At 37.7% G+C, this 71,959-nt stretch overlaps 4 protein-coding genes across 16 annotated transcripts; 3 read left to right on the top strand and 1 right to left on the bottom strand.

Moving 5' to 3' along the window:
* Positions 1-629: 629 nt before the first annotated feature.
* LOC592290 (serine/arginine repetitive matrix protein 2) lies at positions 630-18,217 on the top strand. Of its 6 annotated transcripts, none has more exons than XM_011681540.2 (7): positions 630-744; positions 5,482-5,659; positions 6,055-6,069; positions 13,119-14,535; positions 15,094-15,402; positions 16,054-16,101; positions 16,891-18,217. In XM_011681540.2, the coding sequence occupies exons 2-7, from the start codon at positions 5,589-5,591 to the stop codon at positions 16,909-16,911; spliced, it is 1,881 nt and encodes a 626-aa protein (XP_011679842.1). In that variant the 5' UTR covers positions 630-744; positions 5,482-5,588; the 3' UTR covers positions 16,912-18,217. The 6 variants fall into 6 exon arrangements, with proteins under 6 accessions (XP_011679842.1, XP_796914.1, XP_011679844.1 ...); XM_791821.5 differs by having other exon boundaries at positions 631-758; XM_011681541.2 differs by having other exon boundaries at positions 655-758; positions 5,497-5,659.
* Positions 18,218-22,989: 4,772 nt separating this feature from the next.
* Positions 22,990-32,026, bottom strand: LOC100891841 (transcription termination factor 3, mitochondrial). Of its 2 annotated transcripts, none has more exons than XM_030974633.1 (6): positions 31,951-32,026; positions 26,234-27,125; positions 25,425-25,515; positions 24,903-25,025; positions 23,840-23,964; positions 22,990-23,242 (listed from the first exon to the last, which is right to left on the bottom strand). In XM_030974633.1, exons 2-6 carry the CDS (start codon positions 26,999-27,001, stop codon positions 23,084-23,086), a joined length of 1,266 nt encoding a protein of 421 aa, XP_030830493.1. In that variant the 5' UTR covers positions 27,002-27,125; positions 31,951-32,026; the 3' UTR covers positions 22,990-23,083. The 2 variants fall into 2 exon arrangements, with proteins under 2 accessions (XP_030830493.1, XP_030830492.1); XM_030974632.1 differs by lacking the exon at positions 31,951-32,026 and adding an exon at positions 31,896-31,930.
* Positions 32,027-32,399: 373 nt separating this feature from the next.
* Positions 32,400-70,308, top strand: LOC100891905. Of its 7 annotated transcripts, XM_030974704.1 has the most exons (10): positions 32,400-32,621; positions 36,946-37,105; positions 38,820-39,116; positions 40,454-40,483; positions 52,881-52,916; positions 54,556-54,591; positions 63,451-63,572; positions 63,883-63,956; positions 66,543-66,708; positions 68,456-70,308. In XM_030974704.1, exons 2-9 carry the CDS (start codon positions 36,982-36,984, stop codon positions 66,706-66,708), a joined length of 885 nt encoding a protein of 294 aa, XP_030830564.1. In that variant the 5' UTR covers positions 32,400-32,621; positions 36,946-36,981; the 3' UTR covers positions 68,456-70,308. The 7 variants fall into 7 exon arrangements, with proteins under 7 accessions (XP_030830564.1, XP_030830565.1, XP_030830566.1 ...); XM_030974705.1 differs by lacking the exon at positions 52,881-52,916 and having other exon boundaries at positions 32,401-32,621; XM_030974706.1 differs by lacking the exons at positions 52,881-52,916; positions 54,556-54,591 and adding an exon at positions 42,126-42,161 and having other exon boundaries at positions 32,401-32,621.
* On the top strand, positions 57,530-62,911 carry LOC115919956. The gene is made up of 5 exons (XM_030974703.1): positions 57,530-58,418; positions 58,724-59,042; positions 59,370-59,638; positions 59,954-60,279; positions 60,686-62,911. Exons 1-5 carry the CDS (start codon positions 58,226-58,228, stop codon positions 61,679-61,681), a joined length of 2,103 nt encoding a protein of 700 aa, XP_030830563.1. The 5' UTR covers positions 57,530-58,225; the 3' UTR covers positions 61,682-62,911.
* Positions 70,309-71,959: the final 1,651 nt, after the last annotated feature.

Genomic DNA, 71,959 nt, shown 5'->3' with positions numbered 1-71,959 from the left:
AAGAAGAAGAAGAAGAAGAAGAAGAAGATGAATGAAGAAGAATTAAGAAGAATAAACTGATCGAGGAAGAAGGTCGAAGCCCGAATTTCTGAGACGGAAAGTCGAAGAAGAAGCTCAGTATAGAAATTTAATTAACTTAAAATGGAGAACGCGGAAGAAGAAGACGGATGATCGAAGAAGTAGCCGGAAATGAAGAAGAAGAAGAAAAGAAGAAGTTCGTGAAGATCGAGGCTATGAGAAAGACGAAACTAGTCGAAGAAGCTAGAAGAAGAAGAAGAAGAAGAAGAAGAAGAAGCCGAAGAAGAAGAACAAGAAGAAGAGAAGAAGAAGAAAATGAAGAAGTAGGAGGAGGAGGAGGAGGAGGAGGAGGATCGAGGAGGATGGGGAGGAGGAGGAGGAGGAGAAGAAGAAGAAGAAGAAGAAGAAGAAGAAGAAGAAGAAGAAGAAGAAGAAGAAGAAGAAGAAGAAGAAGAAGGAGCTAGGAGAAGAAGAGGAGGGAGGAGAAGAAGAAGAAGAAGAAGAAGAATTACGGAAGAAGAAGAAGAAGAAGAAGAAGAAGAAGAAGAAGAAGCCCCCACACTTTAATTTATCCCGAAGTTTATAAAACGGTTTTCAAATGACTTCAAGTCTCGACTGTCTCTCTTGTTCGTGATATAATGTGCGGGACGAAATTGCGTGATGATGTAGATGGCGTGTTCGACGTGCATAGACTGTTCATGTAGAGCCGAGAAGGGACACAGACAGGTAGTGAATGATTGGTAAATAAACATGTATTTCTTGCAAGAAGTAACTTTAAGAGCCATGAAATGTCAGTGAGAATTAATCTGGTGTGACAGAAGTAGTATGACTCTGAATGTTATGTATTTAGTTATATGTACGTCGTGAGTGATTGTTAATGTTATTTTGCCGTTTTGGCAAACTGAAATGAAGGCTTGCGTCGGATCTAGGCCTACTGCGGACGCGACGTGGTGTTTGACGTAGGCTCTGCATCTGTGGGACTGTCATTGTGTTTCGTATGCATCGACGTACGGCCCTACGGCTAGTGCCTTGCCTAGGCTAGGGACAGGGCCAGGGTAATCCAGGAATGGATAAGGAGTTAACAAGCTCTCCAAATTGTTGTACCTTGATTTACCTTGATGTTGGGCTTCAAGTATAATTACTTAGATCTAGTTCTATATGCCCCTCTGCAGCAGGATTAGTTAGTGTTAGGGTGTCTGATCGCGCACCCGATGTTGTGTGCTAAAATTCTTCCCATAGAGATTACACGCATCCCTATGCAGCCTACGTGCATTGCGCGACCATGCAAAAAAAGTCAATTTTTTTTTTTTCAAATCGAGATTCAAACCTTTATCAGTTGTGATCCTGAAGGTGATAATCAATGAATGAGGTGTCATATGAAAGAGCAGGTGAATTCCAATATTTCCAAAGGGGCGTAGCCCCCGAAATTCTAAAAATATCTTGGTCAAAACAGCAATTTAAACATTGTGTCCTGGCTAACTCTGAGGTTTGTCACTTTTGAGATATGACGCCCCGATCGATAAGTAGTCCCAGTCCTAAGGAACAATTCTATGTGATTATATTTTCGCTAGCCCCCAGGGATCACAACTGATAACAGTTTAAAAATACCCTTCTCGCTATTTGGTGGATCAGCTAATTAGGAGGCGTGCGCTCCGCTCAGTCCAAACCATGGTTACATCGCGTAACATCTCCGCGCACGAACGAAACCCCAAATTCAATTACACATTATAGTGACTGAAATTATGGTTGGCAATTCCCTCGATAAACCCGGAAGTGAATACACGTTATAGTCAATGGCAATATCGCGGAGACAACTCGCGATATTGCCATTGACTATAACGTGCATTCACTTCCGGGTTTATTGTGCGACGAACGCCAACCATAATAGTCAATCGCACATGTCGCGGAGACAGCGTAGCTCAAGCTGCAAGTCGCGGATTGGCTTAGCAGCATGCGTACGATATGCATACGCTTGCATATCGCGCGATACAGCTGTTTGGCTAAATTTAGCAAAACAACATCACTCTGCGTGGACGTCTTTTTCGTCGATTTTGACCAAAATGATATGAATATACCAGCGTGTTGGAGGGGCTGTAACTTTTGATAGAAACATCGGTGAGACTTGAAATTTGAAATGTATTATTCTGATAACATTTTTAATTCAAATATCAAACAAAAATGGTGAAAAACGATCCCAAATTGAAAATTGAAAAATCGTTCAGACACCCTATTAGTGTCTGTATGTACTCCCTGAGGGATTGCGCCTTACGTACACGTAGACCCTAATCGTATTACAAAATTCACATACGGGGTCTAAACAATAACTAGATCTAGTCTAGAGAATGTGATGGAATCGCTATCCTATCAGTATCGGGCAGTTGGGCAGCTGGTCCGAGAATCAAGATCGTCCGCAGAAACGAGGATATCCTCATGAACGCGGACAAAATGAGTCCTTAAAAAATACAAGGATCGTCCACATATTTTTCATCGGAGCTCTGTCTCTGCCGGTTGTCGGGTTCCCTATGCAAAAAACGGATTCCGCGTAAGAAAATAACCCCAGTTCACTGTCTGCTTTTATGGGTTGCCCGTCTTTTCGAGGATTTATCACTCATAACGTGAAGGTCTCTGTACCAAGTCAATTTAAAAATGCATCAGGAAATCATTGCGGAATAGGTTTTTCGCATCGCCAACACGCAGTAGACTATGGCTGTGCACAACCGTGTAATGAGGTATCGCGTACACTCCCAGACTTAAAAGCGAATACTCGAATATTTGGACGCCATGTTGTTGTTTTTTTTAGAAGTCTAATTAATTTTTTTTTTTTTATTTAAAAAATTTAATTTTTGTTGTTTTTGTTCTTGTTTTCACCACCACCATACCACGGGAGCAGTATGTCGGGTCCGTCTCCGAAAACTCACTGAATTTTACTTTGAGTTGCCGTTGAAGGCGCCGATTTAAAGATAAATTTGAATTCTGGTAAAAAAAGAAAATGAATTCTCACAGAATCTAACGAAACTTACACTGAATGTTCAAGATTACAAATAAATGTCATGTGCCAAACAATTTTGGAAGAAAATGTATACTGGCTGAGTAATGAGCATAGAAAGATAAGGAAATCAATCAGGGTAGTACTAGCCCCGACACCATGTGTGTTGTCCCATATACATCTTTCTGTGTACATGTAAGTGATTGTTACTTTACCAAGACTCTGCCAAATTTATGATGATTTTGATGACTCCAGAACCTTGCATTACACACCATTACTTACATGCTATATGATCAACTTTTCTGATCCATTCCACACCTTTTCTTTCACAATGCAATCGCATTACCAGAACTCAAGTTTATCTTTAATAATAATAATTAGATCTACAGTAAACAATGCTGTTTTAAAAACCAAAGATGGCAGAATAATCCATTTTCCTCCAAATCCAAACAGAAATCCGAACATTTGGTCCCAGTTTTTTAGTGGTGAGTTTGACAGTGATTGAGCTGGGAAACATTTTTACCGACGGTACCATGCCAGCGCCCGGCGCTCTCCCTGGCACGGGTAAGCATCGGCCTGGACAGTGCCAGGTGACCAGGATTTTTTTTTTTTTTTTTTTTTTTTTTTTTGCAGCCGTACTGGAGTAGTTGTCAACAGTGCAAGTATTCGACTACTCGTCGCAGCCCTACGGTAGATATATGAAATATCTGCGAAAATGCAGACGCATCTGTCCGCATTTCTGTATCTGTATCTGTCCGTGACGTACAATCACCAGCATCTGGTTGTCGCGTACGTAGACGCTTATTCTAGTCCTTATTCTCGGACCAGCGCCCCTACTGCCATCAGCTAACTCCAGTCCAGAGAGCTCCAGAGCCTGCCTAGGAAAACGATTCAAACAGTGGGTTGGGGCACATTTTTCTGAAATGTAAAGAAGTAGTAATTACAATTTTGACTTACCCAGTACAATTGTTTTTCAACTCCTCTGTACCAGGCCTCTCGCCAAGAAATTAAAAACGTGTGGTGCAACCCGAGGGAAAATTTCCCCCCCCCCCCAAAAAAAACCCAAAAAAGTAAAAATTTGAACAACTTTTACAAGTAATTTGATGAATTATTATCATTGTCAGGGGCGTACGCAGGGGGGGGGGTTAACCCCCCCCCCCCCTTTGGTTTTTTTTTTAATTTTTTTTTTTTAATTATAAAAAAAAAAAAAAAAAAAAAAAAAAAAATTACCCACGGCTAACCTAAATAAGGTGACCTTACCCCCCCCCCCCAACGACAAAAAATGTCAAATTTTGAAATTTCGAGACCCCCCCAAAAAAAAAATGGGTCCGCTTACCCCCCCCCCCACTGAGCGACTTTTCGGCCAGCGCGATTTTCAAATTTTCGGGAGCAAAATATTTTAAAACCCCCCTCCTGCGTACGCCCCTGATCATAGTATTATATTCCAGGTCATTGTTATATTTACCCTTGCACTAAACAATCAAAAGTATCAATGTTATTCTATCTGTCTATGTTGGACTTTGTGAAATTTGTTATCCAATGTTATGAAGAAAACAAAATGAGAATGATCCTAGATCTAGTTGTTTGGATTTTTTAAAGCTGTAATTATTTTCCTCATATTAAAAACAATACTGCATTTTCTTTTTTTCACAAAAATTGCAGTACTCAAATTTCTGCAAGTCTTTTACTTTATATTAGAGTAAAATAAATTCTGTCTCAAAATGAAATTTATACACCCGTGACCCGTCAATGAAAGTTTGATTTGAGGTCAACACACACACACAGACTAAGCCGCTGCGCTAAGCTATGTGCACACAATACCATACCTGCCAACCCTTACAAATAATTCAGAATATTCAGTTTTTTTATATTTCTAGGACCTGAAAATCCGGAAAATTCAGATTTTTCAAAATTTCGATTCGCGTGGCGCTAGGTCGGGCCAATCAGGAACGTTATCTGTGTACGCGTGGGCCTTTGCACTGTACATTCGTTCAACCACTTGAAATTATAATTTGAAGAAGTCTATGATATCGATGGATAGGGAAAAGGGTGATTCCTCGTTCTAACCCAATTCATCCCATACTGTATATCGTCTATTTAACACAGCGAAGAGAAAGTATGCATGCGCAGTATTAGTGCTGCCCAGTTGCTGCGAATATGAATATTCATTTACTCAATTCAAGATGGCTGGCAACAAATCATGTTGACGACAAGTCTTTCTCGGATTAAGCATTAATTGAAGATCTAAATTAGCAAGCTATCGTTAGTCAAAGTTCATATTTCCGTTTTTATTTTATTTTTAATAATTCAGTGTTTTCTGGGACGCTCTGTATAGATCTATCCCAAACGAAATAGACCCTACACTGAATTTTGGTCTAGGGAAATTGATATTTTATTTCCCCATTATTAACAAATTAAAATGATGATCAAAGCAATTGATACCAATTAAAATGTAAAAATATTTTTCTGATCCTCAGATTTTTTTATCATAGGAATCTACTAGAAGCCAACATTGACAAGTACGAAATAATAGCCTGATTTACAATAGGATTATTGAGACAAGGGAAAGAAAGAAAGTGCAACTATGCCTCAAGACGGGAGATACCGACGAAGATCTAGGTCCAGATCCAGGAGTAAAAGAAACAGAAGGCGAAGGTGAGACTCTTAGTCACTTATGGAGTAGAATGAAGTGTTTCTCATTTTAACAAGTATGAAAGCCTTACTGGCCTGTATTCTATATATGAAATTCAAACCAGTTGCTGGGGTAACATGTATGTGTTTGTTCAAAATCAGGTTTAATAGAGAGTTTCCATTTGTTAAATAGAAACTTAGACACAGGGTTAGGTATAACTGAATTAGAATTTTTCTTTTTAATTTTTTAGCAAAATGACTATTAAAAGAGAACATTGTCACCTGAGGTGCATACCGGTACATGCAAAATGCAAAATAATAAACATGCTCTTCAGCAATTTGTTGAGACTTTTTATGTGTAGGTTTGGGAAAGATGAGACCGATTGAACTATTAAAAGGTTTTTCTTGCTTTTCCACAGACACGGATCATCAAAGTAAGTACGCCCCCAGGTCTGAAGATGATTACGTAATATGAGGTGAACCTCCCCTCTATAGGGGATGCTATTTGCTGAAACAAGCCTGGGAATAAAAGAGGGGATGTAATGTGCTCATGCTTGAGTTCAGTCTGGAGGAGGAGGAGGAGGAGGAGGAGGAGAGAATTCGGCCTATAATTTCATCTCTTAATGTAGAAATTGAAATGGAGGATAACGAAAGGAGATAGAGGCAGTGATCATCTGGTTTAAATTGAGATGCTAACCCAAGGCGATCCACAAGAAATCCAGATGATTTGTTGATGTCATTGAGAGTGTTTTAAAGAAATGTTGCATGTCCTGGCCATCGCAATTATTTCTACTTCAACCTTCCTGTGCAATGGCTCGCATGAATCTCACTTTAGGTGTAGGCCTACTGTCCCAACAGATATGTTTTATTTGTATTGCAGCATCGTTTTCAGTAAACAATCAACCAATTTCCCTGACATTTTAAGCTTTTGTAGGGAATTATAATGTTAGGTGTTGGATGTGATATTCAAACTTCTTGATGTTTCTTCTATTTTTGTCTAGGGGTCTTATTCTTATGCAAAATCAACCCAAATTCTTCTCTTACCAATCACCCAAAGTTTTTGTTTTGCTCTAGATGTTAAGGGTTCAGTTTGGCTATAGTATACTCAAAATACGATCTTCAATTATTACTTATAAAAAAAAAATTTAGAATTCAATCTCAATGAAGAGTAAAACATTTTGTTGAGTAGAAAACATTTAGTTAATGCACATTTACACGCTCACATAGAATAGGGCAGACATGAAATTCAAGTCCTACTTGGGTTCTGCAGGGTTTTGTTTTATCCTTTATTTTCTTCATACTACTTTCCGTTTACCTATAAAATACCAGTTTAAGTTTTCTGAGGTTGGTTTTATCTATGCTAGCTATTTTTCAGGTGATTGGAAGACTTTAAGACATTCAATGGCAGCTATTTCACCAAGATCAAAATGAGAATGCAAACCATTTCACTAACATAGCAAATTACCAGGAAGCTTGAAATGTAAATTTGGGGAGTGCAAAAAAGGGAAATTTCTTTTGAACGAGATAATGCAATCATTTTAACATAACGTCAACCAACTGTCAGTAAAAATAAATTGTTGATAAATTATGAGGTAGAGGGTTTACTAAACAGCTCCATAAGTCCATATGTATCTGAGCTTTAGCTCCATATCTTGTGCAAATGTGCTTGGAAGAACCTTGAGACCAAATATACCTTCAAATAAAGTCTTTCCGTGCGGGGACGAAATGCAGGAAGGATTTCATAAAATCAATCTACAATACATGATGATCAAGATGAAAGGCCTACCAACCTTTGATGTCACTGCATCTAGAGGTTGCAATAACTTCTCAGATCCAGTGAGACCGTTATTGGCACTGAAAGATGATCACCTGATCTGAATAGATGACCACATGATCTCAAGTGAGGGAAGTGACCACATGATCTCTTAGATGATCAGATGTGGTGGTAATGAATGATGACGATGTAAAAACTTTTCTAAACAAGCCCAGTAAAAACATGAACAGAAGACCTTATTAGACAAATCTGTTGCGGCTTGAGACAAGTGGAGAGATGATTATGAAGCAATGCACTACACCACTTTCATTTTACACCTTGAGGACAACATTTGACAACATTGTCAACTTAACAACTGGAATGTGTTGAAAATGTGAAGTACCCAACTAAATTCTGGAGGCACAAAGATAATGTTGATGACGGCAGGTCCCTTTTTGACTGAAAAGAAGGTGCAGATCTGCAAGAAAACACAATCTTCACATGTCACAATCGGAAGGACAGGAAAAGCACCATAGATGGGGTATGGCGACTCTTTGAAGAGGGAAGAACAGACCGAAGAGGTGAACCCAGTCTGATGGCCATTTGATGGAAAGTCCAATCGAGATCTGGGCCCTGTCTTACAAAGAGTTAATATTAATCGCAACTTATTTACGATTGATATCAATGCAACTATGTACATAAGAGATAGGAGACTGCAAACTTTTGATTGATTGGAGGACTTGCGATTGATTCGGATCAATCATAACTCTTTGTAAGACAGGGCCCAGGATGATAGACACAAAGAAAGAAATTGTTGATTCAAGGTGCAGGTCCACACTGAACAATCTCTTTGTAATGAAGGAATCTGTATTGGCACTCTAGAAGAAATAATGCCAGAAGAATGATAGAAGATATGATGTTGTTTCACAAAACCGTCTTGACAACAAGTTCGCTGACATGATGACACCCCAATTGAAATGTGTGTTAAATATTAATCTACGCGTTTCAAAAGGTTGTTGGCAAACTTGTAATTATGACGGTTTCGTGAAATGCCGCCCAGGGGAGTGTTTCACAAAGACTAAGATTGACTTTAAGTTGGACTTAACTATGGCAGGACTTTCATGTCACTATTTTCTCTCATCATTTACCATGTTACATGTAACTGGCATTGGTTTCTAAAGGAGGGTACCAATCGTCACAAATCTGCAGAATTTACATTTTTTTGATCGTTCATTATTAAGATCATAATTGAGAGACCAATGGTGAGAGCAACTAGTGGCATGAACGGCCTGCCATAGTTAAGTCCAACTTAAAGTCGATCTTAGTCTTTGTGAAAGTGTGAAACTCCCCCCAGGTCCCAGGAGCAGATAAGAATTGTGACTAAGAGGTAAACCAAACCCTTCTGGTTGATGAACACTGATGATATGACCTATGTCACCATCTTACAGGATAAGGTGGTGTGATACCCAAATCCAAAGTGCAGCAATCCAAGTCCACTAGCATGATGATCTGGAGGGAAAACTGAATTGATGGATCATAAATTACAGCTGTAAAACGAGCTAAGGAAGGAACAAGATGATGAATGACACTAGGGACTTTTAGATTTGCACGTCGACATAGTGGACTGCTACGTGTGACGTCCTTTTAAGGCACTCCCACGTAGCAGTCCACGTTGTCAACGTGCAAATCTAAAAGTCTATATTGAAACTAACAGTGACCCATCAAGTCCAGTACCATGAGAGGGACGTTTGTTTGACAGACCAACTGAAGCTTTGAAGGGCAATACCAGAGAAGGATGAAAGAAGGGTTGTCCAGAATATATCAGACTTTGTCAGGAATCCCATCATACAGAGTGCCGTGGAGGAGAGGAGAGAAATCTACAAGCTGAAGCCAAGCAGATCGATGACGTGTAAAGAGAGAATACACATCTGGCCAATCAAACCATGTTACAAAAAAAGCGTTGAAAGAAAGTCTACTCTGAGAGCAACTCTCATTTGCCGAGTTGGATGGACTTCAAGGTATGTTCTGCTTAAAGGGAGACATAGACTGAAAGGCTACCAAGATTACAAAGGGATGAATGCCACACAGAACTGGGAATGAAAAGCATATCGGAAGGCTAATTATCTTGAATGACAACTACTCTTTTTCTACCTTATGCCAAGTATGAATTCTGTGATGGACTGATGAGAATGGCATGGTGCTCAAATGAACAACTGAAGAAACAAAATGAAGAACAATTACATTTTGTCTACCTTATGCCAAGTATTAAATTCTGTGATAGACTGATAAGAATGGCGTGGTGCTCAAATGGGCAATGGAAGGAACAACTGAACTACTGAAGAAACAAAATGAACAACAACAACTACACCTTATCTACCTTATACCAAGTATTTAATTCTGTGACAGACTGATGAGAATGGCATGATGCTCAAATGAATGCTGCATTGTCCAAAAGACAGACAGATGTGATAACTTTGAAGGAACAGAGGCTGAGATGTCAAAGGAACCCTTAGGCCAGAATCTTCAGTATTTGGTCATGAAAAAATGAGGATGCCATCGACATTGTCACTATCGTAATCATTGTCATTGGCTTTGTCTTTGGCAGTGTCATTGAAGATGTTGACAATGTCATGTACATTGACCTTGCTATTGACGTTGACATTATAGATGACAGATGATATGGAAGGACCTGAAGAAGACAATATTGGTACTACAATGAAATGTCCAAAGGTCTCAGTAACCTGATAGACGAGAATGGCATTGTGGGAGAGAGGGGAAAGAGACCATGTTAGCACAAACAGGACCTACCAAGTATTTTCCAAGCTGAGATGAAAGCAAACTTTGGTGTTCATATTCAGGGTCAGGGATTATAACAGAAGGATTGAAGACATGGTGAACAACTACACAGCAGGGATGCCTCGGATCGAGAAAACAAATGACATATGAATATCACTAGGGATGGAGAAGGAGGAAAGCAATGAAAGATGAATAATAAAGACAACAACAGAAACAGATGGAGAATGTAGATGAGATAAATACCAATTTGACTGGAGGAGGAAAAAATGTAAAAGGTGACACAGGATTAAATGATCTGAGAGGACTTCCCAAGAGACCAGTGGATGAAACGGAATACAAATTACAAATTCAGAAATGCAGTTGAGATGAAACCAGTTTCAACTGATTGTGAGAAGACTACCTAAGAGAGACAAATGAGATACAGAATAAGAATGCAAATAAGATAGTGCCAACCAACGTCTCTAGAGGAGGAACATGACCAGAGCAACACAAGATGAAATGATGTGAGAAGACTCCCTTAGGGACGGATGAATAAAACGAGATACAAAATGAGAAATGCAGATGAGATGAAACCAACTTGAACTGAGGTAGAAAACATGAAAAGACCAAAAGGATGAAACACTTTGAGAAGTCTACCAAGAAGACATATGAATCAAATAGATGTAAGATGGATGATGCAGGAAGAAGATGAGATAAAAACCAACTTCACTGGAGGACAACAAAAAACGGCACAGGATTGAACTTTCTGAGAGGACTACTTAACAGACTGATGCATGCATGAAATGAAATGCAACATGAGATACGCAGATGACACAACACCATATGTAACTTTAAAAGAAAAAAGGAAAGCAAGATGAAATTTTTTGAGAAGACTACCATAGAGATGGAGATCAATTATATGCAGATGACACGATACCAACTGTATCTGGAGAAGAAAACACATGAAAAGAGCAAAGCAAGATGAAACCTTTCTTTGAGAAGACTACATAGGTTTGAGACATGCAGATGACATACAGTAATACCAAATATCTTGGATGAGGAGAAATCTGCATAACATGCCAACTTTTGGAGAGCAGTACAGGATAAAATACCAGAAGAAGCTACAGTTTGAGAAATGCCAATCCAATGATATATAAATTTCCTGAAATACGAGAGAAGAAAAGGCAAACATGAGATGGGATTAAGAGATTGGTGGAGGTGTACACGGAGAAGTGCTCGGATGGAAAGAAGGTTGAAAACATAAGGGGCCTATAAAGTCAAATCTCTGAAGTTGGTTAATTTACTTGCATCTCTTAAATATCACCTGTATTTGCTATAAACTTAGTCACGAGGTGAGTACTCTGCATGTATGCTTGGAATGTACTGTCTGCTGTGATGTGATAGTCTCTAGAGTTAATACGAGCATGATAGATTTCACAAGTGTACCAATCATCAAAAGTATTTTGTTTTTAATGTTACAGGGTCCATTGTCACTATACTCTATTCAATATACATGTATGAGCTTCAAAATTTACTTCTCTAAAGAGATATTGCAAGTTGAAATACTCTGTCAGTTAACAAAAATTGACTTGTGGGTAGACTGCTTGAAACACCCATACACACTTGTATAGAACAATGCCTGCATGGATTCTTTTATTTTCTTCATACATCTTATCCGTTAGCCCATAGAGTTTTGAGTATACATGTACAGTTTGTTGGGGTTGATTTCATACATTATTCATACATGTATACACAAATTATTTTTCTGGGTGATTGGTACACTTGTTAGCTAAAGTTAGTGCATGACACTACCTAAAGATAAGCATGAGAGATAGGTATATCAATTCTGACATGCTAGTCATATCTTTTTCCATATAACATCCCTAATTGTTTTTGTTTGGTTGATTTTCTTTTTTTTTAATGACCATGGGTCAATTTGTGACCAAAATGAAGGAGGTTATATCACTTGTATGTGATTATAATAGGTATGCATGTGAATTGTAAAGATGCTTTAACAGCATATTCTTCAATGTAAGCAAACTACATTGTATGATGTTTACAAGTTGATTCTGAATGTCAGTACCACACAGCCCAATCACATTAGGCATTGTTGAATTGACTTTTTTTTTTCTTTTTTTTTTTAAGTGACCTGATGTTAAAGACTGATTTTTGAGTCATGATAAAAGGCAATTACCGTATATAGACTGTAAAGCAAGAATCATAACTGAAGCAGCATGTATAAAATATCTCTTTCAGCATTCCAGAAACCTCCAAGGTTTGACAGTCACTATAATAGTAGCCAAACAGGATTGTTTTATATTATAGATCACTTAATATTCATATGCATGTCACTTTCATTACATTTGACTTCATGGATTTCACTTTAAACTTATAATTTCCTGTTTTCTTGCACTTTGTTAGATGTATGATTTTAATTCTAGATGCCACAAAAGATGTTCACTTTGCTTTCATTAACACCAGGGTATTCAAATCGTACTGTGTTCAAGAGATATTAAAATGCTGACCATGTTACTGGATGATTTTAGGATATTTGAAAGTGATTTACTAGCAGACTGATAACCAAAGCTCATATCTCCATACATAAAAATAGTATGGGAGTATATCAAAGTGTTAACAAAGAAGTTGAAGAACGATACTGATAAATAGACGAAGAAATATATGAAAATAAAGCCAAGCTATGTTTAACTTTCATTCAAATATACATGATGTTTCCAGTTGGATACATTTTTTTTATATATTAGTATATGTTGGCATACAGTTTCCATAGACTCAAACATGAGTTATCTCAGGCTTTTAGTAGTACATGACTACATGTACTAAGTGGTTATTAAGTGCATGTGAAATTTTGATAGCGTCACAAACAAGTAGATTTTATTACTAGAGGCATCCCTGTACAAAGTTCCTCAAGCAATATTCTTTTTTTTATGTGTGCAGATCTTCAGGATCCAGTTACTCCAGATCTAGATCTCGATCACCAGAGAAGCGATACCGTAATAAAGACAGGTCTTCACGAAGAACTCCACCAAAGTATCGTCGTTCCTCTAAACAGTCACCCTCGCATGAAAGAAAGAGGCAGCAGAGATATGACCGTCAATCCCGCTCTGAGTCATCATCTCCGAGGCGCCGATCACTTGAGAAGAAAGAATATCTGGATACCTCCAAGGTGCTGACCGGTAACTTCTCCAACATCCCTGGACTTGATTACATAGGCCGAGGAGGAAAAGGAGCCGAGAATGAGTCTAGTCAGGATCTGGATTTGCGCCTCAGGGAGCTTGAGACGCATGGATCTGCAGGGTCGTCTAGATCCAGAGCTGCAGAACAACCAAAGAATTCACAGACGGACTATTATGATTCCAAAAGAGGTTCGCAGGAAAGTTATAAGCAGCGTAGTAGGTCACCCGGTGAGAAGAAGTATGAGTCATCAAGATACTCGAAGGAAAGAGCCATGTCTCCTGACAACAAGAGATATAGGGATCAGAAAGATCAGAAACGACCTGATTATGGCATCAGAGTTGAGGTCAAGAGAAAGCCATCGCCAAAAAGAAGAAAGTTTGATCCTAGTCTGGTGTTCATACCACGCAGGAAGGATGAAGGGCTGCAGCAAATATTTGATCGCCCAGAAATCATAGTCCGCAACTTAGAGGATGATCCTGAAATGTACCCAGAGAAATATGAACGCTTTGCTTGTTGGAGGAAGTCTCCAGAGCGTAGCCAACGGAAGAATGACCGCGAATACAGCAGAGAGAGGGAGGAGGGACCAAGGAAGCAGAACAGACATCACAAAGATGGCAGGAGATCTCCCAGTCCAGAGCCACAGCAGCCAAGGAAGGCGACGGTCATGATGAAGCCATTCACTGTCTTTGAGAAATACGAACAATCCTTGCGGAACAAACCAGCACAAGCACCACAGGAGGTGGATAACTACTTGCAGCGCCCTCAGGAGTTCAGTCTGTCCCACAGTTCTCTGCCTCTGTCAGGGTCTCTGTCAGGGACCACCAGCATGTTTACTTCTAGCTTGGGTATGAACAACGTCCTCGACGTAGACAGTGACCTCCGAATGGACTTGGATGTTCGTCGTCAGTTCCTCGTGCGGGAAGCTGAAAAACAGCTGGATTTGCAGCAGCTCCACTCCGCTACATCCCCAACCCTAGGCAGGCTGACTGGGTCGGTATACTCTCTTGATCGAAGAGAGATTGCTTCGTCAGATAGAAGACCTGTGAGGGAGAGGCTTGGTGACCTGGACAGAGGGGGGCTAAAGTTGGAAAGTGAAGTACCTGACTTCAGAAAGGAGGTTGAAGAACTACAGAGACTGGATCCCACTGCTCAGCCTATCAGAGGGAATTTTTACGAAGTAAGTGACTATATGCTTATAGAGTACATCTTAACGGTGGGGTGACATCCAAATATAAGTTGATTCCTGTCGATGTGCAGGGCTGCATACATTTCATATTTTGTTATTCAAATATCTATATATTTCATAGATTTTCAAATATTTTTAAAAACATTTTTCTCAGACCTGCTCAGCTTTACCCTTAAAAAATGCTCCAGATTTCATTCATCTTGTGACATCATCTGTCAATCATTTGTGAGCTAACAAGAGACGGTGTTATGTAGCTTTACCAGAGCTGACCACCCGTTTACAATAGATCATACGATACCAATATAGGATTTGCTATGTCAGACGTGCTATTAGCATCCCCAGAAAAGGAAAGGTAATGTGGAGGTATTGTATGAAAGAATGCAATTCTTTTGTTGGCATGTGCTGAGCTGGGGGAAGTCAAATTAAGGGATCATAGCATCTGACTGATAACCTGTATTACTGTTATATATTATTTTGTTTTTTGTGTGTGTGGTGTTTTATCAGCAATTTAAAATTTATTTCCAAACAATAATCCCTACTCTCAAACAGCATGATGATCGTGATCAGCGCTCCTTGTCAGAAGAGAAGCGTGGCATGAGACCACCGCAAAGGGGTCGAGGGGGCTTTGTGCCCCGTGGTTCATATCGTGGAGGGCGGGGCTTCATCCGGGGTTTCCGTGGCAGGGGTTTCAACCGTGGCTTCAGGGGTAATTACAACAATCGAGGTGGTTTCAGCGGACGGGGTCAGAACCGAGGAGGCTATGCCTCCGCCTGGAAGCATGATAAGTTTGAGGGCAAGGATAGAGATGATCACGACAAGAGAGAGAAGAAGGACAAGAAATCTAAATCATCAGACAAGGTGTGTACAGTATAGCCGAACTTGGTCAAATTAGAATGATCAGGGGGGTGTTTCACAAAGATCCTAAGACGAACTTAAATCTAAGTTGGACTTGAAAATTATGGAGAGCCATTTGTTGCCTTAAAATGAAATATATTCAAAAGTGAAAAATCAAGTATTTTTGACTTTTTATAAATTCCACATCAAGAACTTGAAATCTCCTTGATAATAGAAAATATAAATGATTTGAATCAACATTTTAAGCATTTTATAACTTTAACAAAATATTTTCATAGATGCTAATGGCTTTCCATAATTGTTAAGTCCAACTTAAAAATAAGTTCAACTTGGGATCTTTGTGAAACACCCCCCAGGCCTTTTACAAAATCTCATATTCTGAGATAAGACACAACCATTCCCAAACTGGGAGACCTTATACACTCATTATACAATATAACATCAATTGCAATCTTATGTGAATCTTGAAACAAAATTCTTATTAAAAGATTATTTTTAACATTGATATTTAATGAGTATGAATTGATATAAGACGGGACCTAGTTCTCTCAGTTGGACAGTACATGTACCGTACCACTGTACATTTCATAGCAATGTGATGATTTAATGATTGACGCAGAGATATATCCGTTTAAACTTTGATTATGCATGTAGAAAAAGACCAAGAAGTCATCAAAGAAGAGCCCAGAGAGATCTAAGTCCGTAAGTGGCATTTCTATCTCTGTTTTGTTGCATGCATCATGAAAGACTTTTGATGTGTATTGTTGGATAACATGAAAATTAAATGAGCAACTTCCTTTTTTTGGGGGGGGGGGGACCAAGAAACCCGTGGGTCGAACAGTTGATCAAAACTTGAAAAATAGAATAAAATACCCTTACAATAGGAAACATTTTTGTTCTGGTTTTGGAAGTGCGTTACCGGTATAACAAAACATACATCCAAGCTGATTCTTTGCAAAATACTTAGATTTGGAGTATATCGCAATTTAGTGTCAGGGATAGGGTAGATAATGTGATATACCACTATTGCTGCCTATCTGTTTATTAGTTTTGTTTTTGTCTTTGCTCATTTGATTAATTGTAAATATCACATGAAAAATTTAACCTGAGTGCACGCTAATGAATCTCAGCTTGCCTAAACAAGCATCACATTAAAAAAAAACAGGGAATTTCAATCTGCCATTTTTTGTGAAGCTATTGAATTTCCTGTTCAAGACAGTAAAATCTTTTAGACTTCTTGGTCAGATGCTCTAATCAAGTTTTGTACATGCAAAAAACTTTAATACTGCACAGTGAATTTGCTATACAGGTATTAAACTGTGTACATGTGTATCATGTAGTGTCAATGTATCCATCTTGTGCTGTGTGTAGTGCCTACCTATTCGTGAATTAGTGCATATATTTTGTTTCAATAATTTAACATATTTTTTTGATATAAATTTTACAATTTTACATCTCAAAATCTATATTTTTCTCTCCACACTTATGCAGAAACGAGACAGCAAGAAATAACTCCATTACCCAAGCGCCCATGAGGACATGCTGCTCTCTCTCTCTCTCTCTATTACTCCCAAGAGATACGAACTGTCCTTCATTGACTTGTGATTGCAGGGAAATAAGTTACAGCTTAGCACCTCTTAAGGCCATAATAACTTCTCGAATCAGCTAGATTAAAAACAACGCAGACATCATCTCTTGAAGCGACTGGACATGTCAGACACTTAGGGACCGGTCCTTTTTGTCCAAGAACGATAACAAGAACTGTAACTATAAATCATTTCAAAAGTGGCCTTGTGTCATGTAGAAAATTATTGGATATGGGTTTTGCAGCGCCTACCTGAGAAAAACGGTGCCAACGCCCATAAGCAGAGATCAGAAAGGACCTGAAGTACTAATATCCATTTTATTTTCCAGATAAATTGCAGGAGACCGATGTAGGAAGTATTAACAGTTGTAGTTACCGTTGTAATTATGGGTCAAGTGGGATCGGCCATTCATTCTAATATTTTTTTTTTTTTTTTTTGGGGGGGGGGGGTCTGGGTCTGAACATGCTGCTTCAAAGACAGGTTCTGTGCTAACATAAAATGATTAGTCATGTGCCAAACCATGACCTCTGTTCTAAAGTTCAAGGGGTCATTGCTGGTCAGAGTAAATGTAACTCTAGGTTAGAGGAAAAGTACTTCTACCACAGATTTGTTGGTATCCATTTTTGTAAATAGTTAGATTTGTTTTCATTTGCTGCATGTCATAATGTAAATATATGTATTCAACTTTCAAATTAGCAAGTATAAGTCCCCTTTCATAGCAACGATAAGAAGTACTGTTAACACTCTTCATTCATTTATGATTTGTTGGCTAATACCTGATTGCATCTTAGTCGCATGTGTTTAATTAAGGCCAAATAAGAATAATTCCTAGTTTTTTTTAAGAATGAAGAAGGTTCTGTGATACTTGATACCTTAGCACATCAAAATATTATTGGTTGGTCATTCCTGATACAAGCTCTTTAGGCTGGCTTTCTTGGGGCAAAACAACTATACAGCGTATGAAGTTGGGCGAGAGTATGAAACTAGGGATTGTGTTTACTGGGCCCTACGCTAATACTCTAGATCTTGCTGTTACAATAAATCATAAAAATATACATGTAGATAGTATAGTTTCAACATTAACATTTGCATTAAGTACTGCTTATTTTAGTAATAAACCAGTTTTTAGTTAGCACATGGTACAAATTACCCTGAAATATTAGTACATTTTTATTTTCGTGATGAAACATGTCTCTTTTGAATTTCAAATCGAGGGTTCAGTGACACAAAGACAAACTCTATATTTTGCCAAAATGAGTATTTGATATCAAAATGTTCAGAAAACACATAAGACTTAACTCCACCCAACACCCCATTGAAGTCAATGGCTAGTGAAACATAAACTTAAGTGCTCAGTGACACAAACCAATTTTTCTCAAAATGAAGTTACGTCTTTGTGTCACTGACCCCCTCGAAATGTAGCTTGCGCAACTCCAAAGCTGACTTTTGTCTCACCTTTTTTCTGAGGAAGAGGAGGAAGAAATAGCAGGGAAAGGGTGCACCTTTTTCCTGTCATTGTTCACTGCTCATAACATTAACATAAAGGGCTGGTTGTCTATCAGATCAGTCCGTTCAGAAATGTCTGTTGCTCAATGGTTGATGATCGAGCCTTCAGCAATGATGTTCTTGAATCCAATACATTTTATTCAAAGAACAATTCTTGTTGTTATTGGTAGTGTTATCTTTGATATGCGGCACGTTCTTAATCGTACATCATATTTACTTGTATTTCATACTTTATTTTTCATTTGTCTATTTTGAAGAGCAAAAAGTTTGGATTCGTAATACTCAAAGTTATGGCGTACTGCCATTGTTGAATACTTTAATGTCATATTCTCAAGAAACATAAATTGGGAGAATTTAATTTTTCACCTAATTTACATATTACAAAACTTGGTAAGGGTACAAATAATTTAGTTAACTGTATTTGTTTAATTAACATTGCATGTGTATGTTGTTCCCAATATTATTGTTCATGTGTAGATATATATTTAGATGCTTATTATCTTGCTTTTATTTGACTATTCAGTGGAACCTCATTATAGCAAAATCTTTGGAATAAGAGAATTATCTTCTTGTATTGAAACCCTGTTACATCAGGGCTATAAACAGAAAAAAGAAGAGCAATCTGCAAAATTGTTTAAAAGAGTACCTTTTTATAAAGAGTTTGACTATGACTCTGTGTTCTTTACAACAATGTTTAACTGTACATTTCTCCTTTTCAACATTTCTGGATTGTATTTTTAAAATTTTGGTGACCAAAAGAAAGATTGCTTTTTATTAAATTTTTGTTTAAAATGTGTAACCTTTTTTTTTAAAATTGAGCGTGTATATAATTTTATCATTTTGTTTCATGCCAGTGCTCTTACAAATACATTTGATATATTTCATCATCTCTGTTCTATAAAATTGATTTTATTGTTAAAGGTAAGAAGTTTTGGCAAAAAACACATGAAAGCATGGATCCATCCATAATACAATCACTCTCGCAACAGAATAGAGTGGGAAGAATAAAGAGCAACATGTTTTTCAAGATAAATAAAGCTTATTGATTATTTATTTCCATTAAGTGTAGAAGTCATTCACAATACAACATTTGCATACTTGAAAAGCTTTCTGTACAAGATGTATGTAGAGAACCCTGCTTACAATCAATCATGAATATCAATTTTTTATCTTCAATTTTGGGGCAATTTATTGTATCTACCGGTACCTGTAATATACAATTAATTGAAAGTTACTTTTTAATGAAATAGATTGAAGGAGATACAACTGAATACAATCGTAACTTTTATGTTACAGAGCCAAGTTCTCAGTCCATACATGTATAGAGACATTCTATGTCATATCATCCCTTTTCTAAATTCCAACACTTTATATTGACCAAATTTGGGTATATATGGGAAAATTGAGGCTGAAAAGTAGAGTTTTAGCTCCACAGAGTCCTAACAGTTTTTGTCCTATGGTATGCCCCTTCTTGTTGATGTTTGCCAAAATGTGTACAAGTATTTAGAAAGGAGCCTGCCCAAGCTATCAAAACTTGCCACTATATTCTATTATTAAAGTTCAATAAGCTCGTGACCTTGAGTTTCACCTTCTGCGTGTTCTAAAATCTACAAAAAAAATGGGAGGGATATTTTTTAATTTTTTTAAAGATGTTAAATATAATGTCATCAATTTTTATTTCTGTGACCTTTGACTTCATGACCTTAAAATCCAATCAGTTTATTGGTGACGATAATTCATGGGTAGCTAGAGGAGTCGTAGAACCTTCAGTTGATGAGATGAGAAAATAATGGCAAATGTAGATTGCTTGTGTTACAGACAGGCAAGTACGCAGAATTTTTTAAAGGGGGGGGGGGGGTTTTAACATTTATAAATCGGTCTGAAAATTTCGCAACGACTCAGCCAGCCGCTGAATAAGCAGGGGGGGGGGGGGGGGTAAGAGGTCACTTTTTTTTTGGTCCCAAAAAAATCGCAACGACTCAGCCGACCGCTGAATAAGTGGGGGGGGGGGGGGGTGGTGGTAAGAGGACACCTTTGACACTTTTTTTTTTTTTTATAAATAAAAAAGGGGGGGGGGTTTTAGGTTTTTTTAGGGGGTTTTACATACATACAATTACCAAAGGGGGGGGGTTAACCCCCTAAACCCCCCCCCCCCCCCCCCCCCCCTGCGTACGCGCCTGGTTACAGAGGAGCCTTGTAATAAGGACTATTACATTTATTTTTTACATGTACATGTATAAACATTGGTGTTCGTTATAACAGACAAAACATACCCTTTCAAATAAACATATCAAATCTGACCTAGCAGTGAGATACTACATGTATTTGAATGTTAAAAAGTTTTAAATATCTGTCCACCATCCTTGAAAGGGCATGCCATAGCACAACATTCATATTCAGCTGATGGTGCTAGCACTTCAGCTGTAAGTCTCGATCATCTCATATACTAAATTTTGACAGATTGAAGGGATGGCCGGTGGTTGTGATATAGCCAATTGGTGGTTTGATTAGGATTAAACCTATTGTATCTATTTTGCATAGCTTTGATATAGATCAGCATACTACAGTATAATGATATCAAATATATAATCTTGCTATCACAGGTTTAGTAGTGTTTCACTAACTAGATGGAAAGAAGTCGAAAATAATGCCTCTGCCATAAAGCGATTTTACAAACAAAGTTGCATTTAATTTATTCCTCACAATAGTGAGGGCTTAAAAATGACTTTGATAATACGGTAATAAATAATAATAATAATAGTGGGTTCTTGTATAGCGCTCATGTCTGTCAGACTTGACACTCCTGGCGCTCTCGATTATTACCCTGGCTTTAGCATGGCTGCCATTACGGAGCTCTAGCATTTCAAGGAATCAATTCCTGCAAGGTACCCATTTACATCACCTGGGTTCATAGGCGCCGGATGTGGGAGGGCAGGGGGGGGGGGGGCAGTTGCCCCCAGTCAACCCCCCCCCCCCAAAAAAAAGCAGTAAAGGAGTAAAGATGGTTGTATTTTTAACCCAAAAGAACATACCAATAATAAAGACTTGAATGAAATCACATATAAAATTACAGTCAAAGAAAAGGAAAGTTAACAGGAATTAAATTTCCTAAACATTGCACATGCCACCTATATTTATCAATGGAGGTTTTTATAATAGCGATACGCGCATATCGTGGGCATATTGTGAGAGAATGGGAAAGCGTGTCTATTTTTTGTTATAGGGGTGAGAAGACATGAGCCCATGAACAGTGGCGTACTGATTGGGGGGGGGGGGTTATTTCTTATTCGATACCAGTGATTTACAAATGTTGCTGAAATGTCTTGATTTTCCAGTATTTGTTCTCAATTTTGTTGTAAGTCGTACCTTTTAATGCGTTTATTGGAAAATTAGAAATTCCCAAATTTACAGTCGGGCGAAAAATATGCTTATTTAGAAGCCTTGGTCATGTCATGGTCTGAGCCCCCTCACTTTTTGAAAAGGTATGTTACAGATAAAAAGAAAGGAAGAGAGAAAAAATAAGTGACCTGCCAATGTCACAAATGAGGTATCAAAATATGCTCATTAAATGCCTAAAACCCCCGAGCTTCCAGGGGCTCTGCCCCTGGACCCCACAAAGGGCCCCGAGGTGGCCCCTGGATGCTCATCTGACCGTAGTTAACTATTAAAACCTCTGGGCTTCCGGGGGCTTTGCCCCCTGGACCACATTAATGACCTTAAAGAGGGCCCCTGGATGCTCATCTGACCGTAGTTAAATATTAAAACCTCTGAACTTCCGGGGCTCTGCCCCCTGGATCACATCAATGGCCTTAAAGAGGGCCCCTGGATGCTCATATAACCGTAATTAAATACCTAAAACCCATGAGCTTCCGGGGGCTCTCCTCCCTGGACTCTCCGCCAATTTGTGACCTGCCAGTGTCACAAATAAGGTATCTAAATATGCTTATCTGGCCGTAATTAATGCCTAAAAACTGAGCTTCCGGGGGCTCAGGCCCTTGACCCCCTGCCGAGGCTCTGACCCTGGACCCCAAGCCAATTTACGCTCTACCTGATCGTTAATACTCCACTTTGAAAAACGTTCCGCGGGGCCTGCATGTAACGTGTAAGAGTGGTGGTGATGCATATTTTTCTTCTGCCCCCCCCCCCTTCCAAACGTTTTTGCTCATTACGTCACTGCCCCTGGAAGGTGAGCCCCCTGGAATGTTTGCCCCCCCCCCCCCCCAATCCCAAACTGCTTCCGGCGCACCTGCCTGGGTTGAGTGTGGGAAATGTAGATCAACCAGCAATCTATAGAGGCATAACTTGCCAATTTTCCAAATTATCCAAATTTCAATGAACCTTCTCTTTGAATTTATAATTCTTCTTTGAAACTGGTAATTCTTAACAAACCAATCCAGGAATCTAACCAATTACTTTCACAGACTATTTCCAGGACGTAATTTGGTGGTAATACATCAAAAATATGCTTGGTGCCCTAATGCATAGTAAAATGTGGCAATCTTCCTAAAACTCTGTCCAAAATCTACTGGTCAGTTCCTTTAGAAGGGAGGTTGAGTATGGCTGGAAGAAAAATAACGGCCAACGAAAAGGTGTCACGTACGGCTTGTCTTCAAAAACCTCTCGTACTCTTGGAGTGAAGTCCTTGCGATGTCTTTGCAGAATGCCTCATCTGGTAGTTTGAACAGGGACATCAGCGGAACATAACCAGGGTCTTTGGGATTATACTGGTTCCTTCCTATTAATGTCAGATACTAGGAGAAATTCAAGAAAAAAAGGATTGTAACTTACATCATCATCATTTATAAAAGCGAATTAATGGGGCGGTGCAAGAAAGTTGCAAATCCCCTAAATCAAGCGTAAAGCTTGCGATTAATTGCAAATAGCCATAGACATTACTGATTCAGCCAATTTGAAATCCCATAATCACAGTGAGAGCAACTGCAAAAAACATCTGATTAGGCCTACTAGAGACTTTACATACATGTATATCTGATACAGGACTCCACTTTGTATACAGTATTAGCAGAAAATTCAGTCATCTTGCATATTCCGATCAAAAGGTTTTTAAAATTATTCAAAAATTATAAAAAGCTTGAAGGCAAAATTGTCAAAGAAATTTCCCCACGAACAAGCTGGAGCCTGCGTCTAGATTAAAAAGAATACTCAGATCAGGGGCCTGTTTCATGAAACTTGTTATCAATAAAAAGTTACAAGCTACTGTTATAAGCTACTGAACTCCTGGCATCTGATTGGCTGAGAGCAAATTTGTTATAGAACTTTAGCAGTTGTTATAGATAACAAGTTTTATGAAACAGGCCCTAGGTCATGTCGAGGTCAATAAACTTTACCTTGTGTCGGTCCTTGACCCTGTTGACCTGGCCGAGAAAGACTTGAGGCGACTTGAGAAGCAGCTTGTGTGGAATCTCCATGACATTGTGGAGGTAGTCAAAGGTTGCAATCAAACGAAATTTTCCTGTGAGGTATCAATACAAACAATAGATTATTTTTGTTCTCTTATCCTCAGTGAGGTTTTTATTCCCAGTATTTAACTCATTGAGTGAAACATAAAATAGGCTAAAAATTAAAGTATATTCAACAATTCTTCCAGCTTAGTATTGTTTTCTTTGCTGACACCTTATATCTTAAAAGTAATCTTAGCAACGACTTGAACAAACAATAGATTATGTGATCTTACAATCCTAAACGCTATCATTTCAGCTATTTCCATAAATTCCATTTCCATTCTGCTCATGACATTCGAGGCTCTTACCGCTCACTCTTGCACCAACTTTGTGCCTAAAGTAGTTGCTGGACGAACAATTTTAATTGTATTTCTGATTTTCTGATCTTTCAAACAATTGACAGCCATCAAATCAATATCACAAAATAAATCTTTGGGGGCTAAAATGATGTCTAATGAACATGTTTGAAAATTGGTTTGTTGTTTGTGTCCTTTGCCTGGTCACAAGTCGCGTAATTGTGCAAGATGCAGTTAACTATAGTAGCCACTTTCTCTGTTGTTCTCCTTCAGTGGCCTCAATAGACAGGTTTGACTGTAATTGATTTTCTAGGCACTATAGAATGCAAAGTACATGTATCTTTGAAACAAAGATCATAAACACGTACCATCAACACTCCTATCCAAATCATCGCTACTACCACCATCACCACTACCAACATATTAAATTGTAGTATTTCTTTAAAGACCCACTGTACTTCTTGTAGCTACTTGCTCCCTGTATATACATGTAGCAAACAATGCCTAATCAGTGCCTGTTGGTCCCCCATGATCCCCTTTTTCTTATGTTTTTAATTTAGAGCTGATTTGATGAGATAACCACCTGTCAGTGACCTTGCAGGGAGGTCTAATCCCCCCTGGCTAAACTAGTGCAGACGGGTTTTAATACTTACCCCTGAGCAGTATAGCTGGTTCTTTGAGCACCATAGAGCGTAGAGCATCCTTGCTAAAGCCACACTGGAACTCCAGGACAAACAGATTCTCCTTGGGCCTTGAAACTGTCATGGTGACCAGCTGAAAGCAACAAATACACAAGGATTGCATAGGCGATAGCAATGAACAGAATTAAAAAATAATTGTATGTCTTTTCACTCTAATGACCGACTCCAGACACAAACCCAGAATTTGTAAAAGAGCCGATTCTAAAAGTCCCTGATATATGCATTAATGAACAGGGGCGGCACAAAAGCTTAGAAGTAGATGAACATTTTTGTCCCACTTGCCATTTACATGTAGAAACAGAATTTCATTTCATTAATAAGCAGTGTCCAACACATAACAATCAAAGAGAACAATTACATGTGTTTTGCGACATACTTTCATGACAGATTGACCCCCCTAGGCCCCTATCCCCTCCTCCACAGGATCCCCCAATGATACCAGATAGCATTCTTGCTTCTTGCATGCAACCAACCTAGGACACCTGGTGATGATCTCTCTGACGTTGGAATCAGAAATTCTCAAAAGCTGCTGAAAGTAGCCTAGTTTGTTGTCAATTCTCTCCACCTTTGAAGATAAAAAGGAAAGATGGGTGTAATATTAAACAATTAATCTAATTGAAGGTACGGTTTAAAGACTACTACATAGTGTACAAATAGTGTAGTTATTCCATTAACCAGTTTAATTAATGAATGAACTATTATTTGAATCCAGTCTGGATACATTATTTGTTATGTCGGGCAAGCCTCAGGCAAGCTTTGAGTTTGTCAAGAACAATACTTTTGTATATAGAGAGTATACATAAAATTTGAATATTTTAGTAAACTTAGTAAACCATTCTATCGCCTAAGGAAAAGATGAACTTCGATCTTTCACACAAAAATTTCATGGGCTTTCAGAATTATACTGTGCACACTCTACTATACTAAGGAAGTGATATCATCCCTCATTCTTTATTTTTCAGTTGCATACTTGCATTGAATGTTCGTTTATGCTGAACCCCGGCCCCCCCCCCCCCCCCACTCAGTGTTATTTAGGGTATGCATATGCGTGTTCCCAGCGACCCCCCCCCCCCTTTTCAGCAAAAGTCTGGTGTGTAAAGTCAATACGAGGAGACCTTTTCTTTTGTTACGAGCCAGAGAATTTGGGAACACGCATGGTATCCCTCCGTTCCCGGGGTGGGGGGGGGGGGGCTGGTGCTGAACATTCACAAGGTCTCACATTATCACTTTAAGTAAGATTTGGTTAAATTTGAGGGACAGCAGAATAAAGAACGAATACTCACAGAAAAATTCAGAAAGTAGGGGGAACGACAAACTATCTGGGAAACATCTGCCTCCGAAAATCCATTTTGCAGCAAATAATGTACCCTAGCTTCTAGATTCTGCACATCTTCACCTAAGATGAACGGGTTCTTGGTGATAAACCATCCAAGTTGTTCTCCAGGAATCCCTATGTGATGCAGAAAGGCCAGCTTGTCCTTTATGTCACGGTCAAAGTCCATCTTCATAAGCATGCTGGCCACCCCTTTTCTGCTCTGCACTTTGGAAAGGTCCATGCCCATGTGCACTAGCTTCTGCAGGGTCTCAGAATGGTCCACGTACGAGGCCAGGGTATATGTCTCCGGCATGAGGGGCATGTCAGAAAAGTGTTCCAAGATCTCTGGATTCTCTGTCTCTTCAAGGATGTCAACCTCAAATTCATGGCTATTTTCCAACACCTCAACATCGTCTTCAGGAATGGCCTCCATAAAAGATGGCTTTGCATTTGCTAATAAATCAGGGGATAAATCAGCATCCTCAGAAGAGCTGGAACTTATAACCTTGTCCTCTCTTTTCTCTGATACTAGTCTCCTGGGAAGTAAGAAACTGTGTTGGGTCCCAGCCTTCTGGAGACTGTGTTCTACCGTGGCTGGACCAAAGCTATGGAAGCCATGCTTCTGCCATCTTTGGCCAGATGTCACTGGGACCGAGGATGGTTTACAGGTACTGAGACAGGAAACAGCTCCCTTGAAGAGCCTACAGCTGAGGTGGAAGTTGCTGCGATTCATCATGAACGATCATGGATAGTTTCCTCGTGGAAAAAGGGAAATTCTTCAGAAAGAGTCATCCACCCATACAACAAGTGGTGATGTTTAAATGTAAATAGCTGGCTGAACAGTCCTTATTTGATCATCCCTGGAGAAAGAAAGAATAGATTGAGAATCGAATCGAGTCAAATTGAAGTGATTTCCTCATCTCTATCAAACCATACAAAAATAACATGATATAAATATTTACAAACTTGGTTATAACTGTTATATTATATCCCGCTAAGAGCGGTCATGACCCACAAGGGACTGTAATCAATGTACATGTAATTAAAGCTGCCGAGAGCCTCCAAAAAGTCTGATATAGAGTATTAAAAAAGGCCCTGAAAGCCATATCCATCAGCATCACAACTTGCTCCTTGTCTTCTAAGTTCTATTGTGAAATTTGGGCACTGGAAATTTATTTCATATTATAAATTACTAAAACAGACTTTGTTAGCAATCATCTAAAAGCATCTTGGCAGCTTTTGACTGTAAAGTAGGAGAGCTAGAACCGCGGCAGCTACAGTATATTAACAAAAAATAAAGAATGCATCATATACATGAACTTGAGACCATAAATAGATTAGTATTTGTAAAACTCATAAAACATGATCCGGCGCTAGTTCAGAAGTCCATCCAGACTTTGACCCGTAACTCAGCTCTGTATTAATGAATTGCATGGTTAGATTACAGTCGCTAACTTAACACACCTGCGCGCCTGCACCCCACCGTCGGTACGGTATGCAATTGTATTGTGCAGCATGCAGCAGTTTGCTGTGAATCCTGTGAGAAAGTGTATATTATAAATCTTTGTTTCTAGGAGAAATACTCCAAAGATAAGAAGAAATTGACACGAAACAGGCAAGAAACATAACAACTTTTAAATTATGACCAAGATTATTCATTAATAATATAATTTGAACAATTGGTGAAGATTAAAGATGAAGTTGAGTTCTGGTCATGCGATTGCATTGTGAAAGAAAGGGTGTGGAACCGATCAGAAAAGGTTGATCATCTAGCATATTAGAATTTGTGTGTATTGCAAGGTTCTGGAATCATTTTTATTATTTTATTTATTTATTTCGCATCTTTATACAGAGTAACATGTTCAGCTAAAAATCATTACAAAACATTGTTAAAAACATTAAAAATAGGCTGGTTTACAACAGGGCTCTGTTTAAAAAACAACATAAAATGACAATGAACAATATAGAAATGACAGGGGTAACGAAAGCTAACACACACACACCTGTTTACCACCTGTTTACAAACTAAAAATTACATTAAAATCAAGCATAAAATGAATTTGACCTCACTGCAACCCCCTCCTCCACCTTCATTAAAAAAGCTATTTATTGCCAGGTTTAATACATTTTTTGAAAATGGCTAAGGACTGGGCAGATCGGCATTCATCGGACAAACAGTTCCATTCATTTACACTAACTGGTACAAATGTCCTCCGATAAAATTGAGTTTTGCATTGAGGGATACGTAATAACAACCTGTTGGTGCTTCGTGTTACACGTGTAGAGACATTGTCATTTAGAACAAATTTACTACTTAACTGGGATGGTGCTACCCCACTTACACATTTATACACCATGCATGATATTGACTTGTTAAACAGTTCTTTTAGAGTAGGCCAGGCTAGTATTCGAAAAACTGTTTCCGATTAGGTTTCCCAAGTATATCCACTTACAATATATGCTGCGCGCTTGTGTAGCGTGTTTAATATTTTGTAGTTAGATTCGGATGAAGATGACCAGACGGTTGAACAATATAATGCATGGGGGAGAACAATCCCCAATATAATCTTTTGAGTTGATCAACATTAAATATATACTTGTTTCTTCTAATTAGGCCAAGTTTTTGTTTCATGACTTTTGCAATAGAAGTAACATGAGATTTGAATGTCAGAGTATCATCAATCGACACCCCCAGACACTTATCTTCAGATACACATTCTAGTAAGGTACCTTTAATTATAACAGATATTTTTTTATCCTGCAAGGTATTCAATCGTTGTCGAGAACCAAGAAGCATCACTTTCGTTTTTTTATCATTTAGTACCAATCTATTTTTAGATGTCCACTTGTAGACTTCATTCATTGCAGAATTTAGTTGACTTTCAACCGATTCAAGATTACTACCACTAACATACAGAGTTGCATCGTCTGCAAACATGACAACTTTCCTGACTTTATACTGGAAACCAAATCGTTAATATATATTGTAAACAACAGGGGCCTAAAACAGAGCCTTGTGGTACCCCAGAGATAGTTGACCTTGTATTGGATAATTTACCCCATATTTCTGTCAATTGATCCCTAAAGCAAAAGTAGGATTTAAACCATGCCAATGCATTCTCAGAGCATCCTATCATAGAAAGTTTGTTCAGCAATACATCGTAGTTAACAGAATCAAAGGCTTTACGCATATCAATAAACGCTACCCCACAAAATTTACTCCTATCAACTTCGGTTGCCCAGTCATCAACCATACACAATAGAGCACTTTCACATGAATGCTTTGGTCTAAAGCCAAATTGACTTTCACTGAAGAAATCGCTATTTAATAAGTATGTCTGTAAATGCTTTTGTACCCATTTCTCCAAAAATTTTGAAACAATTGACAATAAGGATATTGGTCGATAATTTTCTATACATAATCGATCACCACCCTTAAAAATAGGGCGAATTTTGGCCAAGCACCATGCTTTTGGAAAATGCCCTTTTGACAAAGAAAGGTTGAAAATATAAATAAGACCATCTATTACATTTGTGGCATATTTCATCATTTTCAAAATTTTAACAGAGATGTCATCAGGCCCTGTCGCTTTTTTTACAGAATGGCTATCAATTTCTTTTACAACAAAATCGTGACCATTGATGCTCTCAGGAGCTGATGTTTTGCTTTGTAGTCTCGTAATTGATCATCTATTGTAAGGCTATTAGGTTCATTACAATGCTGATCTTTCTCCGTGCTTGCGTCGGAATCGATTTGAGCTTCATCTGTTGTCGTCTGATTAGCTGATTTAGAGCCTTTTGTTGACGAGATGATGCCATTGACGGTTTCATTCAAAACCTGGAGTTGGTTTTGAACAGATTCCAAAGTAGTTGTGATTGTACCACAGGTCTTGCAATTGTTTTCATTCTGATTATCTTCAATCCTCCCTTCTCCTGTTTGAGTAGATTTGTTTGGGACGCCTTGGCGGGAAAATTGGGGGTTACCCGCGCCATGTTGGGCCTGTGTGTCACTTGGTACCGGGTGTTCATATATGGTAACAAAATGCTCACAGATAAACTTGTCAAGATGAGGTAAAATATGACACAATAAATCTGTAACATAGTCTATACGGTTTTCTCCACCGTGTTTTCCATAGCGTTCGTATGAAATGTGAAGATGTTGTATGGCTATACGTAGACCAGCAGTAGTCATATATTTCGGAAGTTTGTAACGAAAACTCTCAGCTCCTGGATTGCCAGAGTGGGTATTCGACTTTAATTGTGTCATTGCGTCCTACAGTGTTGATATACTAGTACATATAAGTCTCTCGATAAAAAGTCTTTTAAGAAAATACAGTGATCACAATGTACATGCATATATAAGCTCACCCCATCATAAAATGTCACAGGTGGGACCAAGACTCTAGTCCGGCATCAAACTGTCTATATGCACCGGGTTCACAGCATCACAAATTGCACAAGAAAACACAATATAACAGTAGCACATCTGCATCCAAGTTAATTTGGCGTTTCCATGGCGATATTTCACTTTGCAAAACAGTACAACAGTATAAATAGACGGAATATAGCAGAATATAGCAGGAGTATAACAGACGTGCGTGCGTTGTCGAATGTACACTAGCCATCAAAATGATAAGAAATGTGGCCAAGTCTTGGTAAAGTTACAAACACTTGCACAGAAAGATGTATATGGGACTACACGAACACGTGGCGTAAAAAGCCGCCCCCCCCCCCCCCCGATTTTTACGATGTTACATGCATATTTAGAATATGAAGGCATTTGAAGAGCCATGCTTTTCAGGGAACATGTCTTAACTGATTTTCTTCCACACTTGCATAATAAGAATGAGTAATGCTCACAAATTATTTTTCACCTCTTCCCATAGAACTCAACCTTCTCTTTAAAGGTAAAGACGACCAGTATTGGAAACGCCCCAATTTCAAAAAGTGAAATGGAAGCTCTTATTAATATTACCAACCATGTGAAAGAATATGTTTTGACTAATACACGATGATAAAAATTTTGCCGGGAAACCACCTAGAGTCTAATTGATATAGACCTAGATCTATTTGGTAAATTAGTTTATTTAAAGCCTAAAGGTCTGTGAGAGATAAACGCACGTGTTGCGCACATGTGCGGTTATAGTCCCATATACATCTTTCTGTGTACAGTGCTTGTAACTTTACGAAAACTGGGCCAAATCGCATGACCATTAACTGGTCCAGCAAAGCATTGAGAGTCAATGATAAAGCGTATTGGACTTTAGAAGTTTAGCTTTAAGTTTAAATCAATTTTCGGTACGGTTTGTTCTATCGATCTCTACGCCGGAGTCACGGGTCAAAGTCTGAATAGACTTCTGAACTACCGCCGAAGTTTCTGTCTCATTCGTTCGTTAGCCTCTGATTTGGGCAGGGTCGGCTCCTCTCGGTCGGCTCCTCTCTTTAGAGGAGCCGACCCTGGCTGGCCCTGCCCAAATCAGAGGCTAACTGTATAGGCTACGTACGCGTACGAGCGAACGAAAGAGACAGAAACTTCCACGCCGGAGACCCGGGTCAAATTTTGGCTAGACTTCTAGATCTAGTGCCAAAATTGGTGATAAAAATCTACTTAGTATAGATCTAGACCTAACCATCATTTCTTGTGTGCAACTAGATGCGGTAGGATCTAGATCTAGTTCTACTTACTGTTGATCTTGACTGCGTGGCTCTGATCTTAATCATGTTTACAAGATGTGCGGCGGCGCTTCTGGCGCTTCTGTGTAGACTACACGTGTGTACGATCGAATCTCTTTGCCAAGAGCCAAGTAGAGCGCCACTTACGCTGGCTTTTACAGGAATAGTCTAGATCTACGATTTTTTTTTTCTTTTTAAATAGTCTAGATCTAGTTCATTTTTCCATGTAGATTGCTGGTACCAGACGAAAACCCCGCTGTTAGCATTGCACCCACTTGAGAAATGGACCCCCCCCCCACCCCCTCCCTTCTCCATCTGCGCCACCCCACAGCCATCGAGCCCTGGTCGTGTTGGCTTTCCATAACTCGCAACCCTGAAAAACAGGGGAAACCCCCTTGATGACGCATAGCGTCCATCGCACCGCGCCCAACTGCTTCCGGTACAGTGCAGTAAATGTTGTTCATACATGTATGTACATGTTGCATTATAACTAGACATGCAATTCCATTGACTCTATAAGTCTTAGAGCTCCACTCGTAATTGTGCGGTGTTTTTTGTGCAGACTGCTGCTGTGCGCGAATACTGAAGAGTAGAACTACAATCACTGTTTGACTGTTGACATCTGATTCTGAACTTCGATCTGAAGCTGAAGTCAGTTTAACGGGCCAGGCAAGGTTACAAAGGTATGTAGATCTAACAGTTAGGTCTATGTCCATGATGTCCGTCACCGAGTCCTACTCATACTAGACTGGCTAGAACTTTGAAAGTAGTGATGAATAGAAATGAAGTCATTACTCATTTTCGATTGATTTTTTTGTCATTAATCGTGATCGTTACTAGTCTAAGCTTGAGGAGAAAGATAGTGACTACTGTCTTCAATGCTATATATATAAGATGCTGTACAATTAAAGATAATCTGAAAGTTTGAGTGAAAAGATACCATTATTATCATTTTGATAATGATATTGAAAACAATCGGGGAAAAACTAAACTGATCTAGACTAATCCGTTTCTTAATTCTCCCAACTATATTATTACAATTTGATTACATATAAATATATAGGTCTAAGGTGAATGTAAATCGTCACAAAGCAATGAATCGGCTCTTGATTCCAGACATTTTAGATGTTGAAAGATTAGTAAAAGCCTTTCTTTTCTTTTTTTCAAGGAAAAACGGTTGGGGAAAATTCAAAAATGGTTGGGAGAATTTACTGTTAGAAGTGAGAGGGTGTCTCACAATGACGCCTTCAAAGAAAATCATAAATATCTTTGTGGTTTGAGAATTTTTAAAGGATTTTTTGCATGTAAGAAGAGGGTTAGTACAGTAAAAGGAATATAATAAGTAACATTTCATACACAATTACGCAGTTTTTTCATCAAACTTCAACAATGTTACCAAGTCATTTTAATTAGGCCTAGGCTGTATTTAGTTAATAGTTATTATACCAGCCCAGGGGGTAGACCGAAAGCTTCAGTCTCTATACCGTCGGTTGTTCCACTGAGACTACGTCTGGCTCCACTAGACCTCCGGTTATAGAGACAGAACGATCGCCTATGCCAGCCTATGTTGAAGATATCACGGCTAGATTTTAGCCGTTAGGCCCCTCCCACAAACATGAACAAACTTGCCACGGCTGTATTGTTATGCCCCCAAAATCCCCCAAAATGTCATTTTACCTCGTGCGTATCCAATTTTACATTAGGCCTAGACCTCTAGGCTATAATACATCGGCTCCACTTACTAACTTGATTGAAATAATCCGTTTAATGGTCCCTTTTAAGGAAATTATGGGTCAAAATCGACATCCATGTTGAAAATCTTGCAAAACGTGTTAAACTCTCGCTGCCGTCAATCTCATCCCTTCTAGTCTACGCCGAAGGCAAAATGATTATGAAGGAAAAACTGTGCGCCATCTACACGTTCGTAATGGCGTTATCACAGTTTTTCCTTCATAATCATTTTTGCCTTCGGCGTAGACTAGAAGGGATGAGATTGACGGCAGCGAGAGTTTAACACGGCTTGCAAGATTTTCAACATGGATGTCGATTTTGACCCATAATTTCCTTAAAAGGGACCATTAAACGGATTATTTCAATCAAGTTAGTAAGTGGAACCGATGTATTATAGCCTAGGCCTAATGTAAAATTGGATATGCACGAGGTAAAATGACATTTTGGGGGATTTTGGGGGCATAACAATACGGCCGTGGCAAGTTTGTTCATGTTTGTGGGAGGGGCCTAACGGCTAAAATCTAGCCGTGATATCTTCAATATAGGCTGGCATAGGCGATCGTTCAGTCTCTATAACCGGAGGTCTAGTGGAGCCAGACGTAGTTTCAGTGGAACAACCGACGGTATAGAGACTGAAGCTTTCGGTCTACCCAGGGGGGTGTTTCACAAAGTCGAACTTAACTCTGGACTTAAATATTATTGAGAGCCATTTGTAGTCTATGAAATAGATCTATATTCAAAAGCAAAAATTCAAGTATTTAGACTGTTCATAAATTCAGAATCAAGAACATGAAATCTCCAATGATAATAGAAAATATGAATCAATGATTTGAATAAACATTTTATGCCTTTTAATATAACTTTTACAAAATATTTTCAAGGATGCCAACAGCTTTCCATTATTGTCAAGTCCAACTTAGAGATAAGTTCAACTTAGGATCTTGTGAAACACCCCCAGGCCAGCCAAACTTGCAAGCCATTCTCAGCCTCAGCAGCTCAGGCATGTTAGACGACGAGTGCTTTGATGTCAAGCCAGCTTAGCTTAGTTTGGTATTGTGAAAACATGTTAGCAAAATGATGTTCACTGTCATAACAAATAAGAATTAGGAGTTGGGACAGGTTACTAGTATTTAAAGTTGATACTCTAAGCAAATAAATGTCCCTTAATTTGTTACCTACGGCAAGTATATGTTATTTTAAAGTTTTTCAATTACTTAGTATATCACACAAAAAATTCCGTCTACTCGAAATCCTCAATTGAAATGTTGAAAATATCCGCCTCTCTTTGCATAGAAAATCAGTCACGGCGCTGGTCTACTATTATGACCTCATGTCCGGGAAAGAGTATATTCACGTACCCGGATGTTCCATAGCAAACATGTGCAGAGTGATACGATTTTCTGCATATTTTTGTTTCAAAGGCTGAAAAGTCTAATAAATCATAATTCTATGTACAATTCTTTACCTTCCCCTAGTAGTACTTCATAGTATTAATATCAATTCCCCTTTTCAAAATTATGACATATACATGCCAACGTTGTGCTATTAGTCGATATTTTCACCATGTAATTTTTGTTTTGGTGTTGAAATCGGCCCAGGCACGGAGTGAACAGTAGCTGTCTACCCATGCACAGTTCATTACCATACACTACAGCGATCTCCCGATGGTTTCGTTCCTTTTTCCCATGTTTTTCGCCTTCCTTGGCCCTGAAGATCCTTCATCTACCAATTCTGACACCGGTAGTCAGGAGCAAGTCTTTGTTAGTTGTTTTTCTTAGCTGGCAACGTCGCTTTCATTCTCTTGCAATTGCCAATAAACATATAACTAGCGCACGTACGTTCCATCACAAGCAAGCAGCGCCTAGAGCAGCGGCTTGGTCTTACCTCCCGATTCTGCTCGCTTCACGAACGTTCATGCAAGAGCCGCATCACTCGCCAAAATATTATAGAGGAAGCGCGCTTGCACGATCTCGTTCAAGTTTGATATTTTACAACATAAAATGTTTAACTGGTACTGTATCCTTTTTTGAGGCAGTCACACACATTTATGATAAGTACTATCATAATTCTAGACCTATTCGTTTTACAAAACTGCTCCTTTACCTTATCTGATGACAATATAATGCATCCGCCTATTCATACGTGCACGATTTAACTTTAATTCCTAAGCAGTAACCTCGTCTTAAATCTCTACCAAATAGGTGAATATGAGGATATATAAAAAGAAATCAGCGACTGGAAAATGTTGCTTCGTTATTCTTCATTCAAATGAAAACAGAAAATCCATCAAATATACTCCTTAACAACAACAAATCTAAGCTCTGACAGGATAGCATTTACGTAGGGATATCACTGCCATTCACTCTCACTGAGCCCATGAGTCCCGTTCGTGACGTCACGGATAGAGGCCCGACTCTACGTGCACTTCCGGTTTCAGACTTAGATATTTTGGTAGAGTTTACTCGAATAAATTCATTATTCTAAACTTGTTTTGTCGGGTGGACACCATTTGGTGTTATTATGGGGGTTAAAAGCTTTCTATTTATGTAATTATCTCAGTATTTGGGATTGTCTTAGAGTATCAACTTTAATAATGTAGTATATAAGCCTAGTAAGTGTCTGCGCAAAACGGCAAAACCGACCGGTTTACGGAAAGACTAAAGTTAATATAGACACCAAAGCTGCCATGCAAGCAGTGTACCAATGCATGGTAAGGGTGTTAGTTCTGTGCAATTTCAGTTTATTATCATTAATACAATTGACATTTACAGTGTGGTTTTATAAAAAATTAAAAGATAGCATTGTTTTCAGGATACGTACAGGCCCTGGCCTGGGGCTATAGTTTAGTATACCAGTAGGCAAATTTCTATTCATCTACCGGTATTCCAAGGCACAATGACTGTCTGTGTATCAATATTTTGACCTACCAGATACTTTTTCTCTTTCTTTCTTCCTTTTGCAATATCTTCCTAAGTTTCTTTCTTTTTTAAAGCCAGCTTTTGAAATTAGGAGACATTGGTCAGGGTCATGTCAGTGTAAAATAATTTCAGGTAACAAGAAAGAAAATGAATTTTGTTCGACTGTAAACATATCATCTAGGTCTGTTGTAGACAGTTGGTTTCCTTTTACCCTTGTAAAATATTTAGTTAATGATCAATCAAGAAAGACATCCATCCATGCTTCAGAGCACAATCATTTCTCATAGGTACGGCCAAATTTCTCGTCTTTTATTAAAGTCTTTGAATTTGATTTCTGCTGTGTTGCCCATTGAAACAGTGATCACTGAAGACGCTTAGAGCCAAGAGGACTTGCATGCCAAACGGATTTACATTAGACTGCTGGATGAATAACGGACAAGACGCACAAAGTGACCCCAACCCTACCCAGACAGAAACACCCCTCGTACATCGAATCACCGTAATGCCGGAAAATACAGGTGTGATACACTCGTTTTACCTTCTTTGGACATGGAAAAAAAATTCACTTAAAATTACTTTAAAAGTTCAGTGTAATTGCAACATTATGAAGGTACACTCTGTAAGTGGAAGTGTCGTAGTCGAGTGGTTTAAGCACTTGAATTGCAATTCAAAGTTTGTGGTTCGATCCCTGTTATGGCACTAATGTCCTTTGGCAAGGCATTAATCTTCATTTGCCACACTCTACCCAGGTGAGGTAAATGGTACCTGGCAGGAATTATTTCCTTGAAATGCTAGAGCGCTATAATGGCAGCTAGGCTAAAGCCAGGGTAATAATAAATGAGCCTCGGAAAAGAATATCTAGACAGACGGCACTATAGAAATGCCTATTGATATTATTATTATTATTATTATTAAATTTGAAGAGGTCTACCAACAGCAACATGTAACAAAGACAAATATTTTTCTCAACCATAACAAAATTAGGACTGATGCTTTCAGCAGACTTCTTGTCATGGTTTAAAAACTGTGATTTCGGCATATAAGCATAAATCCAGGGCTGTCAACCCTCTCGCATTTGGAGGGAGTCTCACGCCACCACGCTCATTCTCCAAACAGCTTGTAGCGGGAGATTGCCACCACCACGCCCTTCCTCCCGCTCTCTCGCAATCTCCCGGTTTATGAAAAAACCTTCCGCCAAATATGTAAAATGAATCAGCATACTTGTATCGTATGGATTTTTTTTTGCAACGGGGGGGGGGGGGGGGGGGGGAGGGTAGTGAACACTTCGATTTTTAAATTTTGTTTTCTTACTCAACACCCCCTCCCTCCTTCCCTCCTTCCCTGTTGAGCCCCCCCCCCCCCCCCCCCCCAAAAAAAAAAAAAAAAAAAAAAAAAAATTGGATACGATCTCCCTCGAAGCAGTTCCCCAAAGTTGACAGCCCTGATAAATCTCATTACCGGTATCTTTTATTTTGCTCAGAATCTCAGATCAATGATATACTGTACTTATTCAACAAAATCAGTCATAATCACAATATTTACAGAAAATGTTAAGAATTATAACGGTGTTAAAAAAAAAGGGAAAAGAGAAAGAAAGAGAAACGGCAGCTAACATTAACTCTCCCAGTGAAGTTTAAAAATGTAGACATCTGGTCGTACAGAGTTACTTATTATATAAGTTACCGGTACCTGGCTATATTTGCAGAAACAAAAAATCCTGTTGAAGGTAAAACGGATTCAGGCAAAGAGAATAGGAAGGAAGAAAGAAGACACAGTAGACATAGTGGACCCTACTTTGTTGGACAGTAGAATATGAATCTAAGAAATGTAGTACCGGGGGGGGGGGGGGGGGGGGGGGGGGTTCAAGTCCAACTTAAGTCGATCTTGGTCCTTGTGAAACACCCCCAGGTTTTAAGGTTATTGATTATGTTTATTCAAGGAATTTAACCAATTTATTTACCCGAGTTGGTAATCTGAAAATGATGTTTTCTTTATAAATGTCAGTCAAAATGATATTAATTGTCATAACAAATTCAAATTGGACAAGTCATTGGTTAATATCTGCGCAAAACTAACTGCGGTCAGGTAAATTGAAAAGAGACATCTGTGCAAGCACCAATGGTAATTATTAGTTCCGCTCAATTTCAGTTTGTTATGACAATTCACGTACTTTTCTCTAACATGATCGAAAATCATTTTCAGCATACGCCATCTGACTGTTTTCAATTGTAGAAACACAAAAGGCCGACGACGGACTTGGACATTACAAAGGAGTAGAAGGAGGGGCAGTAGACAAGGAGAAGATGGAAATTGAAGGGAAAAACAACACTCCATTGGGCAGTGGAAAAGGAGGCTGTTGCTCAAGATTCATGGTGTTTTGCCTCCTGTACAAGCTGGTTGTTGCCATTATTTGCCTTCTAATCATCCTCGTTATAGTCTTCTTTGCCTTGTACATGGTTGCAAGTTGTAAACTTGCTAAAATGTCAGCACCAGCATCTACAGCATCGACACCATCGACAGCACCGACAGGTAGGAATGATATATCTTGTCTTTATAACACACAATCAGAAATCAAAGAAAGGGGTATGTTTCTCTTCAAGCAGACTATATGAAAGTAATGTAGTTTTCTCAATAGGTTCCTCAGATTCCATAGTACAGCTACATCACTATAAACATGACGGACAAAGAAAGAGGACAAAATATATAGTTCCTCATTCTACCCTCAACAATTGCTGTGGTAGACAAAGGAACATCCCTTCACTGCTACTATGTAAAAATGTATAGGACAGGTGTATCATGCATATTCACCTTTTCTACACATTTTTACCTAATAGCAGTGAAGGGACGTTCCTTTGTCTACCACAGCAATTGTTGAGGGTAGAATGAGGAACTGTATATTTTGTCCTCTTTCTTTGTCTATCATGTTCATAGTGCATGTCATTGCTCTGTGACCCCATTTAATAACTCATGTTGATGATAATAAATTAGCCTTCATCTGTAGAACCAGAAGGGTATTATAACTCTGTATTAAAATATAGGAGTCAACGTCCTTCCGGCTTCAAACATACAAATCCATGGTGACGGCAATGAGACAATCTTTATAGTTTACAGTGCTTTACTTTACCAATACAATCAATACCCGCTAAGACTTTAGATCATATCCTTCCCAAGGAAATACTCTTTAATATTCCATTTTGCTAGTTTCAGGGCGAGGGGATCATGGCCTTTGGTCGATGATGTAATTTTTGTCCTATTTTGAGATAATAGGGACGGTAAGGGACCCACATCTGAATGTTTGAAGGAAAAGATTGTTATTTCACCAGGAAACACAGGAAGGAAATTGACTTTCCTCAAATGACATGTACGGTAGAATTGATGTGGCATTGGTAAGTTCCTTCACCAAGATCCTTGCACACCTGTCAGTCAGTTAATAGTACTTACGTAACGGTGTCTGAACTCTGAGACTATGCAGACTGCACCTAGTCTATAGAACCCATAGACTCTGTGCCGAAGCTGCTCCTTAGGCACACAGAAACTGTGCACATTTGTGCATGATTTACTCTAATAGAATAAGTGGTTTTTCAGGTTATTATTCAGATTTGCGTTGTTGTTGTTTGTGATTTAAAGCATGTCTGCGAGTAGGATGATGTTTCTTTTCTTTGACCTACTAAACATCCGCTTGAAATTTTCAACACACAGAATTAAATTGAAAGTTTTGTCACAAAAGATGATAGCAGGGCTTACAGAATTAGTATTTTGTTATCTAGACAAAATATGTATATCTTTAGGAACAAAAAGGTGTTTATTACTTTTCAGTTTAAGATATTCTTACTTCTAAAAAAGGTAGAAATCTTTCAATTTTGTAGGTGTTACAACTCCAATGCCAGGTCCAACAGGTAAGCCTTCATTCAGGTATTACAAGACACAATAAAGATTGTTTCTCTAGTTTTTCATTTATATGGATTTGCTTTCAAACCTTTTCCACTAATAAAATGTTTTATTTACAAATACATTGTACTTGCATGACCTTCCTTTAGACCTTAAAAAAAACAGGTGTTGCCCTTTAGGTGCCAAAACATGGGTGGCCGGTCGGAAATCTTTTTTTTTTTTTATAAAGCCGACCGTAGATTTCAAGTTTTTGGGGTCGGTTGCATAGGGCAATACAACATCCATTTTGTTTAGGCCTTATTCCCTAATCCATTCTTTTTTTAATTAAATCAGATTTTAAATCAAATTGTATTGTTCTTATCAGAGGATAAGTCTTCAGTCAGGTATTACAAGACCGATTAAAGCTTAAATTGACTCTCTAGTTTGTATGCATGCTGCATGCATGTGTTTCAAACATACTATTCCAATAACACAAACAATAATTTGCTTTCCTTTAACATAAAAAACATATACTTTAAATTTTAAAATCAGCTTTTTTCTTTCTTTCTTTCTTTCTTACAAATTACATTGATTAACTAGCATGCAATATAACCAACAGCCAATATTTTACTTTTGATGATTCCCAAAGATAGATTGATAATATACATAAGGAATTGAAAGTCTTGAAGGAAAAAAAGGAAAAAAAAAGTTTTTTTCATTTTTTCGGCCCCAAAAATTGGGATGTGTCTTATACAGTATCTTGCAGAGTCAATTACCGTAACTGATTTAGATTTTGGGGTCACACGGTCAAAGGGTCATACGTGTATATATATATGAAAAATAGCTTGTAATCACCGTTCTGAGAACCTGTTAATTAATGGACTACAATCAAACTCTAATTTTTTTGAATTGCTATTGTTTTGGTTTGTAAAATTGCTCTAGCTCACTTGTAACTCACTTGATCCAGGATTATTCAGTCTTTAGACGGTTGTTCCTATCCATGGTTTTCTTTGGTTAGGGTTGTCATCATATTTATCTGGGGCATCTTTCCACCATTCCTCAAGTCCAGATTTGAAGCGATTGATAGTGGTACTCTCCACAACTGCTAGCTGAAAGACCATTCCACACATTGATTATTCTCTGGCTGAATGAGTTTTTTCTTAGTGTCTTCCGGCATTTTAGCTTGTTATTATCATTATATATTCGACCATTCATAAAAAAATAAAAAAAAGCACAAATACACTACAGCATGGCAAGAGACAAGTACATAATTAGAACGAGCGAACATATGCAAAGAGATGTTGCCCGGAGACATATGCCCCCACACATGCTACTCTCAGTACATAATTAAAAATTCTATAAATAGAATATGGCACATGATAAAGAGGGGGGGGGGGGGGGGAAAGAAGAAAAAAGATTACTATAACAAATTAAGATGGATTAATTGAATATCAAAAACTTAATTTAAAAGTTGATTAAAAAGTAATATTAAAAAATGCTATGAGATATGCCCTCAACTCTGAATATTTAGTTTGAGTATAATCCTAAAACCATTATTACATGAGTTGCATAAAATGAGCACAGCCATTCAGGAAATTAAATATAATAGTATTACTTTTCAATTCAGAATATTCTCATTTTCTAAAAATGTAGACATCTTTCAATTTGTAGGTGTTACATCTCCAACTCCAATGCCTGGTCCAACAGGTAAGCCTTCATTCAGGTATTACAAGACACAATAAAGATTGTTTCTCTAGTTTTTCATTTATATGGATTTGCTTTCAAACCTTTTCCACTAATAAAATGTTTTATTTACAAATACATTGTACTTGCATGACCTTCCTTTAGACCTTAAAAAAAACAGGTGTTGCCCTTTAGGTGCCAAAACATGGGTTGGCCGGTCGGAAATCTTTTTTTTATTTTTTATAAAGCCGACCGTAGATTTCAAATTTTTGGGGTCGGTTGCATAGGGCAATACAACATCCATTTTGTTTAGGCCTTATTCCCTAATCCATTCTTTTTTTAATTAAATCAGATTTTAAATCAAATTGTATTGTTCTTATCAGAAGATAAGTCTTCAGTCAGGTATTACAAGACCGATTAAAGCTTAAATTGACTCTCTAGTTTGTATGCATGCTGCATGCATGTGTTTCAAATGTGTAGAGATATCTACATATGATCCTTGAGACAATGTGGTAATTTCATGGTTCTTTGTTTATTAACACTCAACTGAACTCCAATCATTTCCATACACCGGAATGTACAAAGTAGCAATAGTAGTAGTAGTTTAGTAGGTAAAACAAAGTTTTCCTTCCTTGAATCCGTGCCCACATCATATCATATCTGTAGTTTCCATGTGACAAGCCTAGCTAGCTACGTTTGTACAACAATTCCAGTCAATCTACGGTATCCTCAAAACAAAAACTAAATTTGACTTCTTATATCTTGATCCTTACATTCCTCCCCCAGTTGCAGCTAGAGGATGCAACGATTAACATCTATTTAACCAAAACTTAATTGTCCAGCACTGATGTAAATTAACAAAATACCAACTGTATTATCAAATGTTTATGACCATTTTCTACATATTGTCTCATAACCTAGGTAAAATTAAATTCAAACACTTTCTATTAATATAATACCTAACTGTTTCCAAAACAAATCATAATCACAATGAGATGTAACACTTATATCTCTATACTCTGCCAATTTCTACTATCTAAATGCACAGAATACACTAAATTCTGCAAAATCGAGCTTTATCCCTGGATTACTATAAACATTCCTGTATCAACTCAACAAAAGCATCCAATACAAAATAATCATGAATCAATGATACCTTTAAATCAAAATATTTTCAATGTTTACTCATAGCTGTCAAACTTTTGTCAAAATGTAATACCTATGGTAATTAAATTATCAAAAACACAATTTTCGTTATAATTGCCTTTCAAAAAATAACTCTGGAAATAGACCAGTAATATGAAATCCAAACACAAGAATTGTTCTTCCAAAACAAGAATAATTAGTGGCTGTATTTACTACCTTTAACATTTTTCCTTTTGTTTTTACTTAAACATAAAACAATTTCTGAACACCTTCAATTGAACTGAACTGATGTACATGTACATCAACATAAAGGAACATCGAAATAACGTAGATGCACATGTACTTTCAAACAATAGAGAAAAGGAAATATTTAGCATTGTGCATAATACCATCTTCATACATGTAATACTTATACTTCCGCTTGAACATTAACCTTGTTCTTTCTATTTGCATATATCAATCTGTCCGAAGTTTACCTGCATGACTGAAGTCACATTGTGGATTGACTACTAAGCACATGCAAATATCCTTGCCATTTGCACATAAAACTAAATAACATTCCTTACTTCACTTAAACATGTTAATCCTCAATTTAAATATAACACAATCTGAACTTCCTTATAATGCTCTACACTGCAGAGTGCATACACATATATTTAAATCTTTTCATTCATGTTAATGTTCTGAACATCTAATGAAATGAAATTTCTAACTTTCTATGTCAACAAATACACTGTTTTCAAAACACTTTCTCCCTTTAACCCTATTTGAGTTCTCTCTTTCTGGTATGTTTTATATTAACAAAATGTATCTGATTTTAACTCTGAGGCTAATTCAATCATTACCTTGAACAAATTTTTAACAAAATATTCTTTTAATTATTTGTGTACATGTATGTTCCATCATCCTCAATTTAAACATCCCAATTGTGATAACACAAAGAAATATTGAAACTCAACAAACTTACATATATACATGTACATGTATGAGTATAAAACATCAAATTTCAAAACGAACATTTCAGTCATGAATAGCATTTCACAGAGTTCAACTTAAACAGTTTGAAAGTTCAATAGTTCGTTCCAGTTCATGTTCATATCCTTTATCGTTCTTGCAAAGCATAAACAATATTCGGTGCTGACTTATCATAATTAAATGTCTTAAATTGACATCCTTTCATGGAAGCGTCCTCTCTTGAAATCGCGTAAAACTTTGCTCTCTTGCAATTCGCGTGTTGACAAAATCATCCTGTGTAAATTCGCGACTTGACATATGTTGATCCAATGCAAATTCGCGATAAAACATATATTAATCCAATACAAATTCGCGATTAAACATGATTTGATCCTGTATTGGCTCATTATCACAAATGATTACCAATTACTAGCCAAATGGCTATTAATATTTTACTTTTCACTTTAACACAAACACAAAATTTCACTGGCGCTCTGAATTCCACTTGTTCGCTTGATCCAAACACAAATTGCTTCATTTGCTTGATATCCTCCTCCAATAATGATTCAAAGCACATCCATTTAAAGGCACTTTCACATATTATACATGTAGATCCTTTCATAAATTTGAGACAAACTCCATTCAAATTTCCTGCTCCAGTAGAATACACAACTTGGTTACTGGCCTTACTAGCGATGTTGTTGCAGTTTTCACTTTCGCTCTGCGGACGAACCCCTTGTTGTCTGGCATAACCTCTTGCACTCGGGCCATGGACCAGGAACATCTGTGCGCTGTTTCGTCTATGACGAGTACAATGTCCCCCACCTGAAGGTTACGACTTGGCTGCAGCCACTTTTGTCGGCGTTGTAGAGAAGGCAGGTACTCTCGCACCCACCTCTTCCAGAATAGGTCTGCCAAGTACTGCATCTGTTTCCACCGCTTCTTTGCGTAGATGTCCTTGTCGTCGAAGATCCCTGGAGGTAGCGTCGTTGAACCCTTCATAGTCAGCAAGCTGTTTGGTGAGATTACATCCAGATCATTTGGGTTGTCTGAACATCGGGTAAGAGGCCTACTATTTATGATGGCCTCCACTTCACACATGAATGTATGGAGCTGCTCCTCATTCTGGTAGGACTTTAGATACTGCTCTCTCATGACTGCACACAGTATCTTTCTGACTGTTCTAATTTGGCGTTCCCATACTCCCCCCTGATGGGAAGCAGCAGGAGGATTGAAATGCCATTTCATGCCATGGTTTGCATGAAAGTTGATCAGCTGGTCTTGATTCAGCTCCTTTAACGCCTGCTTCAGTTCCCTTTCAGCTCCTACTAAATTTGTACCATTATCCGAGAACATCTCTTTCATAGGTCCTCGGCGGCTGATGAAGCGACGAATAGCCTCAATACAGGAGCTTGTGTCTAGACTCGATGCAACTTCAATGTGCACCCCTCTGCAGGACAGGCATGTGAAGATTACGCCATATCTTTTCCTTATGCTTCTTCCACACTTTATTTCAAAAGGACCAAAATAGTCCATGCCAACTCTGGTGAACGCCGGCTCGTCGCTCTGAACTCGACTTCTTGGAAGTTCTGCCATTTTCTGATGACCAGCCTTTCCTTGGTTCTTTCTGCAAATAATGCATTTCCTTGCTATGTTTCGTGCTAAAACTCCAGCTCCTACCACCCAGAATTTCTGTCGTAATTCAGCTACCATGTGATTTTGTCCCTGATGACCAACTCTCCTATGGATGTATTGCATTAAAAGAGTGGTTACATGGTGCTTCTTTGGTAGGATGTATTGATGTTTAGCACTGCTTGGAATCTGGGCATTCTGCAATCTTCCACCTACTTGAAGTAACCCATTGCTCAATTCTGGATCAAGGTTACTAAGGGTAGAGCGTTTTGGTACTCCTTTCTCTTCTCCGTGACCAGCCAGTCGTTTCATTTCCTCTGGGAATGATTCAAGTTGCAATTGTTTAACAATTGCGACTTCGGCATCTTCAATGTCCTTATTTGTCAGGCTGAACATTTCACTGGAATTGCCATCTATTCCTTTCCCCTTTCCTTGTAGCATTTTCTTGAACTTCAATATCCAGGCAACTCCTCGTTTCAGCTTATCCCAATCAGAATAGTGCGACAGGAGTGCACTTATTGGATCCTCTTTGTTTATCATTGTGGCATGAATGTGAGTCTCATCCAAATCTCCTGACATAGTATCATCAGCTTTCTCCATTCTTGCTGGAGCTTTCACACCCTCAGATGGCCATATTTCTTCAGACCGCTTTAGGAATTCTGGGCCGTCAAACCATTCCTTCTTCTTGGTTAGTTCACTTGCATCCAATCCCCTGGATGCATGATCTGCCGGGTTTAACTTGGTAGGAATGTACTTCCACTGATTTGTCTCTGATCCATCTCGGATGATACTCAGTCTGTTTGTCACAAATACTGGATATCTGGCAGTTTCGTTGGCAATGTATTTCAGAACTGTTTGACTGTCCGTCCAAAATACTGTCTCATCCAACTCCATATTCATTTCCCTCTTGATCATACTGTCTTGCTTTACTGCGAGTGTTGCAGCAGTTAACTCCATCTTAACAATAGTGTGAGGCTTCAGTGGGGCAACCCTGGCTTTGGCTGTCAAAAATGCCACATGAACCTCTTCATTCTCATCTGTCTGTCTCAAGTAGGTCACAACACCATAGCCATCCATGCTAGCATCGGCAAAGTGGTGCAGCTGTCTGTTTGTTACTATACCAAAGTTCTTTGGTTTTAGACATCTTTCAGTCTTCACCTTGTCAAGATTTTGTAGCTCATTCATCCAATGTTCCCATTCCATTTTCTGCTTTTCAGGGATTGACTGGTCCCAGTCCAATTTAGCTTGGCACAATTCTTGCAGAATTATCTTAGCCTTCAGAACGAATGGTGCTGCTAGCCCGAAGGGATCATAGACTGAGCTCATTACTGATAGGATGTTTCGGCGAGTAGCCTTTCTTGACATTTCTTTCAATTTGAAGCCTAACTGGTCATTTTCTGGATCCCATCTCACACCAAGAGCTCGTTCAGTTGGAAGAACTTCCCTTTGTAAGTCCAAATCCTTCAATTCAACGGCATGTTCCTCCTTTGGAAGGGAATCCAAGACCTCTCGTCTGTTGCTTGACCATTTGGTTAACTTGAAGCCTCCCTTGGACAACACTTGTCTTAATGATTCAGCTAGATCAATGCCTTCTTGGGGTGTTGATACCGACTTCAGAAAATCATCAACGTAAAAGTCTTTCTGTATGGCATCTAGGACTTCTTCCTTTGCACAACCTTCATTGTCCTTTGCTGTTCTTTTCAGGGCATAATTCGAACAACTGGGAGAAGATGTAGCCCCAAAAAGATGGACTAGCATTCTGTAGGCTACTGGCTCTTTGGTGATATCCCCCTCAGGCCACCACAAGTAACGCAGCATGTCGCATTGGTCTGGTGTAACTTTCACCTGATAGAACATAGACTGTATATCTGCCATTATAGCCACTTTCTCTTTCCTCCATCTGAGGAGAACACCAAGCAATCTGTTGGTTAGATCTGGTCCTTGTAGGAGTTCCTGATTAAGAGACTTTCCTTTGTAGCTGATAGGACAATTGAAGACTACTCTAATCTTTCCTGGCTTTTGGGGATGATACACCCCATGGTGAGGGATATACCATACCTTCCCATCATGTCTGTCCAAGTCTGCTTCTGGAACCTTCTCTGCATAGCCTTGCTTTTCCAGATCATTCATGAATGTGGTGTACTGTTCATGGATTTCCTTGTTCTTTGATAACTTCTGTCCTTGTCTTTCCAGAAATCTTTCAGCTTGGTCCTTGTTGTTAGGCATAGCCACATCTCTCTGCTTTAAGGGCAGATCCATCTGATAATGATTGTCTTTCTTAGTGATAGATTTCTCCATTATGTCCAAGAAATTCTTGTCGTCAACTGACAGGCCCTCTCTGTGATCACTTAGTCTCTCTGTAAATTCCATATTGCAGAAGTCCTTGAATTTCCGTTCTAATTCCTCTTGTCTAGGAATGATGGAAACTTCCTCCTGTTTACAAAAACAGACTTTGTGAATATCTGCTTGCTCTTGAGCTTGTATACCATACACGAGCCAACCTAGCCTTGAGCGGATAGCATATGGTTCTTCGATGTCACCAGCTTTAATTTCTAGAGGCATCGATGCTGACGGAACGTTGGCTCCAATCATGAGAGTTACCCTTGGAATAGAGTTGCTGTTACTTATTTCTGGCAATTCTATGTCCTTCAGATGTTTCCATCGTTTCAGATCATTTTGAGTTGGAGCATCTGAAACTGTCACTGGTATACCATCTTTGACATAGATGGGCGGAAGATTGATGAATTCCTTCTCCTTTACTCCTGCGATCTGCAGCTCATCTACAGTGACTTCTGTATCTATCACTTCTTCAAGATTCAATGTCTTGACTATTAGCTTGGTTTTCCTAGTTCTTGCATGCAGCCTTTGGGTAAGTTCTGTGTCACAGAAGACTGTTCCGCATCCATTATCTATGAATGCATAAGTTGATATGCATCTGTCATTTCCTTTGTGCTTCACGATGACTGGGACTATCGTCATGCACGTCGATGTCTGGGGTTTTCCTCCAACACTTTTCTTCACATTGGTAGACCCTGAAGAGATCTTTCCAGCTTCACTTTGCACATCGGTAGATGTTGAAGCATCATTGGTGGTTTTCCTTGTATTTCCTTCTCCGTCTTTCATCCACCTGGGATCATGCATTAGAGTGTTGTGCATCCTGTCGCAGACATCACACTTGATCTGACTTTTGCATTCCTTTTTCAGATGTTTTGGTTTCAGGCATCGGAAGCAGAGGCCTTTCCTTTTACATTGCTCTGATCTTTCTTCAACTGTCAAGGCTTCAAATTTTCGGCACTCGTCAATGATGTGCCTTGAGTTGGTGCCACAGAAAGTACAACTTGGTTCCCTCTTGTCCTTCTGCTCCTTATCCTGTTGTGTAGCTGTACCAAATGCCTTTGTGCTTCTTGATTTTTGTAGTTTTTCTTTCTCATCTTTATTGTAGGAAGCATTTTTCTCAGTCCTCTGATATCCCAATCCCTGTACCATGGGATCGTTAATGTTTCTTTCAGTCTGTATGACGAACTGTGCCAGGTCTTCCAGGGTGGGATTCCTATTAGCAATATCACGAGTCAGGCCTACTCGTGATATCCATTTCTGCTGGAGATACAAGGGTAGTTTGCTTGCCAGAACTCTCAGAAAACTTGCACTATCCATGCCTCCTAAGTCCCCTGCTGCTCTAACATGCGAGCAATTATTGAGGTATATTGCGAATTTTCGCAATCCTTGCCTATCTCCTGATCGTATCTGCTCCCAGGCAATTGCCCTTTCCTTGTATGCATTTATTATGTTACTCTGCTTTCCATAGTCTCTGTGTAGCATGGACTTGGCTGTCTCATATGCCCTCTTACTTGGTTGTATGTGGGGGCATTCTCGAATAAGCTCATGCGCTTCTCCTCGTGTGTATTTTAGTAGAAGCTCTAGTCTTCTGAAAGGTTCATCAGTTCTCTTTTCAACCACATATTCAAAATTCCTTATAAAGGTAAGGTAATCAAGTGGATCCCCATTGAACGGCTCGAGATCTGGCGATGGTAGACTGTTTTCTGCAGTGAATCTAATCATCTCCCTAAGCATCTGTTTGGTGGCTCCTTCTTCATTGCTCACAGGTTCCTTGCCAAAGGCTTGTTCTTGTTCTTGTCTACGACCACCGACAAAATCACCTCTAACTCGTTCTTGTCCACGATCACGGAAAGAGTCACCTCTAACTTGATCTCGTTCTTGTCCACGATCACCGACAAAATCATCTCTAACTCGTTCTCGTTCTTGTCCACGATCACGGAAAGAGTCACCTCTAACTTGATCTCGTTCTTGTCCATGATCACCGACAAAATCATCTCTAACTTGATCTCGTTCTTGTCCATGATCACCGACAAAATCATCTCTAACTCGTTCTTGTCCACGATCACGGAAAGAGTCACCTCTAACTTGATCTCGTTCTTGTCCACGATCACCGACAAAATCATCTCTAACTCGTTCTCGTTCTTGTCCACGATCACGGAAAGAGTCACCTCTAACTTGATCTCGTTCTTGTCCATGATCACCGACAAAATCATCTCTAACTCGTTCTCGTTCTTGTCCACGATCACGGAAAGAGTCACCTCTAACTTGATCTCGTTCTTGTCCATGATCACCGACAAAATCACCTCTAACTCGTTCTCGTTCTTGTCCACGATCACGGAAAGAATCACCTTCCACTTTCCATTTCTGTAGCTCTTCCTCTGAGTCTTGTTGTAGAAGCTTCAATTCTGCTTGCAAGAGAATAGCAGTCTTCTGTCTTTCAATCTCCGCTTCTTCATCCTTCAAAAGCTGACTCTTTCTCAAATTCTCAGCCTTTTCTTTTGCAATTCGTATTTCTTGTTCGGCTTGTTCCATTTCATGTTGTTTTTGAAGTGTTCTCAGTTTCTTCTCAAGTTCACTCGTTTGATTTAAGGCTATCAACTTTGCTTTAAGTTGTCTTTCCTTCTTTCTCTCTCTTTCTCTCCTCTTTGCAGTACTGGCAGAAGAGGCCGATGATCCACATAATGACAATGTGGATTCTGAGTCATCTTGATCTTCTTTCCCATTCTCTAGATCTCTTTCTCTAGTAAAGCTCCTTATTGCACCACTCTCCTTATCATCAACATGATCAATATCATTGCCATTGGCATTGCTCAGTTCCTTATCTTTCACGACATGATCAATATCATTGCCATTGGCATTGCTCGGTTCCTTATCTTTCCCACCTGGGGATTTGGGAGTAGTAGATCTATTCCCATCCAGCATAATTGCAATTTAATTGATAAACATTCCTTTCAAATCAGCAGTAACGTGTAGAGCTATAGTAGAGTCTAGCCGATTTCACTTCAAAGTTTCATTTCATTCAGCCGATTTCACTTCTGAGTTTCATTTCATTGAATTACTCACTGTGTCACGTCACGTCAGAGACTTTAGTACTTGTGCAGTGTTCGCGAGTATCACGCCCGGGGGCTTTGCCGTGTCGAATTCCTTCATCCATGCAGTATCCGTTGAAGAATCGACTTTGTTTTACTAATGTAGAGATATCTACATATGATCCTTGAGACAATGTGGTAATTTCATGGTTCTTTGTTTATTAACACTCAACTGAACTCCAATCATTTCCATACACCGGAATGTACAAAGTAGCAATAGTAGTAGTAGTTTAGTAGGTAAAACAAAGTTTTCCTTCCTTGAATCCGTGCCCACATCATATCATATCTGTAGTTTCCATGTGACAAGCCTAGCTAGCTACGTTTGTACAACAATTCCAGTCAATCTACGGTATCCTCAAAACAAAAACTAAATTTGACTTCTTATATCTTGATCCTTACAAAATGTATTCCAATAACACGAACAATAATTTGCTTTCCTTTAACATAAAAAACATATACTTTAAATTTTAAAATCAGCTTTTTTCTTTTTTTCTTTCTTTCTTTCAAATTACATTGATTAACTAGCATGCAATATAACCAACAGCCAATATTTTACTTTTGATGATTCCCAAAGATAGATTGATAATATACATAAGGAATTGAAAGTCTTGAAGGAAAAAAAGGAAAAAAAGTTTTTTTCATTTTTTCGGCCCCAAAAATTGGGATGTGTCTTATACAGTATCTTGCAGAGTCAATTACCGTAACTGATTTAGATTTTGGGGTCACACGGTCAAAGGGTCATACGTGTATATATATGAAAAATAGCTTGTAATCACCGTTCTGAGAACCTGTTAATTAATGGACTACAATCAAACTCTAATTTTTTTGAATTGCTATTGTTTTGGTTTGTAAAATTGCTCTAGCTCACTTGTAACTCACTTGATCCAGGATTATTCAGTCTTTAGACGGTTGTTCCTATCCATGGTTTTCTTTGGTTAGGGTTGTCATCATATTTATCTGGGGCATCTTTCCACCATTCCTCAAGTCCAGATTTGAAGCGATTGATAGTGGTACTCTCCACAACTGCTAGCTGAAAGACCATTCCACACATTGATTATTCTCTGGCTGAATGAGTTTTTTCTTAGTGTCTTCCGGCATTTTAGCTTGTTATTATCATTATATATTCGACCATTCATAAAAAAATAAAAAAAAGCACAAATACACTACAGCATGGCAAGAGACAAGTACATAATTAGAACGAGCGAACATATGCAAAGAGATGTTGCCCGGAGACATATGCCCCCACACATGCTACTCTCAGTACATAATTAAAAATTCTATAAATAGAATATGGCACATGATAAAGAGGGGGGGGGGGAAGAAGAAAAAGATTACTATAACAAATTAAGATGGATTAATTGAATATCAAAAACTTAATTTAAAAGTTGATTAAAAAGTAATATTAAAAAATGCTATGAGATATGCCCTCAACTCTGAATATTTAGTTTGAGTATAATCCTAAAACCATTATTACATGAGTTGCATAAAATGAGCACAGCCATTCAGGAAATTAAATATAATAGTATTACTTTTCAATTCAGAATATTCTCATTTTCTAAAAATGTAGACATCTTTCAATTTGTAGGTGTTACATCTCCAACTCCAATGCCTGGTCCAACAGGTAAGCCTTCATTCAGGTATTACAAGACACAATAAAGATTGTTTCTCTAGTTTTTCATTTATATGGATTTGCTTTCAAACCTTTTCCACTAATAAAATGTTTTATTTACAAATACATTGTACTTGCATGACCTTCCTTTAGACCTTAAAAAAAACAGGTGTTGCCCTTTAGGTGCCAAAACATGGGTTGGCCGGTCGGAAATCTTTTTTTTATTTTTTATAAAGCCGACCGTAGATTTCAAATTTTTGGGGTCGGTTGCATAGGGCAATACAACATCCATTTTGTTTAGGCCTTATTCCCTAATCCATTCTTTTTTTAATTAAATCAGATTTTAAATCAAATTGTATTGTTCTTATCAGAAGATAAGTCTTCAGTCAGGTATTACAAGACCGATTAAAGCTTAAATTGACTCTCTAGTTTGTATGCATGCTGCATGCATGTGTTTCAAATGTATTCCAATAACACGAACAATAATTTGCTTTCCTTTAACATAAAAAACATATACTTTAAATTTTAAAATCAGCTTTTTTCTTTTTTTCTTTCTTTCTTTCAAATTACATTGATTAACTAGCATGCAATATAACCAACAGCCAATATTTTACTTTTGATGATTCCCAAAGATAGATTGATAATATACATAAGGAATTGAAAGTCTTGAAGGAAAAAAAGGAAAAAAAGTTTTTTTCATTTTTTCGGCCCCAAAAATTGGGATGTGTCTTATACAGTATCTTGCAGAGTCAATTACCGTAACTGATTTAGATTTTGGGGTCACACGGTCAAAGGGTCATACGTGTATATATATATGAAAAATAGCTTGTAATCACCGTTCTGAGAACCTGTTAATTAATGGACTACAATCAAACTCTAATTTTTTTGAATTGCTATTGTTTTGGTTTGTAAAATTGCTCTAGCTCACTTGTAACTCACTTGATCCAGGATTGTTCAGTCTTTAGACGGTTGTTCCTATCCATGGTTTTCTTTGGTTAGGGTTGTCATCATATTTATCTGGGGCATCTTTCCACCATTCCTCAAGTCCAGATTTGAAGCGATTGATAGTGGTACTCTCCACAACTGCTAGCTGAAAGACCATTCCACACATTGATTATTCTCTGGCTGAATGAGTTTTTTCTTAGTGTCTTCCGGCATTTTAGCTTGTTATTATCATTATATATTCGACCATTCATAAAAAAAATTTAAAAAAGCACAAATACACTACAGCATGGCAAGAGACAAGTACATAATTAGAACGAGCGAACATATGCAAAGAGATGTTGCCCGGAGGCATATGCCCCCACACATGCTACTCTCAGTACATAATTAAAAATTCTATAAATAGAATATGGCACATGATAAAGAGGGGGGGGGGGGGAGAAAGAAGAAAAAGATTACTATAACAAATTAAGATGGATTAATTGAATATCAAAAACTTAATTTAAAAGTTGATTAAAAAGTAATATTAAAAAATGCTATGAGATATGCCCTCAACTCTGAATATTTAGTTTGAGTATAATCCTAAAACCATTATTACATGAGTTGCATAAAATGAGCAGAGCCATTCAGGAAATTAAATATAATAGTATTACTTTTCAATTCAGAATATTCTCATTTTCTAAAAATGTAGACATCTTTCAATTTGTAGGTGTTACATCTCCAACTCCAATGCCAGGTCCAACAGGTAAGCCTTCATTCAGGTATTACAAGACACAATAAAGATGGAAATGGTTAGATGGATTTGCTTCCTACCTTTTCCACTAAATACAATGTTTTATATACAAACGCACTGTATATTTGCATGACCATTATTCCCTAATCCATTCTTTTGTTGATTAAATCAGATTTTAAATCAAATTATATTTTTCCTTATCAGTGGATAAGTCTTCAGTCGGGTATTATACAAGACACAATGAAGATTGCATCAGGCATGAGGTTTACATGCATGCAACATGTACTTTGAAATGTATTCCACTAACACGAGCAATTAGCAACAACTTGCATCATCATAATACCTTAAGCCATCTGTGTAATAATTATAACACTGCATGAAGGAGGTGGTGGAGGGAGGGAGGGAGGGGGGGGGGTGTACGGTCTTGTTCGGTGAAGGTAATTTGAATTAAATATAGACCATACATTATAGAGGCAATGAAAGAGAGTTTTCTAAACGAACCCCCATGTAAACCACCCACTTTTCATAATGAATCCAATATTTATTGATTAATCAGACAAACTTGAAATCTGCAAATTCATAGTCGATTTATAATTTCTAAAGTCTGATGTCTTGGAACATCTTTACTAGTCAAAGATAACAATTAAAGATTGACATTGATTGAAAGCTTGTCACTCATAATGTTGTTTCGTGATGTATTTTTGTGGAACTTTATATAGAGGTCCGATAATGGCTCATGTTCAAGTGGTTTATTGTGTAGCATGATACTGTGCTTATCTCACATATTTCCTCATAACAGAAATAGTACTATTATAGTATAGATTTCGGTAATACAGCTCATCCTGTTTTCTGGATGTGTGCTCTTTTCTGTATGTATATTCCCCTTAATACATTAAAGACCCTATCCGATGAACATAAATCTTTATATCTGTGGAAAGTTGAAGGAACGTAGAATTCAAATACAAAGGAATACAAAATATTTTCCCTTTGAGTATTGCAAAACAGCAAATTAAAGCATAATTTTCTGCATCCCTCCAAATAATGGATCAGCAGTTACGGTAATAACATGGGGACCAGATTGGCTCGCCTAGACATTGCTGAGGTTATGAGCCGTGCTTTATGCAAAGTCATTGTGAATATTCATAGTCCACATAATTATGATGGTGTCATCAAGTTGATAGCTAATTTATAGGTCGACAACTTTCAATTTTCAAAGCTTCTGATTTTTAGTCTTTAGATAAAGTACCATGGTAACCATGGTTTTTTTGTCCAAATTACAATCCACCATGGTAGCCATGGTATCTAACAATGATAAAATAGGGTCATCAAACAGTGTACATGTATTTCATTGTTTGGTACCATGGTTACTATGGTGGATGGAAATTTGGACAAAAAACATGGTTACCAACTTACCATGGTACTTAAAATAGCATTATATAAATGATATTATTGTAATCAATGGCTTAAATAAGCATTCTGTTGACACATAATTCACGTACTTCATTTTTTCACCTCCGATTGGGTCAAGTAGTAACCCAAAGATTGCTTTTTTTTAAATGGAACTCGGAAAATGAACTTAAAAGTGTTCTTGACTTTGTATCATATTCATAAAGATTTTGATCTGTCAGCTAACTCTTTACACCCCATCACCCATGTACACATTTCTATTTAATACATGCCTTAGAATAATAATTAATGGTATTCTGTCTTAGCTTGGAATCAATCAAATATGTGATCTTTTTTATTTCTTTCTTGTGTTCTATAGGAATTTTCTTCTCTTTTTTAATAAAAAATAATAATAATAGTGGGTTCTTGTATAGCGCTCATGTCAGTCAGATTTGACCCTCCTGGCGCTCCCGATTATTACCCTGGCTTTAGCACGGCTGCCATACGGCGCTCTAGCATTTCTAATTCTAACTAATACATGTAATGCATTTTTATTTTGTTATGCTTCCATCCCCACAAGTAGTGTAAGAGGCATCATTTCTAACAGAATATACACAATCAATCTCAAATCATTATTACTAATCACAGAGGTGTCATATATATTTCTGTTTTCAGTTGCCAATTGATATTATAATTAAAACTGTCATTATCTATACCATATCAGACAGATTTGTCTTTCATTTTCAAATTTGTTATTTTTGATAGCCTATATTCATTTAATCACTCATTCATTAAGTGGTTAACAAAATGTTGCGTTGATAGAATTACATGGCCATTTATTATAGACGGTTAACAAACATTCATCTGCTGCTGTTTGTGGATATGTTTTTGGTATCTTATTGGTCTTGTGCAATAGCAATGAAAACTTGAACCTTTGTCATTGTCATGTTACATATCAATATCCCAGTCACATCATTAAAGCTCATCTTGAGCTCTGGTATGGGCATCTTATGTCGAGAGAACATGGCTATAATTTCTGCAGTAGATTGATTGTTTGAACCAGTGAAATAAAAACAACCTCACAACAACTTGCTGGAAATCATCTTCAATAAAAACCACATCTTTTATTTGCACAAAGAGACCTATATAGCCTAGGAAGCATGTCTACATTGAAATTACGAAATTTTCCTGGTTTGTAAACAAGAGAAATTTTAATAGCAAGAAAATTTCAAAAATAGCAATAATTCAGGATTGTGACTGCTGTGATTCAATTATGACACATCATGAAACTTGCATGAATCGTAACCATAAACTATAACCACTAAATTCACAAACACTTCATTTGTGCAAAATTTTCTGGTTTGACAGAACCAGTAATCCTTTTCTTTTTTTGTTTGTTACAAATCAAAGTGTTTTATATACCGGTATTCAAATGATATAGATGCTGCTGATAAGTATCAGCTTGCATGGTGATGTACATGTAGATATACAGTAGGCTTGCGGTTGCACCATGTGAGAGAGGGGGAGGATATTGGGAAGTCCTGAGAAGGACTCCTGATAATCTTTCTTTCTTGAGTGTGTGTATATGTGACCCGCTACGGCAAAACCCGACGCTTCTCGGCAAATCCCATTGTGTTGTAGGCCCGTTTGAACATGAAATTTCGAATTTAGGGATCAACTGAGATTTTTGCATGGTCAGAAAGTCTATTTTTTATAAATTGATTTAGAGAAAAAATGAACTCAAAAGACGATCTAGAAGTATTTTTAATTATATTTTGTATCTAATCATGTGCTCCATTGTCCAGTGAAATTAGTTGAAACAATGCGGTCAAAAGAGGGGAAAGTTCGCGATTCATCGCTTGTTGTTTTCCCTCTCAGTTTATCACGTTTGAGTCGATCCCTGACGTACTTGGTACGAAAATAACGAGAAAGGATCGGTTATTCCAAATATGGTTATATTGGGCGGTCCTAAATAAAATTGCCCAATGAAAAATGCCATAAAAGATGACATCATTTCGATAAGCTGTCAAGCAGGCCGTAAACAAAAGCCCGTTGCCAGCCACGTGATCCAAATCCAGACACTTGATTCGCCAATATTCGCACATGACGTCATTGCCTTGTTGTTGTGATTGTTCAGCGGTCAAATTCTCGCATCGAAACACCAGCTTTTTCTTCGAAAACTTGTTCAGAAGTTTGTTTTTAATGAGCTAGAGTTTCATATATCAAGTGAAATACGTGTATTCGTCGAGTGGCTAGTACAATGTCGAGGAAAAAGAGGAATTTAACGGATAAAACCGTCGCTTCTTTGTTGAATGATGCATCGGCGTGCGGTATGGACGTGCATGGCTTGACCGAACACTTGGCTGACTACTTCGCGAACCCGACCGAGCCCCTGGCCGCGGGCGAGAGAGGAACTCCTTCTTCTCCTAGGCCTAGCTCCGACTCTGAATCTGGTAGGTTTATTAATATTATCATTATTAAAAAGGTAATCAAGTTACTTAATTAGGTCTACGCCCATATTATTTATTAAAGACTTGTTTCGAGAAAAAAATGTTCGAGCAACAAAAGCTAGATTACTTTATTTTAAGTGCACTAGACTTCTAGGTCTAGATGTCTAGATCTACTCTAATTAAAATTTATAATTAAATTAGATTATGATTTATGAAGCTTCTCATACCGATAAAAAAAATCTCTGCGGAGTCTAGACTTCTTGTTGATATTAGTTTTTGAATCTCTCTTTTATAATTGTACTTAACAGAGTCTGATGAGTTCGAGGAGGCAGGTCCAGGACCAGCAGAGCCTTGTGAAAGCCGCGATGAAAGCGGCGATGAAAGCGATTGGGTCGATGAGGCAGAGGAGCCTATGGATTTGTCAAGTGACAATGAAAGCGTCATACGGAGACCGGGTCCTGTCATTGATGACGTGGAGGAGGAGGCGGCAGCGGCTACAAATCTGGCCCAACAAATAGATCTTGATCTGGAACCGCTGAAGGATCGCGTGAATAAATGCAACGGCCGTATCTTCAATGGAAGACGCTGTATAGAACAATTCTCTGTAGCCGAACAAGAGTCCATAAGGTATGATTGGATCTGTCACTATTTACTCCTATTTCTTTAAAATAATGTCTAAGGACTGGATGTTTATGTACAAGCTGCAGTTTAATGCAAAATATAGTTACATTTATTCTAAGCTAATTAGATTTTCTCCTTTTTTGCAGCATTAATCAGTAGACCCTGAATATGTATGCTTTTATAAAATACTTCACCACTAAACTGCAGTCTACTGGTATCTTATGAAGAAAAAAATACAACAAGTTGGACATTTGGTTTTCTTATTATCATTATTATCATTGGAAGTAGATACTAGTAGCATTATTATTTTTCATTTCTATTTTGCCATTTCAGATATTCAACCAAAGAGCTCACGGAGTTCGAAAAGGATTTACTTCTCCTGGGTATCATTTCGTCTTCCATCAATGATGGAAATATGACCCAGGGGAAGAAATCTAAGCCAACGGAGAGGAAAAACACAAGGATGCGGAATTTTTGCTATGGGCAGAAACGGATCTGTAGATATACGTTTTTCTACTTGATGGAGATTGGGCCACAGAAGTTTACGAATCTCAAGAAGTGGTATGCCAGCAATGGACTCATCCCAAGGAGAAAGAAGTCAGGTGAGGTGGTTTTCTTATCCTTTCACAGATGATGAAATTTATAATGAAGTTAACATTATTTTAATTACATTTATATTGAATTATTATTATCTTCAGGTGTGACTTCATAATAATTTGTATTATCATTTTGTGATGCATTTAGTCATAGTAAATCTACCAAAGGTTAATTGCGATGGTTTTTTGACAGTTATTTTCACTACAACTGGACTCAAAACTTGACATCTAATCCCTCTACTTACTGTTTCAATCTATTCCGACACAATACTGATCATAATAAATCTTACTTTTGTTCAATATTTGTTCATTGTTTTCCAGGAGGACGGAGAGGCAAGAAACTTCTCAAGCTAGAGCAGGTAGAGGCGGTCGTCAAATTTATTTTGAATTTCACCGCAGAACACTGCATTCACCTACCAGGCAGGATACCAGGGTTCAAATCGGCTGATGTGAAACTGCTGCCGTCCTACGTCACCAAGGCGCATCTGTGGAGGCTCTACAGAGATGCTGCTCCAGAGCATGGACCCGTAGCTGAGTCTACCTTCCGAAAGCTGTGGAGCGACCTTCTCTCCTATGTGGTTGTTGCCAAGCCGGCCACGGATCTCTGCTGGACATGTCAGCAGAACAACAACCTTATCACCAGACAGGTGTGTGTTGGCTAAATACCGATTGTTTTAAATTTCATTTTGTTTTACGCTGCTGCCCCCAATGGTGCTAAAGTATTTTCACGTAGAGTTATAATATACATGTATGTAGCTATTAATGTACCAAGCATAATCAATATTATAATTTGGATCCTTAGGAAAACGTTACAAAGCTCTGTCCAAATTTCAGGTGTTTTAATGAAATGAAATTTGCTACAATACATTTACTCTTTTCTTCTTCCAAGTCAACCAACTTTTACTTTATTGTGAGCTGGTGTTTTCCATTTGAGAATGATCTACTTTGTAGTGTAACAGAAAATATTTAATTTGTAAAGAAAAATAGTAGATGAGAAAATTCGACTAATCAGGAGATTTTTGTTTTGTGTTGCTTTTTCCCTCATGTCTGCAGGTCAATGTTCCTGATGAAGAGAAGACAGAGGCACTCAGGAGGCAGGAGGAGCATCTTCTGGAGGCCCAGAGAGAGCGGGATGCCTACAGGACAGCCTGTCAAGCCTCAAAGGCAGTCGCGAGAGAGCATTCTATCAAGAAGCTAGGGAAAAATGCTGCGAACTCCAAGCCTGTAGTTTTTCATTACAGCTTCGACTTTGCACAGCAAGTGCATTATCCAGCTGACCCCCAACAACCTGGCCCTTCGTATTTCCGTACACAAAGAAAGTGCCACATCTTTGGCATGGCTGCAGAGGGTCTGCCTGCTCAAGTTAATTACCTTGCAGATGAGGGCGTCAGCTGTGGTAAAGGAGCCAATGTTGTTGTAAGCTACATCCACCATTTTCTGGAAAACTACGGGATTGGAGAACAACATGTGCACTTCAATGCTGATAACTGTGCTGGACAGAATAAGAATAACACCATGCTCCAATATCTCTGTTGGCGTGTGGAGAGTAATCTCCACAAATCTGTCTCAATTTCATTTTTGCCAGTGGGACATACTAAATTCGCCCCTGACTGGTGCTTTGGCCTCCTCAAACAAAGGTACCGCAAGACCAAAGTCTCCTGCCTCCAGGACATAGTTAATGTTGTAGATTCTTCTACTGTGTCAGGGGTCAATATTCCACAGCTCGTTGGAAATGAGAAGGGGGATGTGTTTGTGAAGGTGTACGACTGGTCCAACCATCTTGGCAAACACTTCAAACGATTTCCTCGTATAACATTCGCCAGACACTTCAGAGTTACTGAAGATCATCCTGGTAGAGTGTTTTACAAGGAAAAGTCTGACAGTGCTGAAGAGATGTTTGACCTTGCTCGCCCGTCACCTCCACCAACACTTCCTCCACTCATCCAACCTGCAGGACTTGATGCCAGTCGCAGGAAATATTTGTATGAGCAGATCAGAGAGTTCTGTACGCCAGAGACTAGGGACTTGGTATGTCCAGCACCAGAGTAGCTTGGGTCAAACCATAAACTTTAGGTACTTAAATTCCTCTAGGACGTATTCAGCATTGAAGTGTACAAAGTATTTTTTCTGTCTACATGTAATAAGTAGCAGTCACTTTGTCCACTATAGTTTCTGCCATTTCAGTTCAGCAATATAATAGCTTGGGTCAAACCATAAACTTTAGGTACTTAAATTCCTCCAGGACGTATTCAGCATTGAAGTGTACAAAGTATTTTTTCTGTCTACATGTAATAAGTAGCAGTCACTTTGTCCACTATAGTTTCTGCCATTTCAGTTCAGCAATATAATAGTTCCATGTGTTCATTTATTCTAAGCTTGATGCATATCAGCACTTAACATCAGCACTAAATTATCGGTGTTTGGCCACTGCCATATGTTTCTATTTGTAAAGGTTTTTGTTAGATTGACATTAACAATGTCTATCCTATGTACATACTATTGATCTCTTCGGCTGTGAATTTTGTATGAAACGAGATAACTCAAAAGATTCAAAACTGTACATCATTAATCCTTGGGCACTAATGCATAATAGTTCATGATTAGTGTAGTCACTAGTCAGATTGCATTTTTTATGGGATTCGTTATTGTTTTTTCTTTACGTTGATAATGAAAGAATATAATTATTTTATATCTGATACTGATTGACTGAAATTGATATTTTTGCATTATTAATCTCTATCTCAAGAAGACAATAGTTCTGTCAAATTGTCTCAACTGTTACTTTATTGTACATTCCTTAATGTACCAGGATATTTTTTACAATACATGTATTATAGGTTATCTGTTGTCGAGTGACTTATAAGTTTTTTTGTTTTTTTTTTAATCTCAAATAGCCTTGATTAAGACTAATGCTTTTTATCATAGCTTTTATTAAATATGACAAAATATAAATCATTTTGAACTCGCTTCTTGTGTTCCAGTAATTATCATTTAAAAAACAGATTCTGTCGGGTTTCAAGTTCAACGCAATTTGTTATTTCACTTTATTGCAATCTTTTTTTTTATATATTTAAAAAAAAAAAAATCATTTTTATTACATCTGGTTTTGTAATAGGCCTATTATTAAGCATAAATTTTAAGAAAATGCATTATTACATTTTATTATTGCAACATTGATGTAACCTGCTATTATTTTGTGTACGAGAACAATTTTGTACTGATGAAACATAATAAACCGTGGAATCGTTTTCCCAACAACTTTGCCTAGTATAACAAAAACTTTGAAATTCTTTTGTTTTCTATTGTTTTTAAAAATTATCATAACTTTATTAATATTTATTCAAATCTAATGGTTTTAACAGAAATGTAAGTTGGGTATGTGTCAAGTATGCCTGAAAAATTACAAGACTTTAGCTTGTTTGGTTGATGCCGTTGCTATGGAGTGAATGTGTGCATGTTTTTTGTGTGAAAATTGAACCAAATTCTTAACTTTAAACCTCAATATCTCATAATTAACTTCCGGTGATTGAAATCACAAAAATGACAATAACTTTGTCAAATTTGAATCAATTTCTTTAAATGAGGTATCATATTAAAGGTCATACCTTACTCTTTCCAATGACACCAAGAACTCAATTTTCATTTTTACCATGAAGTGTTGGGTTTTGCCATAGCAGGTCACATATAGTCCTGAAAAGGACTGTTGGTGTAGTCTTGATATGTTTGAGAATTTGCAGAAAATTTGTTGTTGAAAAAATGATAGTCACTGCTGATACATGTATTTGAAAGTTTTTTTTCTTTCATGTTTTCATTTGCAGTTCTCCCTACTCACGGTGCTATTATCCAAGGTATCGTCGAGACAACTGAGAACTACACTGCAGCATTGGAGAATGACACATCTCTGGCCTACACGAAATTTAAAAATAGATTCATTGCTGCGGTAAGGACCACCTCTACTTGTATATAACCAAACATCTGCTCCGATTACAATTGTTGTCTGGCCTTGGTTGTCAAACATACAGGGATAGGGTTTCATGAGACCATGGTTACAATGCCTTGCCATGTAATCAATCCCAGAGTCTTACAATAAATAACTCTGAAATGAATGCTTAAAATTGAAACAAAGATTGGAAAGGGGAACTTACAAATGGGGGAAAAAAATTCCTTTTATTTGGAAAGTTGATGTTTTTTCTTTTTTAAGAGATCCAGTCTTTATCTGTTGCTATATCTTTTCTTTTTTTTAATTATAGGTGATGTGTTTCTATGCGCACAATGACCCAGTATACCTGGCTTACTATGAAGGCATGAAAGTGACTGATTTTGAGTGAGTAATTTTCTAACCAACTACTTCTATCATGTTGGGGAAGGTTTATTCTCCACTTTATCACATTTTTCATATATTAACCGGGCATGGTGGCTCAGTAGTTAGAGCGCCCGCCTCATGAACAGAAGGCCGTGGGTGTGAACCCCGGCCGAGTCATACCAAAGACTTAAAGTTGATACTCTAAGCAAATAAATGTCCCTTAATTTGTTACCTACGGCAAGTATATGTTATTTTTAAGTTTTTCAATTACTTAGTATATCACACAAAAATTCTGTCTACTCGAAATCCTCAATTGAAATGTCTAAAATATCCGCCTCTCTTTGCATAGAAAATCAGTCACGGCGCTGGTCTACTATTTATGACCTCACGTCCGGGAGAGAGTATATTCACGTACCCGGATGTTCCATAGCAAACATGTGCAGAGTGATACGATTTTCTGCATATTTTTGTTTCAAAGGCTGAAAAGTCTAATAAATCATAATTCTATGTACCATTCTTTACCTTCCCCTAGTACTTCATAGTATTAATATCAATTCCCCTTTTAAAAATTATGACATATATGCCAACGATGTGCTATTAGTCGATATTTTCACCATGTAATTTTTGTTTTGGTGTTGAAATCGGCCCAGGCACGGAGTGAACAGTAGCTGTCTACCCATGCACAGTTCATTACCATACACTACAGCGATCTCCCGATGGTTTCTTCTTCCTTTTCCCCATGTCTTTCGCCTTCCTTGGCCCTGAACATCCTTCATCTACCAATTCTGACACCGGTAGTCAGGAGCAAGTCTTTGTTAGTTGTTTTTCTTAGCTGGCAACGTCGCTTTCATTCTCTTGCAATTGCCGATAAACATATAACTAGCTCACGTACGTTCCATCACAAGCAAGCAGCGCCTAGAGCAGCGGTTTGGTCTTACCTCCCGATTCTGCTCGCTTCACGAACGTTCATGCAAGAGCCGCATCACTCGCCAAAATATTATAGAGGAAGCGCGCTTGCATGATCTCGTTCAAGTTTGATATTTTACAACATAAAATGTTTAACTGGTACTGTATCCTTTTTTGAGGCAGGCACACACATCTATGATAAGTACTATCATAGTTCTAGACCTATTCGTTTTACAAAACTGCTCATGTACATCTGATGACAATATAATGCATCCGCCTATTCATAAGTGCACGATTTAACTTTAATTCCTAAGCAGTAAACTCGTCTTAAATCTCTACCAAATAGGTGAATATAAGGATATAAAAAGAAATCAGCGACTGGAAAATGTTGCTTCGTTATTCTTCATTCAAATGAAAACAGAAAATCCATCAAATATACTCCTTAACAACAACAAATCTAAGCTCTGACAGGATAGCATTTACGTAGGGATATCACTGCCATTCACTCTCACTGAGCCCATGACTCCCGTTCGTGACGTCACGGATAGAGGCCCGACTCTACGTGCACTTCCGGGTTTCAGACTTAGATATTTTGGTAGAGTTTACTCGAATAAATTCATTATTCTAAACTTGTTTTGTCGGGTGGACACCATTTGGTGTTATTATGGGGGTTAAAAGCTTTCTATTTATGTAATTATCTCAGTATTTGGGATTGTCTTAGAGTATCAACTTTAATGTATAACAATGGGACCTTCTGCCTTCTAGCTAGGCGCTCAGCATATTAGATTGGAGAAGGGTAGTAATAACATTTTATGTTATGCAGGGCCCGCTGGAAGAGCAGTTTCATAACCGAAGTGGCTACCCTGGGTAAATAAAATGTTATTATTATTATTATTATTATTATTATATACTCCAGGGCCCGCCGCTTACAACTTACCATTGATGGTAACTTTGCTATCTATGGTAACTACCATGGAAAACTTGATTTTGATTGGCTGTTGAGCCCTGTTACCATGGTAGTTGCCATTGATGGCAAAGTTACCATCAATGGTAAGTTTTATGCACCAGGGCCCTGGTCTCCACCAAAAAAAAGTATATTGCCTTTGGCATGGGCTGATATAACTCCAAAAATATTTGATGAAATTTGTTCATTCTAAAAGCAAATTTTGAAGAATTTAATTACCCAGATTTTGACTTATTATTTTAAACAATTGATTATATCGTTTTATCGTTAAGTGTTGTAATTTTTTCATCATAGTCATTGAAAAATGTAATTTGCATTTCATTATGTACTGCAGATTTTTGTTGAGTACCGTGGGTCTACTATATTCAATTCTTTCAAATTCCTTACCAACATGAAAACAATGGTTCACACAGAATCAATCATAATATGGGAAAACCATAATAAATTTCTTCATACTGTGGTTTTTAAATGAAAAAATGTCATCAATTAGTTCTCGAGTTATATTGAAAGTATCTGGGGGAATTGATTAATGTTGGTCGAGTGTGTATATGCATCAAGTGCGAATGAAGCTGTAATGTTAACAAATATCGCATCTATCGAAAACTATAGGCTAATTGGCATATCAAATTTAGTGCTTCTGAATAAGTTTCTACGATACACATAATCTATATGATGCTAGTTTTGATTATTGTTCATTTTTATCTTTGATAATTTCTTTGATTCTTTCTCACTAATAGAAAAAAAGGGAAACAAGCTATTGTGCACTTTGAAGTCTATTTCTCCCAATTGGATAACGATAGCTCAGTGCCAGATGCACACACTGTACTACTGGATCAAGTGAATACTCGCCTGTTGAGCCCATTTGCTATTATCACTGGCACTATAAGAAAGACAGAAAACTAAGTGAGTATTTTCATGCCTCTGCACACCAAAGGTGATGCCAGAGCATTACCGGTATGTTTTCGGGTTGTCTGTCTGTCCGTCCATACGTCCGTTACGCTTTCTCGTTATCGCAATATCTCAAGAACCATTTGAAATATGAACTTCAAACCAGATGAAAATATGTACCACCATAAGAAGACAATCTGATTAGACTTTGGAGTAACTACGCGGTAGGTCAAAGGTCACATATGTCAACTTGGAAAATTCCAGGTATTGGCACAATATCTCGCTAACCAATAGAGATATATATATATATATGAGGCTCAAACTTGGTGATAATATGTTTTACCACAGGAAGATAATCTGATCAGATTTTTGATAAATAGGTCAAAGGTCACAGAGGTCAATTTATGAAATTACAGGTTTTATCATTGTTATCACGATATCTCAAGAACCATTTATAGAGGTATTAGCCTCAAACTTGGTGATAGAACGTATCAACATAAGACAGTCTCATTAGATTTAAGTTAAGTAGGTCAAAGGTCAATTTCTGAAATTACAGGTTTTTAGCCTTGCTATTGCAATATCTATACATGGTGTCTAATTACTACCGGTATAGGAAGATGATCCAATCCTATTTTGGGGCTAGTAGGTCAAGATCATAGTCGTCAGTTGACATTGATAGGGGTTTTTTTCATTGTGATATGTCACAAATAATTTCATCCATTTCCTATACTGAATTTAGGGTATAGGCATATAGGAGATGCAGTTGCATTTGTCTTGTTTTTGTCTCTTTGCTTCTTCTCCTTCATTTCTCCTTCATTTCTCGACCGATTTCGATTTGGTTTGCTTTATATCGTAGAGCTAACTTTGGTACACTAAACTTCTACACAGAATTTTGAAATTGTTCCCCATTAATTAATTATGGTAATTTATGCAAATTTATTCCAAAAATAACAAAAATTGCTTCTTTTCCCTCATTTCTTGACCGATTTTGATTTGGTTTGCCTCATCTGGTAGAGCTAAATTTGGAACACTAAACTTCTACACAGAATTGTGAGATTTTGCTCCATTGATTATTTATGGTATTTTATGCAAATGAAATGAAATTATGTCCCTTCCAGGGCATCAAATTTTTTATTTTTTGACCAGTTCAAAAGTGTACCACATAAAATTTACGATATTTGTTGTTGCGAGATGCGGATGAGCGCTACGTCATTGACGTTCTGGTTTATCATATTGAATTGCGTTATATATGCAGGCGAGACCGCCGAGAGCGTTTCCCTTGTTTTTTTATATTAGCACAAAGTAATGATTGCTACCAAGCTTGACAGCACTCATTTCTCTTGCAATAGATTGGTACAGTGAAAACTAGTTCATATGAACATATATTACGTTATATTTTGTATGAGTGAAAAAACATCTACCAGTAATTATTTTGAAGAATAAAAGGTAAAGCGGCAGGTCATGAGTGGAAGTTTCACCAAATATTTCATACAGGTGAGGAAGAGAGGGAGTTGGGTGAAAGACTGACATGATATTCTTTTCCTACTATTTAAAAAAATGCCATAAAAGAGATCAAATGATGATGGTTATCGACCATTTTGACTCTGAATTCATTGATTTTAAGAGGAAATAGTATGAGGGAATGTGCAATTTTCCAATTTTACATGCATGTTTACAAAATATGATCTGTTTTACAAGTTTTCTTCTTTGTACTCCCCTCTCTCTCTTTATCTCTCTCTCTCCGGCTCTCTCTTTGAAACAGGTTGGCTCTACAAGCCACTTGTGCTTACAGGCTTGATGTTCAGCAGCTAGTAAAGCCGCTGATCAAGGATAGCAGATGAAGTGTCAAGGCTCTCACTTTTTCAAGATATGACAAGCTAGATTAAAAATATGTCAAGCTACAAGGCCCAAACTGCAATACGGATGCATTCTAATCAGGATTTAATGGAAATATCCCCATTTTGTATGCCCCCACCCCCCTTCAGCCAACTGATCTTGGTACAGTGAATGTATCCCTATGTTCAAACTTGTGTGTGTTTGCATCTGTTAGGACTCCTGCTTACCTCTAGATCAGTCTAGATTATGTTCGGCAGGTAGCTGATGCCACAAATCAGGGCTGTTGTAGCATATGGGTGTATAAAGGCTCAACACAAATACTGAGTTTACTTGCCAAACACAATTAGAAAAAAAAAAAATTCTTATGCCTCGCTTGCCCTAGTTTTAAATTAAGACTACCCAAACTATGTAAAAGAGAAAAGAAAAATAAAGCATGCAAAAATTATATATAGCTTGATTTTGGCTTTCTGTTCATTCTCGCCTTATACTACATTAGCATACGGTATGATGAAAAGCTTTTGTATATCCGAATTTAAAGCTATTCATCGTATGAATTTTTTTTCTTCAGACAAAATCAGAAAGTTTAGTGCATTTGTAAAAAGCGGCTCAAAAACTTGTCTAAGAGTAACTGAATGAATAATCAATGATATTTTCTTGAACATGAACTTGATGTGTGACAGATGAATATTGATAAATGTGTGGCTAATTATATTGCTAACTTTGTGCCGTAGATATGATTGTAATCAGACCAAGGCGTATAAGGCCTGTCTTCATCAGCTCAAGTGTGCCAAAAAACCTGTTAGTTTCAGACTCGGGCTATTATCACGAAGCTAGAAATTGCGTCTTCACCAGACAGATCGGCTCATCACAATCTAGCTCAGACGGGCGCAAATAAGCCCACTATTTCCTAAATAGCGGGATATTTAGGAAACAAGACCAAATTTTCTCTGGATTTTTTCTTGATCAAATATCCCACTAATTGCAACTGCGGGCTGATGAAGACACAATTAAGCTGGATAATTTGCGATTGGGATTGTTCAAATAGCAGGTTATTTGGCAAACTTGAGCTGATGAAGACAGGCCTATGGTCTAAATAAGAAAATGCCTTTTACAGCGTGATTAAGAGTTTCAGCTTCACTCTATCACGTATATAACAATAATAGATACATTTGTAAATTGCCATTTCTTTATCTGTAAATGTTCTTTGTAATGGAGGAAGATGAAATATAATGCTCTAAAACTAAATGTATCCTTGCTCATGTGTCTGCTACAAGCCCAAATTGGACTACCATAAATCCCCCCCCCCCCCCAAAAAAAAAGAAAAAAAAAAAAGAAATTGTAACATAACATTTTCCTGATTTTGTAAATGATGGCCATTTTTGCAGAAAGAAACTTTACAAAGAGCAAACATTCATTGTTGTGTCACTTCAATCATTTTGTGGCATGAAACTTTCAAGAATCTGAATTACTTGCAAAATTCACAAAGCTTCATGTAGCACAAATTACTGGCTAATTTTTCCTTTTGAGCTTACAAAGTGATGAAAAGTGAGTATATTTCTGGGTCGTAGGATGTAGAAGAGGCTTTTTTCACATTCTATCAACCATTTTACTCAAAATGTAGAGATAAGATTAGATAAGAACACATTAATTAATGGCATAGCATGCTGCTTTGCTTAAGACAAAGCCAATTAAAGCAAGCATATTGTTTTCAGTTCACATCGAGATCATATTAATCCCTCCCTTTGAATGACTTTTGATAGGAACGTAGAATAGGCTATCAAGAAGAAAAAAAAAATTGTTAAAAATATTAATAAAAATGTCAACCTTGCGCTGTGCTTGATTGACATCATTGGTCTAATAGAGTGTACTTTTAAATGTAATTTGTATAAAATACTTAACTTTTAATATCTTGCTTTATTTTCCAAACATAGTTTGAATAAAGTAAGGTATAAAGTGTAGTGTAAAATTGATATTTTGTTTGTATGACTGAAATAAAATTGCATAGTTGTTATTTAATGAATAAGTTCAAGTACATTTAAAGTATTTTAAAGTTTATGAAGGGAGCATGCCTAGTCTAATATAGGAGATATTATTAATATTATTATCACAATTATAAAGTTATGCTATAATACAATGGGAATCTGTCTTAATTGGTGGCATTAATATGAAGGGACTCTTCCCCTAAAAGACTCCTAAAAGTATCCTGGTTAAGCATATTTTTTGTGTGATTTACTTTTGCCAATGTCTTGTTTGTATGTATTCCTTTTTTAGTTGAAATTTGTTATCTATTATATTTGCTTTTATACAAACAACTGTATTTATCATATATGTACATGTATATATGCTGTATGTATGAATGTTTACTTTATTGCAGTATGTAGCATGATTCCATAGCAAAAACAAACAATGTATTTGCACTGTCGTATTTAAATACATGGGATAAGAGGAAATTTGTTTCTGAAACAATTTTTCAAGTTATAAAAAAGAAAGGCTTGAAACTTCTTTGAACATGATGTACATGGGGAATTTTGATAGTAAAAACTCTGATATAACATAATATGTTGATGACTTGAGGTGGGTAAAAAACACTGAACTTTGTGTTAAATATATGAAGTACATCCACTACATGTTGAATTGTCTTTTTAGTGCTTGGTATATCTTAGTTTTCATGGAATTAGGAAGCCCATCCATATATTAAATGGAATGGCTCAAAGTAAATGCTCAAATGAAATATGGGGCAAAATTGCCAATATCTTGTGAATTTCAGCTTAGCAAAAGTTGGTAGCTGTAAAACGGCTTGCTTGTTTGTTTGTGTGTTATATTGTATATCATCATACATGTATATATTATGGCGTGAAATTTAATTTCCAAAGCAAAGCATATCATTTCTTCTATGAAATGCTGTCTAATGTATGTACATGTGTTGTTTTAAACATCTATTTGTAATCAAGTGGTTTAGGGTTCTTTTTCTTCCTCGGTGCTTGTTAAGTCCGTATCAAAGGCATTTTCTTGCAGTTGCCACTCTAAATCCAGGTGCAGATAATGGATGGGTACCGGTTGGGAGGGAATACCTTAAATGCTCTAAGTGTTTGATTGTTACTGAGCTAAAACTGTGGTACTACATTGAATCCAATGTTATAATTATTCTTAATGTTGTTGTTATCACAATTATTATTATTATTGTTATTATTCATTTCAGATAAATCTTGAGTGATGGTTCTGGCAATAAGAGAAAATTAAGTTTTAGATTTAGATTTAAATGTAATTGACACTGAATATCCATTATTACGAATGAATAATGAGTAAAAAAGTAAAAAAACCAAGTATAATGAGCATGTAAAGCTAAGAAAATGTATGTCATTGTATACAAATCAATTGTGGAGCAAAAGAACTTGTTGTTTCAGTGAATGTCATTTCCAGCGTTTGTTTG

This window comes from Strongylocentrotus purpuratus, unplaced genomic scaffold, assembly GCF_000002235.5.
Source record: "Strongylocentrotus purpuratus isolate Spur 01 unplaced genomic scaffold, Spur_5.0 spur5_scaffold_7, whole genome shotgun sequence".
Lineage (NCBI taxonomy): Eukaryota > Metazoa > Echinodermata > Echinoidea > Camarodonta > Strongylocentrotidae > Strongylocentrotus > Strongylocentrotus purpuratus.
The sequence above is the reverse complement of the archived record's forward strand: the minus strand, read 5'-3'. Positions and strand labels throughout refer to the sequence as shown.

Excerpts from the sequence above, each read along its gene's own strand:
- LOC592290 (XM_011681540.2), top strand. The coding sequence starts at position 5,589 with ATGCCTCAAGACGGGAGATACCGACGAAGATCTAGGTCCAGATCCAGG. Across the intron at positions 14,536-15,093 it reads TCAGAGGGAATTTTTACGAA|CATGATGATCGTGATCAGCG; the intron begins GTAAGTGACTAT and ends ACTCTCAAACAG. Across the intron at positions 15,403-16,053 it reads AATCTAAATCATCAGACAAG|AAAAAGACCAAGAAGTCATC; the intron begins GTGTGTACAGTA and ends TTATGCATGTAG.
- LOC100891841 (XM_030974633.1), bottom strand. The coding sequence starts at position 27,001 with ATGATGAATCGCAGCAACTTCCACCTCAGCTGTAGGCTCTTCAAGGGA. Across the intron at positions 25,516-26,233 it reads CCTACTTTCTGAATTTTTCT|GTGGAGAGAATTGACAACAA; the intron begins GTGAGTATTCGT and ends TTATCTTCAAAG. Across the intron at positions 25,026-25,424 it reads GATCATCACCAGGTGTCCTA|AGCTGGTCACCATGACAGTT; the intron begins GGTTGGTTGCAT and ends TTTGTTGCTTTC.
- LOC100891905 (XM_030974704.1), top strand. The coding sequence starts at position 36,982 with ATGCCAAACGGATTTACATTAGACTGCTGGATGAATAACGGACAAGAC. Across the intron at positions 37,106-38,819 it reads CGTAATGCCGGAAAATACAG|AAACACAAAAGGCCGACGAC; the intron begins GTGTGATACACT and ends TTTCAATTGTAG. Across the intron at positions 63,573-63,882 it reads AAAATAGATTCATTGCTGCG|GTGATGTGTTTCTATGCGCA; the intron begins GTAAGGACCACC and ends TTTTAATTATAG.
- LOC115919956 (XM_030974703.1), top strand. The coding sequence starts at position 58,226 with ATGTCGAGGAAAAAGAGGAATTTAACGGATAAAACCGTCGCTTCTTTG. Across the intron at positions 58,419-58,723 it reads TAGCTCCGACTCTGAATCTG|AGTCTGATGAGTTCGAGGAG; the intron begins GTAGGTTTATTA and ends TGTACTTAACAG. Across the intron at positions 59,043-59,369 it reads GCCGAACAAGAGTCCATAAG|ATATTCAACCAAAGAGCTCA; the intron begins GTATGATTGGAT and ends TTGCCATTTCAG.